At 41.0% G+C, this 70,118-nt stretch overlaps 5 protein-coding genes across 10 annotated transcripts; 3 read left to right on the top strand and 2 right to left on the bottom strand.

The window, feature by feature from the left end:
* Nucleotides 1–7,975: 7,975 nt before the first annotated feature.
* LOC148097777 (uncharacterized) lies at nucleotides 7,976–11,176 on the top strand. 3 transcript variants are annotated; one of them, XM_087831785.1, is made up of 7 exons: nucleotides 7,976–8,025; nucleotides 8,486–8,559; nucleotides 8,741–8,796; nucleotides 9,131–9,294; nucleotides 9,390–9,562; nucleotides 10,201–10,298; nucleotides 10,637–11,176. In XM_087831785.1, exons 2-7 carry the CDS (start codon nucleotides 8,493–8,495, stop codon nucleotides 10,811–10,813), a joined length of 735 nt encoding a protein of 244 aa, XP_087687911.1. In that variant the 5' UTR covers nucleotides 7,976–8,025; nucleotides 8,486–8,492; the 3' UTR covers nucleotides 10,814–11,176. The 3 variants fall into 3 exon arrangements, with proteins under 3 accessions (XP_087687911.1, XP_087687910.1, XP_087687909.1); XM_087831784.1 differs by having other exon boundaries at nucleotides 10,165–10,298; XM_087831783.1 differs by lacking the exon at nucleotides 7,976–8,025 and having other exon boundaries at nucleotides 8,355–8,559; nucleotides 10,165–10,298.
* Nucleotides 11,177–25,374: 14,198 nt separating this feature from the next.
* On the top strand, nucleotides 25,375–29,837 carry LOC102782806 (uncharacterized). Of its 2 annotated transcripts, none has more exons than XM_087831593.1 (10): nucleotides 25,375–25,438; nucleotides 25,935–26,008; nucleotides 26,316–26,362; nucleotides 26,470–26,627; nucleotides 26,712–26,881; nucleotides 27,561–27,694; nucleotides 28,236–28,395; nucleotides 28,510–28,615; nucleotides 28,983–29,064; nucleotides 29,179–29,837. In XM_087831593.1, exons 2-10 carry the CDS (start codon nucleotides 25,942–25,944, stop codon nucleotides 29,257–29,259), a joined length of 1,005 nt encoding a protein of 334 aa, XP_087687719.1. In that variant the 5' UTR covers nucleotides 25,375–25,438; nucleotides 25,935–25,941; the 3' UTR covers nucleotides 29,260–29,837. The 2 variants fall into 2 exon arrangements, with proteins under 2 accessions (XP_087687719.1, XP_087687718.1); XM_087831592.1 differs by having other exon boundaries at nucleotides 26,313–26,362.
* A 5,679-nt stretch (nucleotides 29,838–35,516) lies between these two features.
* Nucleotides 35,517–39,300, bottom strand: LOC102782219 (SH2 domain-containing protein 1A-like). Of its 2 annotated transcripts, none has more exons than XM_087832206.1 (4): nucleotides 39,145–39,300; nucleotides 36,079–36,139; nucleotides 35,845–35,983; nucleotides 35,517–35,680 (listed from the first exon to the last, which is right to left on the bottom strand). In XM_087832206.1, exons 1-4 carry the CDS (start codon nucleotides 39,294–39,296, stop codon nucleotides 35,631–35,633), a joined length of 402 nt encoding a protein of 133 aa, XP_087688332.1. In that variant the 5' UTR covers nucleotides 39,297–39,300; the 3' UTR covers nucleotides 35,517–35,630. The 2 variants fall into 2 exon arrangements, with proteins under 2 accessions (XP_087688332.1, XP_006787037.2); XM_006786974.3 differs by having other exon boundaries at nucleotides 35,845–35,980.
* A 4,733-nt stretch (nucleotides 39,301–44,033) lies between these two features.
* LOC102781925 (uncharacterized protein CXorf38-like) lies at nucleotides 44,034–48,983 on the bottom strand. 2 transcript variants are annotated; one of them, XM_087831672.1, is made up of 8 exons: nucleotides 48,772–48,983; nucleotides 48,430–48,561; nucleotides 47,344–47,379; nucleotides 46,614–46,649; nucleotides 45,385–45,507; nucleotides 45,034–45,183; nucleotides 44,713–44,913; nucleotides 44,034–44,606 (listed from the first exon to the last, which is right to left on the bottom strand). In XM_087831672.1, the coding sequence occupies exons 1-8, from the start codon at nucleotides 48,973–48,975 to the stop codon at nucleotides 44,475–44,477; spliced, it is 1,014 nt and encodes a 337-aa protein (XP_087687798.1). In that variant the 5' UTR covers nucleotides 48,976–48,983; the 3' UTR covers nucleotides 44,034–44,474. The 2 variants fall into 2 exon arrangements, with proteins under 2 accessions (XP_087687798.1, XP_006787036.2); XM_006786973.3 differs by lacking the exons at nucleotides 46,614–46,649; nucleotides 47,344–47,379.
* A 12,723-nt stretch (nucleotides 48,984–61,706) lies between these two features.
* Nucleotides 61,707–62,820, top strand: LOC148097776 (zinc finger BED domain-containing protein 4-like). Its single transcript, XM_087832195.1, has 2 exons — nucleotides 61,707–62,047; nucleotides 62,301–62,820. The coding sequence occupies exons 1-2, from the start codon at nucleotides 61,707–61,709 to the stop codon at nucleotides 62,818–62,820; spliced, it is 861 nt and encodes a 286-aa protein (XP_087688321.1).
* Nucleotides 62,821–70,118: the final 7,298 nt, after the last annotated feature.

Raw genomic sequence — 70,118 nt, 5'->3', positions numbered from 1 at the left:
CATGATTACCGGTGTGAGGGCCACAGGGCGGTAATCATTCAGGCTGGAGATGGGAGACTTCTTTGGCACTGGGATGATTGTGGCTGATTTTAGACAGGATGGGATGGCTGCCTGATCCAGTGAGAGGTTGAAGAGTCTGGTGAAGATGAGGGTGAGCTGGTGTGCGCATGCTCTTAGTACCTTGCCAGATACAGATGAGTGCTGCTGTTGTGATGTTTCAAAGCGGGCGAAGAAGCTGTTTATTTCCTCTGCCAGCTGCACACTCAGGTTTTCTGTTTCTGCAGTGCTGCCTCTGTGGTTGATGATGTCTTGCATTCCCTGCCACACCTCCTGTGTGTTGTTGCTGGACAGGTGGGACTCAATGTTTCTTTTGTGGTCTGACTTTTTTAATCCCCCTTTTCAGGTCAGCTCGAGCAGCCCTGTACAGAGCTCTGTCACCTGACCTGAAGGCGGCATCGCGGGCTTTGAGGAGTGAGCGGACCTCGCTGGTCATCCAGGGTTTTTGGTTTGGGAAAACCCGAATGCTTTTGTCCACAGTCACATTTGCAGTACAGAACTTGATGTAGTCCAGTACTAATCCTGTGAAAGTTTCTAGGTCCTGGTGTTCAAATATGTCCCAGTCTGTCTCTGTGAAGCAGTCCTGTAGTTTAGAGAGAGCATTTTCAGGCCAGGTTGTAACCGTCTTTGTGGTGGGCCTGGCACTGCTCCTGAGGGTGGTGTAGGCAGGGGAGAGCAGGAGGGAGAGGAGGGGGTCATTTGATTGTTGGGTTTTTCTCTGTATGTATTATTGTAGGGTCTACCTTAAAATATAAAGTGCCTTGAGGCAACTGATGCTGTGATTTGGTGCTATGTAAAATGAATTGAATTGAATTGAATTGAATCCATCTATCCATTTTCTTCCGTTTATCCAGGGCAGGAGTAGCAGCCTAAGTAAAGAAGCCCAGACCTCCCTTTCCCCAGCCACCTCCTCCAGCCTTTCTGGGGGAACACCAAGGTGACATATAATCTTACTAGCATGTCCTGGGTCTGCCCTAGGGCCTCCTCCGGGTGCGACATACCCAAAACACCTCAACCAGGCGGTGCCAGAAGGCATAGTCAGATGCCTGAACTACCTCAACTGGCTTATTTCGATGTGGAGAGAGTTGTCTGGTCCTGGGTGGGGAACCAGACAAAGAGCAATTCAAAATCCCCTATGAGCAGAAGATTGAGGGAACCGTTCACCTGGATGAACAATTATACTGGGCGTACTGATAATTCAATTCAATTCAATTCAATTTTATTTATATAGCGCCAAATCACAACAAAAGTCGCCTCAAGGCGCTTCATAGATACAGAGAAAAACCCAACAATCATATGACCCCCTATGAGCAAGCACTTTGGCAACAGTGGGAAGGGAAAACTCCCTTTTAACAGGAAGAAACCTCCGGCAGAACCAGGCTCAGGGAGGGGCGGCCATCTGCTCCGACCGGTTGGGGTGAGAGAAGGAAGACAGGATAAAAGACATGCTGTGGAAGAGAGACAGAGGTTAATAACAGATATGATTCAACACAGAGAGGTCTGTTAATACATAGTGAGCGAGAAAGGTGACTGGAAAGGAAAAACTCAATGCATCATGGGAATCCCCCAGCAGCCTACATCTATTGCAGCATAACTAAGGGAGGATTCAGGGTCACCTGGTCCAGCCCTAACTATATGCTTTAGCAAAAAGGAAAGTTTTAAGCCTAATCTTAAAAGTAGAGATAGTGTCTGTCTCCCGAATCCAAACTGGAAGCTGGTTCCACAGAAGAGGGGCCTGAAAACTGAAGGCTCTGCCTCCCATTCTACTTTTAAATACTCTAGGAACAACAAGTAGGCCTGCAGAGCGGGAGCGAAGTGCTCTAATAGGGTGATATGGTACTACAAGGTCATTAAGATAAGATGGGGCCTGATTATTTAAGACCTTGTATGTGAGGAGCAGGATTTTGAATTCAATTCTGGATTTAACAGGAAGCCAATGAAGGGAAGCCAAAACAGGAGAAATATGCTCTCTCTTTCTAGTCCCTGTCAGTACTCTTGCTGCAGCATTTTGGATTAGCTGAAGGCTTTTCAGTGAGTTTTTTGGACATCCTGATAATAATGAATTGCAGTAGTCCAGCCTGGAAGTAATAAATGCATGAACTAGTTTTTCAGCGTCACTCTGAGACAGGATATTTCTAATTTTAGAGATGTTGCGCAAATGGAAGAACGCAGTCTTACATATTTGTTTAATATGTGCGTTGAAGGACATATCCTGGTCAAAAATGACTCCAAGGTTCCTCACAGTGTTACTGGAGGCCAAGGTAATGCCATCCAGAGTAAGAATCTGGTTAGATACCATATTTCTAAGCTTTTCAGCGCCGAGTACAATGACCTCAGAATTAAGAAGCAGAAAGTTAGTGGCCATCCAGGTCTTTATGTCTTTAAGACATTCCTGCAGTTTAACTAATTGGTGTGTGTTATGTGGCTTCATGGACAGATAGATAGATAGATAGTAGCCAGGCCTGGGGAGGGTACCCAACTGTGAGCGTCTGGTGGCTGGGTCTTAGTCCATGGAGCCTGTCTGGGCACAGCTTGAAAAAGGAACACAGACCCACACTTATGTAGGCCCAATGTGTGCTGGGCAGGGGTGGAGACCCTGGGGTGGAGACCCTGGTGGACCAATCCCCAGCTACCAAGACTAGCAATTGGGGAATGCGCATAATAGTACATTATAATGGTTTGCTGTTGACCCCAGCAGTATATAAGCTGATGGAGCATGGCTCTATCAGTGAGTGGGGCAGCCTTAAGTGGTGAGCTGTAGTGGTTTGGTCTGCTTGTGGTAACTGAGCTCTCTGTTTTCTTTGTCCTGTTAGTGAATAGCTGGTATGTGCTGGCAGCACAAGTGAACCTTTAACTTGGTTAACCGTCACCTTTTCTTTTTTTCAGCATGCTTTAGTTTGTGGTGGTGTTTTTTGTAATCATACCTTTTTTTACTCCCATCATCCCCTAGCCCTTATTCAGGAATGTAACAAAGACAAATACAATATTTTTATTAGGGCATATTACTGTTTTAAGGAACACAAAATATAAGAAATTTCATAATGAATGTACATTTAAAAGCAGGTCTTTTAAAATGTATACAGATCCATATCATATTGATGTTGAGTCTAACTTTCAAATGTTTCTTTTCATCCAACAGTCTGAAACTTGTTCCTACAATTTTGTAATTTATGTTTACAAGGAATACATAAAAATAATAACACTGTAGAACATGCCATCCATCCATTCGCTTCCGCTTATCCTTTTCAGGGTCGCGGGGGGCGCTGGAGCCTATCCCAGCTGTCATAGGGCGAGAGGCGGGGTACACCCTGGACAGGTCGCCAGTCTGTCGCAGGGCTAACACACAGGGACAGACAACCATTCGCACTCACATTGACTCGCACATTCACACGTAATGGCAATTTGGATTAATCAATTAACCTATCCCCACAAGTTGCATGTCTTTGGACGGTGGGAGGAAGCCGGAGTACCCGGAGGGAACCCACGCAAACACGGGGAGAACATGCAAACTCACACAGAAAGACCTGGCCTGATGGTGGAATTGAACTCAGGACCTTCTTGCTGTGCGGCAACAGTGCTAACCACCGTGCCACCGTGCACCAGTTTAATAATATTTCTGTTAAATTGTAGTTTTTAAAGTATGATGAACTAAGTGTATGGGGTTTTTCCTCAATTGAATAGTTTTTTGTGTGTCTTTTGTTTAGTTTTTTTGCCATGATAGTATCCTGTTTCTTCTACTGCTAATGAAGTTGTTGTGACACTGAGGAAAAGCAGTGTTGTACTTTATAGATTGCAGAAGAATTTTTAAAACTTCAGAAATATTTCATGTGATCTTTATTCCTAAAGATGAGCATGAAAAGAAAAAATTACAAATTATATCAAAGAATGCTAAAACCCTTTTGTGTCACCTGCATGGGAGGAACATGATGCCCACTGGGACCAATAGAAACACATGCAGCAGCCAATCAGCAGTGTACAGAGAATGCCAGAGCCTGTATCTGATGCAGAGACATGTTGATTACTCACCTGAGGGTTTCAACTTGTCAGGACTGAAACACCATGAAGCATCATTGGCCTACCCTCAAAGTTTGGAAGAAAATTATTACCATTTCCCTGAGCCACCAGTTAGCCAGCTAGCCGCACTGCACAGCATCATGATCATGGCTCCCAGTAGCATTCTACTCTGAGACACAATCATGCTGATCATTATATACACCCCAGGTCTCAAACATCAGAGTCCAGTGGGGAGTCAGGAGCATTACTAGAGGGGGCCAGCACCTACCATCTTAGATTTTGTACACCCACACCCACAGGAGTTTGCATGGTTGAGGATTGTTTGTGGAAAATACTCTTTCAGCAGATGCAACAGAACGCTTCAAACTCCAAATATTGGTGGATCATATTAAGGTGAAGGAGGCCCTGCTTGCTGACTTCTATAGCAATTCTAGGTACTCTCATACCAACCCAATGGATGCCAGGAGTATAGACAACCACACCAACTGGCACTCAGCATATTGCAGAGTGATGGATGGGGCATCTGTCATGTAAGGAGATACCAAGACCTTCAGGATGTTTGCTCTAAAGGTACGCTCACTGGACAGTTTGCATGGACAGTTAGGGAGGAAAGGAATTGTAGAGCTGGAATGTGGGGCCCAGGTGTCAAGGTTGCTTGAAAAACTGCCACATGGTTTGAGGTCCAGTTTCCATAGATATTGTCAGCCTCAGAGTATTCCCTTTCCTACTGGCTCGAATATGAGCTGCAGGCGCAAGTTGATACTTCACTGTTCACGTCATGATCTGGAGGTATGACTGGAAAATTCCATCAGGCACCTGAGTTCCTTGGTCTCCACCCCTGGGCGGAGCCATCATCTCTCCTGCAGTCCTGTACACCTGAAGCCGAATCTGGGTAATCAAGTTGAGGATTTAAGCCTACCTTGTTTTTCTTGTGTCACAGTTTCCCTGGACCTTCTTCGCCACTGCCTTCAACCTCAGCTTCTTTTGGATAACCTCTACACTCTGGAAAATACAGAGAACCTTGCCTGCCTGCCCTCCAGCTATCACTCACCACCTCGGATGCAGTGGAACTCAGGTCACCTTTGCCAATACTCACCTGGATTCTCTCCACCTCTCCCTCAAAGCCAAGCTCACCCCAGCTGTCAGTAAAAAATATTAATCATACCCACCTTCCCTAGGTGTCCTGCGCCCAACACCTTCCTAACCACATTTGCTTCTCTTCCAGATACACCCGCTCCATTCCCATCACAACTGTCACTTCACAGTTCACTCTCGCTGACCCACGGCCGCATCACTACTCTTTGCTACGAATTAATCTGTTTTCTTAATAAAACACTGTAAAACTTACGAGCTGTCTCTGTTGTGGTTCGCTGCATTTGAGTCTAGTTTAGCTATCGGCCTGTGGCCATTGTGACAATTCAGCTCAAAGAAACCAGTATTTCAGACAGGAGAGGAAAGGAAGAAGTCATCCAGTAAGATAACCACCGCAGTGTTGAAGGGGTAAAAGGGCAGCCTGCAGAATTACCACTGAAAACCATGAAACAAGATCTCCATGTCCTCTAAGGTGAGGCTGTCTCTTTTAGCATTTCTCTTGTTTGCCACCCAGGATGGATTTTCAAAATCCACCACGCTCTCACTGCTAAGACACTTGGGCTGGCAGAGCATACTCAGCCAGTGAATGCCCTTAAGCAGAAATCGTAAGGATCTGGTACTACAGGATCAGCCCACACACATGTGGTCACCCTGTTAGAGCCTGTCTGACTTGGCCCTACAGGTGTCAAGATGCACCTTGGCTGGACATTACAAGGTCCAGCTCAAGAGGTAATGCAGCAATTCAATTCAATTCAATTCATTTTTATTTATACAGGGCCAAATCACAACAACAGTCACTATAATGATAAGGATAAGATTTATTTGTCAGTTGCAGTTGCCTGCAGCTGAAATGACAGACCTAGCTGACCATACAGACAATACCTAAAATATACAAACTTACATTGGGGAGAAAGGTCAGGCCAGGCAGCAAAAAAGGGATAGACAGTGAGATATGTAACATATAGGGGCAAAATTCCGGAGAAAAACAGGGTTTCTGCCTATGATGACTTCCAACAAGGAAGTCATCATGAGGAGAAAACAAAAAACTCCATAGCATATAAAGAAGCACAGATATCATCACACTATAACACCATGAAACACAGACAAGCCGCTTTACATTGCAAGGTAGACGCTACAATAATACATACAGAGAAAAACCCAACAATCATATGACCCCCTGTGAGCAAGCACTTTGGCGACAGTGGGAAGGAAAAATTCCCTTTTAACAGGAAGAAACCTCCGACAGAACCAGGCTCAGGGAGGGGCGGGGCCATCTGCCATGACCGGGTGGGAAGAGAAAGAAGGAAGACAGGTTAAAAGACATGCTGTGGAAGTGATCCAGAGGTGAATAACTCTTGACTAAGGAGCACTTGACTGAGGACCAGTGTTATTTCACCACCCGTCAGTCCCAGAATGCAAACCTGTTTTGAGATGTTGGAGAGACTATGGCAAATGGATGTGCTACCCTGTTGCACTGCCAAAGCCAGCACCAGGTCGTGACAAGACCAAGACGCTATTAAGCTTCTTGAGACATTGGTGGAGTTAAGCTGTATGCAACACAGCTCCTACAGGCTTATAATATGTCTACGCTGTCTGCACCTATGGAGGCAGTACTCCCTGTGCGCCACAGTACAGAGCGCAGATTGTTGAAGTCACTGGCGCATGTCCTTGCCTACACAACAGAGATTCAGAGACTGGAAAGGGGAAGTTATGTTTTCAAACTATCTTTGTAGGGTCTACAATATAAAGCGCTTTGAGGTGACTGCTGTTGTGATTTTCCGCTGTAGAAATAAAATTGAATTGAAATTAAAATTGAAACTTGATCGTAGAGCTGAGAATACTCCAACTAGCTGCTATATCCCATGCCACATGGCACAGCATAACGGCAGGAATTGACTTGTATCAGTGACCACCTTCTCCCTGGATGTACTTTGGGGCCACAACTCCTGGCAGTTCAGTCTCTTCTTCGAGACTGAAGAAGTCACTTGGACGAGTGACAAAACGTTTCTCCCACAAAACGCTACGTCCAGATCAACAGAATCAACTTTTTGGAGATTTACTTTCCTGGATGACTGAGAATGCATCAAGACGATGTTTATATTATTTCCTACAATTTCAGAACCACTCCCCTACTGGCCAGCTACAGTTTGTGCTTAATGTGTGCCAATGATAAATACAGTTTTCCAGTGCTGTGACATCATCTCTGACTGAACATTATTACAAGAGGACAGCACTGAACAACGTTCTAGTGATAGTGGGTTATTGTGTCTGCTATAACACCATGTATGAATCACATCATTTCCTGTCACAGTTACCCAAAAGGGGTTTTGGGGTCAGTTTACAAAGTGAGGTGCAGTGAGGTTTATTAAAAGAATAAGGAAAAGGAAAACACTGCAGTGGAGAAAATGTTCAGATCAAACACCAAACAGTTTTCTGAGGAAGGACACTGCCCTGAATCTTCCAAAACAAAGAACATGCCATAACTCATGTTGGCCTATCTCTCCCTGATAAGGAGAAGGAGTCTCACTATCTGTCTAATGTCTCCCATGAACTTACAATGGCCCCACTGTATCAAGTGTGTGTAATGAAACTGTTACTGGGAAAGGGATGTGTGGAAAACTCTGTTCAGTCTGCGGCCATCATGACTGAGCTTTGGATAATTTAAAAATAATGATTGGATAATCAATCAATTGATTGACTTGCGGTTGCAGCCTACATAAGTGAAGCAGAATAAATTCATAGAAAGATTTCCAGGTTTCCTGAATCTACAGTACGTGACGTCATGCTTCTTCTTTGTTCAGAAGCGTGTCATTGTCCTCAGGCAGAGAATCACAGTCATTGACAGTAGAGGGACAACTGAAGGTAACAGCTTTTTATTATTTCTTTTATAGCATTGTTACTATAACACAACCATGACAGGTGGCTTTCTTATTCGATTTGATTCATATGAGAGCTTTAATCCAGAATAGTTAATCATAGTCGAGGCTATTTATCTTCTGAATGTATGAACAAAGCAAACGTATCATGTCCTTTCTTTTCTGTGGATAAAAGTAGTTGGTGGCAATGGAAAATTGCATTTGTGTTGTTAAAATTCACAAGTCAGTGTAATTTAGTGAAGACGTAAAACTCGTACGAGGAAAGAACTTTCTTTGTGTTTGATTATGTGACCACTGAGACGTCCCAACTTCCGTATGTACGCATGTAAAAAGGGGGAAGTAACACAGGAAAATGCTGCAGAAAAGTGCTACAGCAGCGTCTCTGTGCTTTCTAATGCTGCATGCTTATTGATACATGCGTATATGTGCACATTTGTATCACTCAGATCAGCCATGAAGCTGTTTCCACATCATCCTGTTATTTGGTCCAGTTTGTTGGTTTTGTGGTTCACACAATGTGGTAAGTGAAAGAGTAATCACAATGTACACAGACACTGAACAAATGGGCTATAAGGAAAAGAAAACATTTGACCTTAAGTCATTGGTGTTTTTTTTTAAACAAAAGATTTCCTTTATTATTACTTTAATCAGGGTGGTGTTCAGCTTTATTTCCTTTTCTTCTTCTTCTTCTTTCCCCCAAGAATCTGAGGGCCACACTTTGAATGCCTGTCACGAGAAAATGGATGACCAGTACGAGGTGAAAATAAACCTTTCCTTTTATCTTTGAACGACCATACAGACATGGTGCTTGTACCATTAGGTCCATAAGTATTTGAACAGTGACACAGTTATTGTAGTTTTGACTCTGTACACAACTACAGCCGATTTGAAATTAAACAATCAGGAAGTCATTGAAATCCAGACAGGAATTACAATTTTATGTATAAAAATGGCTGTAATGGCTTGCCACTCTTTACTCCAGCACCATTGTGTTGGTGTACAGAGACTGTCCAAAAATGTATGGCTCTAACTAATAAATATAAATATGGTGCGTTTTTTAATCTTTCAATGCTCTGATCTTGTATGTGAAGTTGGGTATGGTTCTCATACGGACTTCAGCTCAGCAGGATTCCTATGAAGACCTTACAGATATAAAGGAGAAGTTTATCTGCCTCCTCTACCCGACAAATGAGCTCAACTGCTCCTGGTCATTCAACACTTTAGAGAAGGATACTAAGCTCTCTGTGTTTATCAGGTATTCTTATTTTTAAATAGAGCTTTATTTACAAATAAGGTACAATAAGCTGAAACACTGCTTTGAGTCTATATCTCCTCTGTCTCCCCTACTAGCATTTGTGATGATGAAATACTGGTTGAGTCACTAAACTATACTTCTGTGGAAAGAGCTGGATCAGCGTCTTTGATTCTCAGCAATAATATGGCAGAAGTTATCCTTCATTTGAACAAGTCCATGCAGAACAAGTGGACGTCTTACACCTACGTGTATGACATGGACATGCTGGGTAATATTTCAAGACTATTAAGTAGTTCTAAATGATAATGCTATAGATCAGATTAAAAAAATACAAATATCTCTCTCTCTAGAGACAGACAGACAGACAGATAGATAGATAGATCGTAGAAACAGTAAAAATTATTATAGTTAATTCAACACTGTCACTGTAACATTGTCTTCCACAAAGCCATGTCACCAGAATTGCTTTAAAAGAATGTGCAGTGGGTCATGAACATGATAAAAGTTCTTATTTTGCAGTTCTTATTATTGATCATTGTTTTCCTATGAATTATTCTTAACATGCTAGCCAAATAAAGCTTTTGACAATTTTTCTCCATCAGTAATTTAAAAATTTCTGTCCTTTGAGATCTTGAAGGCTGTGACTAATACTCGGGGTTAGTGCCAAGTACAGGGGGTATGGAGTGGTAACCTGAAGTTTCAGTTCAGACTCCAGTGTATTTCAGCCACAATCTACAGCAGATGTTCAGAATTAAATGTTTCCAGTTATTTTACTAATTGTGTGTGTGTGTGTGTGTGTGTGTGTGTGTGTGTGTGTGTGTGTGTGTGTGTGTGTGTGTGTGTGTCTGTGTGTCTGTGTGTGTGAGACAGAGCTCCTTTCTCCACCTCCAAACATCTATGCTTCAGTCAAAGGTGGAGCCCTGGTTGTATCATGGGGTCTGCCTCGCACCAGAGAAGTCGTTAACCCTTATTGTTTTGAATACCAGCTGGACAAAGGTGATCAGGTACAGTATCTCTCATCACGGATCTTTCTCGTGCACATATGACAGGATTAATGAATGAGACAAACTTGGTGAAAAACTCAACTCAGTGAGGACTAAAGTATTTTTAATGTTTTAATTAGAGAAAAACAAAAATGGCTTTTTTAAGTAGAAAATGTGAACATCTTTTGATAAATGCTGGTTACATTTTTTTTCCATTCTCAGAAGCAATAAATAACACATTCTGATAGGTTTAGCTGTACTCAATAGAAGTTGAAAGTCAGAGCAGTCTGAGGTACAGAGGAACAGTAAGGTAAACCCAAGATTTATTTATTTATTTTTAATGACTCTTTTCAAAACAGGAACAGCCAATATACTTGATCGCCCAGCAGTCTTACAGAGAGCCAATTTCAGATGCCACACACACCTACAAACTGAGAATGAGGACACGAATAACAAACACCTGCTCTGGATCATCTCAGTGGAGTGAATGGAGTGATGGTGTTGTCGTGCAGAATGATTCAACCGATGGCTGGTGATCCAGTGTCAGCGACTGGTTGAAGGGCTAGTGTCTGAAAGCCTTAGTAAATGTTATTATTTTTGAAACTTTTCTTTCTTGGTCATAGGAATTGACAAAAAGAGATATTTTCTTTAACCATTTCACATATAGTGGCCACTATAATGAACAGCTATTCAAAGGCTGTTTTCTTGTATTTGTGTCAGTGTTCATAGTTTACTTGCACATAAACACAACACAGTGTATATTATTTATTCATTTTTCAAATTCATAAGTCAAAACACATGTTGTCCACAGATGGACATTTTAAAAAACATTTTAAAAAAGTTTTAAAAACGTTCAACAATCTTTTTTTATGCCTAAAGATGAATAAAAATACTTAAGAAAACAATCCTGATTGAGGTTGTCATAATTCATGCATGAAAGGGTTAAGCAAAGTTGGATGAAAGCTGCTTCCATGTAATATAATGTTTCTTTCTGTTGGTTTCTAAATACAGATGTATGTAAAGTCTTTCTTATCTTTAAAAATGGCAAGGTCTAAGACCCTGACCTTACAATACTAATAGTTTAATATTAGGATTGTTATTAAAAAAATGTGAAAAGCAGGTAGTGCTAGAAACCAAGTAACAGTGTAGCGTCCCCACCAAATAATGTCTTAGGGGAAAAATAACATGCTCCTGATTAAACAATCTTCTTCCCCTTTACTCAGGTAGAGCTTCCAAAGACTGAGAAATTAATTTTGTCTTTTGTGGGGACATGACTCTGAAAACTCTAATTCAAGCACTATTTATGCAATCTACATGAGTCCTACTGTACTGTCAAGAGGTCATCCTTAGCTTTCCATGGTTGCCACATTTGAGGAGGTTAGACTAACAAAGCAATTTTTTTTTCAAAATAATGAAAATTGCAGCTTTTAAGGAAGTTCAGTTTTATTTATATACAGTGGGGCAAAAAAGTATTTAGTCAGCCACCGATTGTGCAAGTTCCCCCACTTAAAATGATGACAGAGGTCAGTAATTTGCACCAGAGGTACACTTCAACTGTGAGAGACAGAATGTGAAAAAAAATCCATGAATTCACATGGTAGGATTTGTAAAGAATTTATTCGTAAATCAGGGTGGAAAATAAGTATTTGGTCAATAACAAAAATACAACTCAATACTTTGTAACATAACCTTTGTTGGCAATAACAGAGGTCAAACGTTTACTATAGGTCTTTACCAGGTTTGCACACACAGTAGCTGGTATTTTGGCCCATTCCTCCATGCAGATCTTCTCAAGAGCAGTGATGTTTTGGGGCTGTCGCCGAGCAACACGGACTTTCAACTCCCGCCACAGATTTTCTATGGGGTTGAGGTCTGGAGACTGGCTAGGCCACTCCAGGACTTTCAAATGCTTCTTACGGAGCCACTCCTTTGTTGCCCGGGCGGTGTGTTTTGGATCATTGTCATGTTGGAAGACCCAGCCTCATTTCATCTTCAAAGTTCTCACTGATGGAAGGAGGTTTTGGCTCAAAATCTCACGATACTTGGCCCCATTCATTCTGTCCTTAACACGGATCAGTCGTCCTGTCCCCTTGGCAGAAAAACAGCCCCATAGCATGATGTTTCAACCCCCATGCTTCACAGTAGGTATGGTGTTCTTGGGATGCAACTCAGTATTCTTCTTCCTCCAAACACGACGAGTTGAGTTTATACCAAAAAGTTCTACTTTGGTTTCATCTGACCACATGACATTCTCCCAATCCTCTGCTGTATCATCCATGTGCTCTCTGGCAAACTTCAGACGGGCCTGGACATGCACTGGCTTCAGCAGCGGAACTCGTCTGGCACTGCGGGATTTGATTCCCTGCCGTTGTAGTGTGTTACTGATGGTGACCTTTGTTACTTTGGTCCCAGCTCTCTGCAGGTCATTCACCAGGTCCCCCCGTGTGGTTCTGGGATCTTTGCTCACCGTTCTCATGATCATTTTGACCCCACGGGATGAGATCTTGCGTGGAGCCCCAGATCGAGGGAGATTATCAGTCATGATCAGTCAAACTCCGCCATGGCCATGGCGGAGTTTGGAGTCTGACTGGTTGAGGCTGTGGACAGGTGTCTTTTATACAGATGATGAGGTCAAACAGGTGCCATTCATACAGGTAACGAGTGGGGGACAGAAAAGCTTCTTACAGAAGACGTTACAGGTCTGTGAGAGCCAGGGATTTTCCTTGTTTGAGGTGACCAAATACTTATTTTCCACCCTGATTTACGAATAAATTCTTTACAAATCCTACCATGTGAAATTATGGATTTTTTTTTTTTCACATTCTGTCTCTCACAGTTGAAGTGTACCTCTGGTGCAAATTACTGACCTCTGTCATCATTTTAAGTGGGGGAACTTGCACAATCGGTGGCTGACTAAATACTTTTTCGCCCCACTGTAGTACTAAATCACAACAACAGTCACCTTGAGGTGCTTTATATTGTACAGTAAAGACCCTACAATAATACAGAGAAACCCCCAAGAACCAGACCCCAAGAACCCCTTTCAGGACATGACACTCTACATTGTCACACATCATTCAAATCTGACATTTCTCTGTGATGACCTTGACTTCTTTTTGGTCTGCTTGAGTGTCAGGTCTTATTTGCTGGCATTGGAAGGCTGATGTGACACGTTTGTGTGCCAACACTCTATAAAAGACCTCAGAGCTCAGTTGTTTTCATGCTCTCCTCTCTGAGACACCTTTTTGGATTGTGTTCTTTCTCCAAACAACCTTGCATACACCATTTCTTTGACCGTGTGATGGTCCTGGGTCAGTGACCCAGTGTTTTGTGTATTGTTTTTGTAATTTGTTATTTCTAGTATTTAATAGAAGTTTAGTTCAGTGCATTTGAGTTTTGGTCTATGGATTTCCTATTTTATTCTGAAAGTCTGTGTCTCATATCAATGTCTCTAGTTTTGTGTCTGCCTTTTAATTTGTATCAGCTCTGTTCCTCATCTGGTTCTCATTCCCTCATTTTCCTCTGGTATTTATTTTCTGTGTTTTCTTCTGTGCAGGGTCACGTCGTTAACGTCTGCTCACCATCGGTCCAGCCTGTGTGTTCTGTTCCTGTGTCATTTTGAGTTTTGTAGTTTTGGTCAGCAATAAAGCTGAGATTATTCTCTGAGTTTACCTCTGCCTTCACTTCTCCGCCTGCCCGCACACAGAGAGCCTTGACAGACCGTTTACAGTACTGCTTGTATTGACTACACACCATGGTTACACTAAATTTTGATGAGAACTCTCTAAAAGAGTTTTTGAGAACTCTCTTAAACAGAATGCAACAAAGAAAGATTCCTTTCACAGGCCGGTGACCTGGGTGGCAGTTGAGGAACCAAATCCCACAGCTTCAGAGCTCTAGCTTACACAATACTGCTTACTCATACTTTGGATGTCATCATTTTGTCCCTTCCAAGGCTCCGAGTAGGACTGCACTTTCACAGTTCTAAGTAAAATCCTTTCTCACTCAGTCTCCCGTCATATCATCCATGACCATTATTACTACCATGGCGTATCGACCGAGCTGTATCTGACTTATAGGTGTGCCAAAAACCCACATCTCAACAATGAGAATTTATTTGTTAAAATTGTGTTTTAGCGTTCAGATGTGTTTCTATGCTGCTGCATAGGTGGTAATGATGTAATGATTCAACACCACAGTTACTAAAATCATCTCTGTGTTCACACTTTTCAGTTGTGTGATCTTGTTGAGCACATCATTGGTGCCTTGAGCCAAAGCAGGTTTGAAGGACTAACCTGTCTAGTGATGCGCAGCAAATGTATTATATTTGTTAAAATAGTATTTGAGATGCATACAGTGAGACCCAAAGTTCTATTCTGGACAATAATTTGCATACAAAAGCCAGGTGCAGCAAAAATGAAAACTCATATATGCAAATTGATGTTTAATTTCTTTAAACAAAATTGTCAGAAGGTTAAATGAAATTGAATTTTCTGGCAATTATTTCATGTTTCAGGCTTCACAGGTTTAAAGTAGAGTTTTTTTAGACTATTTTTCATCTGGCATGTAAACTTTCATCATTTAAACTTTTAAACTTGTTGCATGAGTAAGCCAAATAACAAAGTTGACCTCAACATCAGCACAAATTTAATGGGAGAAAATAGTTTAGAAAGAAGAAGTGGGGGTGGTTTGGTACCTATTTGTTAGAAAGTCATACCACAGCATCTACTTTAAACTTCCTTAAGCTGCAGACAGAGGTCCTCTGCGATTGGCCGCAAAAAAAGCCAAATAAGGTGAAAATCAAAAGAAAAAGGAAGAACATAAAAATAGATTAAGGGCAGAGGGCACCTTGTGACTCGTCTCTCTGGTTCTTTTACATTAATGTGTTTATTTTAAAATTATATAAGTGTAAACTGTACTATGTGTGTTGTTACTGTGAGTAAAAGAACACAATTATTAGACTATAATGTGTTAAATTTGCTTAGATGAGAGGGTCCATCAGTAGATCAGAGGAATAGGGAAGGATTTGTCTGTGTGTTTCAGTTTGGCTTAGCTGTAGGCTTGAGAGTGTGTGTAATTGTGTAGAGGGAAAGGAATTTATTGACACTGGGGGTCTGCCTGTCATGAAAGGAGACAGGAAGCTACAGTTGGGGGATGCTGATGCTGATGTTTGTACCTCATAATTGTTATAACTTAGAAGTAGGTTTGCAGGAGCCTCTCCACATGCTTATCTGTAAATGTAAGACAAGAAGAGGCCAGTGGCCCAGTGGATGCAGAGTGGGGGTCTCAGTGTTTGTAATCTGTTAACTGTGTTTTGTATGTTTTGTAAAGGACTTTGGTGTAGCTTGGGAGAGAGGAGATTACTTTTATGACCGGCAGAAAGTCACTTACACAGAGACACACACACACACAGTGCCCTTAACTGTTACAACGCACCCAAACTCACTCATGTGCACTCACACATACACACGGGTACGCGCACACACAGGCACTCATGTGCTCGCACATACATAGACAAACACAGAGTTTGCAACACACCATGGGGGTTTTATGATGGGTCACTTCTATATAACTGGTTGTAGCAAACAAAGACGTGGAGATCTGCAAAAACCTATGAAGGAGATTTTGAAAGCAGTTTTGTTTACACATTAAAGATCTTTGTCATTTCTAAATGCATGTGCTGTTAAGCATTTTTATACAATATGGAGTTCAGGAGATACTACAGATATACTGAAGTCATGCAAAGGTTGTGTTGATGTGTGTTTGGGTGGAAATTGTGGTTTGAACGTTGTTGACTTTGATGACTCTGATAAAATGACCCATTGTAAGACAGCACACACACATCAACTGGAGACATGTTGTTGTTTCATAGCCGCATCACATCATTTACATCTGGATATGATATAAATATTATTCTGCATTTAAAAAACTTCCACCCCCAAAAGTATTTATTGCTCATTTATAAAACAACTGTTCAGCAGTACAAAAATATTCAGAATATAAAACAACTTAAATATATTACTTAAAAACAAGCTATTAAAAAAGAAGTTAAAATTTTATTTTTCCACCCCATGACAAATGTAGTGTGGGAGGATGTGCTGAGGGGTTGGTGTGACAGAAGATGGCGTGGGATAGAGGTCGATGATCTGCTGTAACAGGAACAGCCGAAAGAAGAAGATTTGACTTAACCAGTGTTTGTTTCCTCTTTCTTTGTATGTTAAAGAAATTCCAATAAACCCCATTTCATTTAAAAAAAAAATCCCAAAATTCCTAGAAAAAAATGTCATAGAAAAGATGAACTAAGCATTTTTATTACAGACAATGAGATGCCACCCACATACAGACACAAATAAAAGAGTTCTATGTCTGAGAGTTCATTGGAAACGCTAGTTTAATTCATGAAACCATTTGATATGTCTGCCTTCTATTTACAAGACAGACACTTTTTAGTTAAGCCTTGTTGCTCATAATGCTCGTTAGTGCTTTTGTAACATGCTGGAAACATTCCTCTGAGATTTTGTCCGACTGTGGCAGCATTTAATATAATTACATGTAGATTTTCCATGTAATTTTGTTAGATATGTGTAACGTAAAATGCTAAATTTACTGGTTAGATGAAATGTAACTGTTTGGTATACATTCAGTTTTTATTAAGGCCATTTTCTTTCATGATTATTTGAATAGATAGAAATTGGATTTTATATATTTCAGTTGTAATTTGTTAAAAATGATTGTGTCATGTTTGAAGGTGAAAAGTAATTTATTTTTGAATGTAGCCTTGGTTTGTTGTTCTTATCTGCTATGAGTGCCAACTGCAGGTGGCTCCTGGAGTGGTCTTTTACTGTTGTAGCACTGCACCCCTCATCATCAGACCCCTATGATAATGTTGTGTGCTCAGCGATGCTATTCTGGGGAACCTGGTTGTAAACAGTGGTTATCTGAGTCACTGTTGCCTTCCTATCAGCTCACAGCAGCTTGTTCATTCTCTTCTGACATCAACAAAGTATTTTTACCCAGAGAACTGCTGCTTAATAGATACTTTCTCTTTTTCAGACCATTTTCTGTAAACACTAGAGGTGGTTGTGCAGAAAATAATCCCAGTAGATCAGCAGTTTCTGAAATACTTAGACCCTACATCAGCAGCCGTGGCATGTTCAAACTCAAATCACCTTTCTTTGTTGGTCTGAGGCAAAGTACATGCTTTTCTACATGCTTAAATGCATTGGAATACCTGGCATGTGATTGGCTAATAATACATAAATTAACTACTACAGAGTAAACAGGTGTACTTAATAGAGTTGCCAGTAAGTGTGAACATAAACTATAAACATAAGAATGTTTATATAACTATCAGTAAGAACATTAGCTGAAGTGAAAACTCTTAGTGTCTTGGGTCTATATTAAACCGAGCCTTTCTTCTTCACATAATTAAGCCACTAAATATTAGCCCTTGGTCAGGAAATGGCTGCGTGGAAGGCTGATTAAGACTCAAATGCAGGAGCCAGAAGGCAGGAAGTGAACTCAAAGTCAGCTTTAATGCTAGAGACTTTCCAAAAACACAACAATACACCAACTCGTGTAAGATAAAAATCAGGACCTTACAATCTAGAAACCAGGTTATATAGAGAGGTGTATTACCTTTCCAAAAGACTTCTTAGATGCAGATTGACATTGCAACCTTAGCTCTTGTTGTTCCAGACACTCATCCAAACAGTCAGACACCAGTCATATTGGGAACAAACAGGCTTCGCGCAGATTTTCTTGTAAAACAAAGGGGGGCCTTGCAAAAAAAAGTCTGGGAACCACTACATTAGTTGAACACCCCTCTCAGTCTTCCTTGCCTGGTGGCCTTTGTGTTAAAACTTGCTTGATAACACATCCTTCCCGAGCTCCACACAAAGTGCCTGTAATGATTACAAATGAAAAAGAACAAAGTGGTGAATCCTCTTATCCTCTCTTTCCACAGGAGTGGAAAGAGAGGATAACCAAGCAACTCAGTGATATCCAGGAAGTATTCACTTTCAAGATCTTGAGTTTGGCTGTACGAGCAAAGTGAAACATTCCACCAAACTTAATGATCCAACTCCCTTCAAGCACAGTGCATGCCCTATACACCAATGTCAGTTCACCATAGTTACAGATAGTAACCCACTCACATACATATTGACCTCTGATAAGTTAGACACCCCTGGCTTTAGGTGGCCTGCAACTTTGGCTACGTCCACACGTACCCAGGTATTTTTGAAAACGCAGCTTTTTCTATGCATTTGCACCTTTCGTCCACACGTAAACGGTGTTTTCGGTCACTGAAAACTGAGATTTTTAAAAATTCCTGCCAGGGTGGATATTTTCGTAAACTCTGTTTTTGCATTTACGTGTGGACGAGGAAAACGGAGCAAAACGCAGCGTCAAAGGTGTGCGCCTTTTTTGACGTTACACTCTGCGCCACGTTATTGTTTCGGTGAAATGAATTTCTACAATGGGGGACTTAGACAAAACACTGTTACTGTTAATTGTACTCTCTACAGTCTTTAAATGCTTACATATACACACAAAGTTACTGTCCCTCCACACATAGGACTCAGTTCTGCTTCTATGCCCCATCTTTGTTTACTACTTCCCACGAGGCTTCTAGACTTCTGATTGGCCAACATTTCTAGACATTTCTAAACACCTGGACCTCATCAAGGCCGCTGGATCGTTGTTAAACTCTCGTCAGTAACAAGTTCAAGCCAAGGTTTCACTTGCCTGCGTGCTAGATATTAACGTGTGTGTCTTTGTACCTAGATTCCCTGACCCATCCCTGTGTTTCCTCGAGCAGTGTGTGGAAGGAGTGACTGGTCACTAGTGGAGAGAGAGGTCAGAGTGGAGCGTGTGTGTGATTCCCCTTTCCCCCGGAGCCCTGCCCACCTTACGTCTTGTATACAGCACTATCCCCCCACAGCCTGTAAATACACTTGGTGAAGAAATTGTAAATAAACTTTCATTGTTAACTTGCAACTCAAGAGTCCTGCGTGCGGATTCTCAAGGGCAACCCATGACAGCAGGAGCCTGTAAGCCGTTTTATAGAGCATCACCTAGCCGACACTGACACCATAAGGCTTGTAGGTAGTGATGTTGTCCAAGCAAGAACACCAGTGCTTAACAATCATTCCTGCCTTGTCCCAATCGTAAATTTAGAACAAAGAGCGGACTCGACAGTCGGCCAAATTATCAAAAAAAATTGAACATGGCCAGACACCCCCACCAGCTGTTGGAAAAGAACTTCCAGATCTCCCTTTCCTGAGGGAACTCAGTCAATTGGAGAGTCACAATGAGGCGTTGTACAAGATGGAGACCAAATGACCCACCAACTTGTTCTTCTGGAGGAGCTCAGAGATCTAGTGCTCCAAAGCTTGCACAATGATATGGGCCACTTAAGCACTGACAGAACCCTTGATCCTGTCAGAACATGATTTTATTGGCCACGTATGGCATGGTGATCGCTACATATGGAGAAAGAGTACTTCTGAAAAAGCAGCTAGACTGGTCAACATAACAGCCACCTGACCTTTAGAGATGGTCTGCATGGATTGTCTCAGTCTGAAACCAGACAGCAGTAACACGCGTGACATCCTCGTAATAACTGATCATTTAACTAAATTTGCGCTTGCATTGCCTACCCCTAATCAAAAGTCAAGAACGGTCGCCTTGTGCCTATGGGACCAATTCATTGTCAACTACAGCTTACCTAAGTGCCTGCACAGTGATCAGGGTCCTGATTTTGAGGCAAATTTAATAAAGGAGAGATCTGTGTGAGATCTGTGGGATAAAACCCATACCACCCACTTGGTAAACCCACTGAAGGATTCAACAGAACATTACTTAGTATGTTAGGAACGCATAATTCAAACAAAAGACTCACAGGAAAGACTCTGTTATGCCGTTAGTACATGCAAGCAAATGCACCCATAGTGATGTAACAGGTTCTACGCCCTACAAATTGATGTTTTGCAGAAAAGCCAGATTGACAGTTGATCTTGCATACAAACTTCTGTCAACAAAGATCAAAAAGTGACACATTTGCAAGCTGTTAAAAGTCTCAAGAATTGGCTAGAGGAAAGCTATAAGTTAGCTTCTCCAACCGCACAGAAAATGGGTTTGTCGGGGGAGTGAGCCTTTATTTATACTTTCCATGTAAACTTCTTTTAGGAAAGGGGTTAAGATATTGGAAATTTTTTTTTGGCTCATCAGTGATTGAGCCATACATTTTTAAATACTGAATTGAGTTGTTTCTTGACTGCTGCCTTTCTAACCTAAAAATGTAAGCAGAATTTTGCTCACCTTCTTCAAGCCATTGCCTGCGCGACCTGACAAAAGCTCCCTCAGCTCTTCGCTTGTAAATCTCATCAGGCCTATGCTGCTGCACAACAAGCTGAAATTTTTCAGACTCATTGAGAGCAAAGATCTTGCTTATTACTTCCTGCTCTTCTTCTTTTCTCATTTTGGCTAAATCACTACAGTACTTCCTTAGGAATTTTGCAATTATATATTTTAACAGTTCCCAGTCAAGACCAAAGGAATTTTCATTTATTGCTTTGCTCCAATACTTTCTGATCTCTGAACATACAGCAGAATGTTTAAGGATACTGCTGTTAAGCTTCCAGTAAGCAGGCTTATGAGAGAGGGGAGAAGGTACTACAGGAATAAAAATGTGAATAGATTTGTGATCGGATAGAGGCGATGGTAAGATGTCTGCAGCCACATTACTCAGATCTTTAGAGATGAACCAATAGTCAATTTGAGACTGACTTGATAAAAGTTTGTTACACCATGTGTATTCATTCTGACATGGGTGCATGTCCCTCCAAGTATCCATTAAATAAAATGCTCATAAACAGTTTTAGATTAGTCAGAACTTTTAGGAGGCCACCTCTCAAGACGGTTGTTTAGTACAGCGTTAAAGTCTGCGCCACAAATAATGTGAGAATCAGGGAGTTTAGTTAACTAGTGAAGCACAAGTTCTTCTAACCTGCCAATAAGTGCATTATTTTCAGTATGGGAATTGAAACCACAGACATTTACAATTACAAAAGTCAGGTTAGCAAGCTTAAGCACTAATAGAATATAATGACCATCCTTGTCACAACTCTCCAGGCGAGAGAGTTGTTTCTTTTGTGCGTCATGGGTTTCTTGAAATTTGGCAAGCTGCATCTGAAGGTGGTCAACTTTGTCCTTCACGGATTTAATATCAGCACAGATAAATTCAAAGGACTGTTTGATATATTCGATCTGCTTTGCATTTCCTTTAATGGTATCTTTCACCTCTACGATCACAGCGGAGTTTTGGCTGGCCATCTTTTCCAGGGCATCCGACCTGTTGTTGATCAGCGTGGCGAGAGAGGAGAGCTGCGAGAGGACTGCTGTGGATTCCGCGTCATCAACCCTTCATCACTGTTTGATACAGTGAGATAATCAGAATCAAACATCCTTCTAAAAGACTTGATTATCCTGATTCAGGAAACCTTCCAGTGACTGTTGTAAAATCACTTTTCCAGGGTTTGAGCACAGCCTTTTCAGAATCCCTTAATTGCAAAGACAGGCAGTATTGGCTACACATGCAACGAGACCTGTGTGGTATTTAGCTGGGGAAGGTGTAACCCAGTAGAGAAAACCTCTTTTTTAAAATTTTATTTTCTCCCTTTTATTTGTATCAATGCATTTGCACTCTTTTACTTTGAGAAATATTTATTTTGAAAAAAGGAAGTGTAATCCTCTCTCCAATTTTATATGTTCAGAAGCAAAATTAGTCCTGACATACAAGCGGTGGACCACGTATTAGCTAGGTCTTTTGCACTTTGATAAGTAAACAAGACAGCTACAGACGGTTGTCTTAGTGAGTTTAAATGCAGAAAAAGTGTTGTAAACAAGTACTTGCACTGTCTGTAAGATACGATCAGATAAGATAACCTTTATTAGTCCCACACGTGGGAAATTTGTTTTGTCACAGCAGGAAGTGGACAGTGCAAAAGTTATGAAGCAAAAATTAGAATACAATAAGAATAGATACAGTACACAACTGTACAGAATAGAATAAAATAAAATACTATATACAGTAGAATAAAATAGAATAAAATATACAATAGGATAAAAATAGAATACAAATGCTATATACAACTGAGTAAAAATACAACGATGCCAGAAAAAAGTATTGCACTTAATGTTAGTGCACATGTGTGGATGTGTGTGTTTGATCAGTTGGAGTCTTTGTTGTACAGTCTGACAGCAGTGGGGAGGAAAGACCTGCGAAATCTCTCCGTCCCACATCGTGGGTGCTGTAGCCTGCCACTGAAGGAGCTGCTCAGTGCTGTCAGAGTCTCCTGCATGGGGTGGGAGATGTTGTCCAACAGGGATGACAGCTTAGCCACCATTCTCCTATCACTCACCACCTCCACTGGGTCCAGAGGGCATCCTAGAACAGAGCTGGCCCTTTTGCTCAGCCTGTTCAGTCTCTTCCTGTCCCCGGCAGAGATGCTGCTGCAGACCACACCGTAAAAGATGGCTGAGGCCACCACAGAGTCATAGAAGGTCTTCAGGAGTGGGCCCTCCACTCCAAACGACCTGAGTCTCCACAGCAAGTACAGCCTGCCCTGCCCTTTCCTGTAGAGGGCGTCTGAATTATGAGTCCAGTCCAGTTTGTTGTTCAGATGAACTCCAAGGTACCTGTAGCTGTCCACAGCCTCAATGTCCATACCTTGGATTTTCAGTGGTTGCAGTGGAGGATGCTTGTGCCTGCGGAAGTCTACCATCAGCTCCTTGGTTTTACTAGTGTTGATGTGGAGGTAGTTCAGCTAGCACCAGTCCACAAAGTCTTGGGTCAGTCCTCTGTACTCCCTGTCATCCCCATCAGTGATGAGGCCGACTATTGCAGAGTCATCAGAGAACTTCTGCAGGAAGCACTGGGTGGAGTTGTGGGAGAAGTCTGCAGTGTAGATAGTGGAGAGGAACGGAGCCAGAACCATTCCCTGTGGGGCCCCCGTACTGCAGAGGACCCTGTCCGACACACAGCCCTGAGTTCTCACATACTGTGGTCAGTCGGTGAGGTAGTCCAAATCCAGGTAGTGAGGTGATGGTCCACTCCTGAGTTCTCCAGCTTGTCCTTCAGGACCGTGGGAAGAATGGTGTTGAAGACACTGGAGAAATCAAAGAACATGATTCTCACAGTGCTCCCAGCGGTCTCCAGGTGAGCAAGGGAACGATGTAGGAGGTGAATGACGGCATCATCTGCTCCAATGCCAGGCTGGTAGGCAAACTGAAGTGGGTCCAATGATGAGCTCACCAGGAGCCAAAGCTGAGCCAGGACCAGTCGCTCCAGGGTCTTCATCAGGTGGGATGTCATAGCCACCGGCCTGTAGCTTAATTTGAAAACTTTAATGTTAAGCTGATGGGAGCACGAGCTAGGGAGGCCATGTGGCTGTGTCCCTTGCCTTGTTCATGCTGATACCTCATCTTGGCTAGGTTTTTTTTATTGTCTGCGTTGATAAAGCAACTGGAACTGATTCCTGAATTCTCTCCGAATGGAGATGGCAAACCTGTGCCCAGACAGCCTGAGCCCTTGTTGAAGAACGTCATTATTCTCTCTTGAAAAAACCAAAGTGGTAACAACTCAAATCACCAAACCAAAACAAAAAAAGGAACTGAAATTAAAAGAAATCTTGACTTGACAAATGACCAAAAAGGACAAACTGAAATATTGAGCTCAATGGGACTGTGTTTCTTTGGTTTGTTTTTGTTAAGCCGGCTTATTATTAGTGTTATTGTGGATTTTGTAAAATGTGTCTTATTTTATTTTCACTTTTTCACAATATAATAACTGTTGTCGCTCATTTCCTGCCTCCAGCCACTGTATTTAGCATTCATCAAAGTTACTACTGTAATCCTGTCAAACCTAGGTCTATACTTTTGGGTTGTCCTAGACTACTTAATATGTGTCAGGGATTACATGGACTTTAGCACTTATTTAATATACTGCCTCCATCAACAACAAACACTGTCTACGGGGAGATGTGTAGTCAGTGATTGCCTGCAGACTGTCCTCACACTTCCCCCGCTCAGGCATAAAACTGGGTGGGAAAACCCTGACAGGTATCCAACACACCAGTGAATAATTCATGTATCAGGTGTTGGGAATAAATAATTTTTCAGTGCCTCAATAATGCTATGCTTTTTATTAATAATAAGTGTTATAAAGTTATATAGCGCAGTATTAAGTGGACACAGCCCTGAAAAATAAAGGCATGAAACCATGTTTCCTTGTGGAGTAGATAGCTGCAGACTCTCGCTTACGCTCGCCTGGGGAAAATGTAGATAAGAGAGGACCATCTCTAGTGAAAAGTTACTGAGACACTGTTGTTTAGATTAGAATGAGGGAGTAATAAAACTCCGTAATAAAACTGTAATAAAACTGTCAGGGGCACACCACTATTTTGAGATCTGCAGCAACGTGTCTTGCAGGACGCATCTCCCTTCTAGAAATAATGTGAAAGAGAAATAAAGTGTTAAATGGTCTACTGAGCAGTGTTTTGTCTTCCATCGGATGCCTCTGAGGAATCAAAAGAACTCGGTGAAGAGTTGATATTAACACAGGAGAGACTTCTCTGCATGGTCGGCTGAAGCTGCAGATTGTGAGCTAACTGATTCTAACATATAGAGAAAGAAAAGTGGAGGAAAGACAGAAAAAGCAGACTGAACCAGGAAGAACCAGGGGGACAACATCTTATACAAAAAGATGTTATATGTTATTCTGTCTTGTTATTACATCTAGTTGGTATTGTTTTTACCTCAAATGTGGTTTAACCCAAATAAACTAAAGTAGATCAACATTATGTGGTTTGTATTAGAAAGCCACATGATGCTGATCTACTTTAGTTTGTTGATATAGATCTGCTTTACTTTGTTGAAGCTGATAATATTTATGCATTGATGTTGACCTGTTTCACTTTGCTTGATCTGCTTTACGAGCAAATGAAGAAAAAAAAAGAAGAAACAGAAAGAAAGTCTTGGTTTCCTGGATCTGAGTACAGTATGTGACGTCACGCTTCTTCTTTCCCCAGAAATGTGTCATTGACTTCAGGCAGCGAGAGCACAGAGAACCACAAGACACGGAGGAGGGACAGCAGAAGGTGAGACTTTATTATTATTGCTATTTACACAATTTGTAATATAATATAGCTGGTAGGAAACTTGTGAATTTACCTCGATTCATAAGAGCGCGTTACGCCAGCATAGTGAGTCATAGTTGGGTCCACTTGTCTTTTTTTTTTTTTTGAGGGAGAAGATATAAACAGAGTGAATAAACCAAACCAAGTCTTTGTTTTTTGTATAAATAAGTGTAAAATGGACACGTGAATGTAACCTAGTGAAGAAGTAAGACTCATCTGAGAAAAGATGTTTCTTTGTGGTTGATTATGTGCCCACTTAGACGCGTTACAAGCACCCACCTTCTACAAGTAAGCATGTAAAAAGGGGAAGTATTAAAGACAGGAAATTGCTCATTGTAAAGTGGTACAATGGCGTTCCTGTGTTTACTGTACGGTGGCTGAAGACTTTATGCTCATTAGTGTGTATCTGTGTCTCTGTCTTTCTGTGTGTGTGTGTGTGTGTGTGTAAAACACTCAGGTCAGCCATGGCTGTGTTTCTGATCCGTCTTGTAATTTGGTCCACTTCGTTGGTTTTGTGGTTCCCTCAAAGTGGTAGGTGGATGATTAATCGCAATGCAAACATGTCCTCAGGAAAAAAAACAATGCTTAAGAAGAATGGCTTTTGGCAATGTGAAAATCAAAATATTTTTGCAGGAAATACCAGGAGCTTTATTTCAACAATGATTTTACTTTAACCTTTTTTAATCTGGGTGGTGTCTGACTTTGTTTCCTGCTTCCTTTACACAGTAAGCTAATCAAAACTGGACTACTCTAAAACCCAGTTTATAGAAAGAAAATACAAAATTCTGATCAGTTAAGAATTTGTGCTGCAGATTAAACGTGTGTTTTCTTATAGCAGCGACTGAAAGCCATGGTTTGGATCTCTGTCAGGAGCTTCCAGATGAGGTGAAAATGAGAATAAGCTTTTGTATAAACACTTTTGTTTTCTAATGACCTCACAGACGCAGTACATACTATTTAAATAAACTGTAAACTGTACATTTTTGTATTAGATGGTTAAAATACAAAATTCAGCAGAGGAGATTTCACATAAAGAGCTTTCAGAAATAAAGGAGACGTTTATCTGCCTCCTCGACTCAACAAATAAGCTCAACTGCTCCTGGGCATTCAACACCTTAGAGAAAGATACTCGGCTCTCTGTGTTTATCAGGTATTGTGATATTTTTAAAGGTTCATTTTAATGTGGAACAATGAACGCTACACATTGTTTTAACTCTGTACTTCTCTCTTCCAGTGTCTGTGATGAGGAAACAGCAATTAAGTCTCTAAGCCGTACTTTTGCGGAAAGAGTTGGATCGATGTCCTTGACTGTCAGCGAGGAAATATCAGGCGTAGTCTTACATTTTAACATGTCCCTGCACAACTGGATATCTTACACCTACGTGTATGACATGGACACACTAGGTAATTCTATACAAACAGTGTTGAGTAGTTATATGAACCCAATTCAAGAAGGAATGTTTGGAAAGCTCATAAACCCATATTTTATTCACAGCAGAGCACAGAAAACATCACATTTTTAAACAGATTTACTATTTCAGGAAAATGAATTTGTTGCCTGCAACACATCTCAAACTTTGGGATGGGGAAACAAAAGGCTGGAAAAGTAAGGGATAATAAAAAGAAACAGCTGAAAGAACATTTTGTTACTGGCAACAGCTCAGTGACAGGATTGAGCTTCTTAAGAGAGGTAGTGTTTCCCAGAGGTTTAGATGGGCAGAGGTTCACCAATCTGCAAAAAACTTTGTTTACAAAGTTGTGGAACAATTTCAGAATGATGTTCCTCCCAGTGACTTTGAAACACCTCATTATATATGATACATAATATCATCAAAAATTATGAGAATCGGCCGAAAATCAATATTGGACCCCTGTGGTCCTTGGGCTCTCGGGTCTCTGCAGTGCATTAAAAGCAGGCATTAATTTTAAAATGGACTGAGGAAAAGTGGAAAACTGTTCTGACGTTACACAAATCAAAATGTGAAAGTCTTTTTGGAACACATGGTAAGCTGAGGCTTGAGGTTAGGTTTAGGTTGTGTTGTTGTCAGATACCTTACTGATCATGTGCTTGTGTGTGTGACAGAGCATCTTCCTCCACCTGCTAACATCTCTGCATCGTTCAATAATGATAACCTGATTGTAAAATGGGACCTGCCTCGCACCAGAAACGCCGTTAATCCTGAATGTTTTGAAAATGAAGTGGAAATACGTGATCAGGTACAGTATGCTTCACCACAGGCTGTCATTATTCCAGATGCAAAATTCTGTTTTTGTTTTTTTTTGTACGTGTGGCAGGAATAATGAACAAGACAAACTTCTTTTTAACTCTGTGAGGTCTAAGGCTCCATATGTATGGCTATTTTTTTAAACAAAATAACAATAATGCTGCCCCTGCTTTGAAAAATGTTTCTGTCCACATGAAAACGCAAAGAAAGGGGGGGGACCAATGATTAGTGCTGTTAAGGGCATGCCAATGCAGCAGGTGCCAACTTAACCCAGACTGTACAGAAAACCTGCAAAGAATAACCACAATCTGATGCCAAAAAAGGAGATAAAGGTGCAGTCCTCGCAAGATAAAAACTTTAAAAATTTTAAAAGCTCAGTTTTCAGTTTCTTTGTAAAACTATTTAAAAAAGAGGGTTATGATAAGTCATACTTAGACCTCAGAGGGTTAATTGAAGTCCAAAGTCAGAGCAATCTTATCAGTCGGCCTTGTTAAAGTGAGATTAACCATTTTTTATTAATCTCTTTAAAACAGGAAAAAACAACATCTTGGCTACTCAAACACCATGCAAATCATACAGTAGCAAGTGCAGATCCTTCACACAGCTATAGTGTGAGAATGAGGACAAGAATATCATTGCAGCATTGCTCAGGATCACATCACTGGAGTGAATGGAGTCCCACTGTCACACCGTGTAAGTCCTCTATGTCTTCTTGTGCTTGTGGTTTAAACAGTGGCTGATGATGCAGTGTTATAATTATCAACATGTCAGTTTAAAGAACAGTGCTTTTGTGTTGTGTATCTGTAGCGATGGAACGGTCAGATTCTGTGCTCAAGCCTGTGGTGATAGTCTTCATTTGTCTCGGAGTACCCATGGGCCTGCTGGCTTTGCTGCTGTTTGTGCGCTATCAGAGGTATTGTTTTAACCTGCCGCCACATATGTGACTCCTCCTTTTACTGGTTTGTTTTGTTTTAAGCTGTTTGTGTCTCTCTCTGATCCACTTTGTCATGATTTTTAAATGTGAAACTGGTGAATGTCGGAAAAAGAACAAAGTTGAAAAGGAGAAGTGAGAGAAAGGCATCTTTCTTCACACCACAGCATCCACCTAACGTTCTTCAACCTACAGGCAAAAATCCCCCGGTTTGACTTGTTAACTAACCAAATAAGGAGAATGCAAAAGGAGATACAAGATAAAACACTTCCTCCTTGCATCTGTTTTTTCCCCCTTTTAAAACTAGAAACGTGTCAAGGATCATTTTGTGTATACTTGTGTGTTTTAGGGTGACTAAGGTCCTTTTTCCTCCGATTCCTCGCCCCCCAGCAAAGTACAAATATTTCCTGGAAAAAAGTGATGCATTTAATGTGAGTACATTGTGGACTGTGAATACACAAGCTCACATTTCTAACACTTTTCGAACCACAAAGATGTTTTTTGTACAAAGTTTAAAAGCTTTGTTTCCTGTTTTGTGTTGCCAGTTTTTCTATTCTACCCCATCGGCTAAGCCTGAAGAAGTGATCACTGAGGTTGAAGACACTGGGAAAAACCCTGGGAAGTAATACAGGATGCACAGGTTGAAGAAGAAGAACAACTTTCATTATATCTAAATGTATAGCCTGTCTAGTTTTTCTTATATGATATTTCATTTCAGGAGGCGTATACAGGTGTTAAATACATGCAAAGGTTGTGTTTATGCATTTCTATGTATAGCCTTGTAATCTAGCCTTTCAGATCTATATATACCTTTTGATACATATAAAGAGTGCATACCAATGTAACAACAGTACAAAGGTTAACTTTGTATGTCTTTTTTAAATATGTGAAATAAGGTTGGGGGATGAATATTCATTAGCTGTTTTGAATCTCATTCATACAGCCTCATTCATCTTAAGCCTTCTTTTTAGATGAGTGGTGAATTTGGAGTAGTTTAGCCTCTTAAGTGCATCCCAATAAAAGCAAATATGGTATATTTAGAGAACTATTAAAAGTGCGAATTAAAATTAAAAATTAAAAAAAAGAAGATGAGGACTAAAGGGGAAACACGAACATGGGTCAGCCATGGGAGTCAAGCCAGCCTTGATAAAATGTGAGATTTTAAACAAAATGTGAATAAAGCCAAGTTAACCTCAAAGAAGAAGTCTGAATTTCTGAACCGGAGATACCTGTTTTCGTATCAGAGATTTACATGCTTAAAACTACTGTTGTGTATGTGAAGCTGTTATACTTACCTTAGCGCACCGTCTAACAGTAACAAAACATTAAATTTTCTCCGAAAAGTAAACAAATGTTTAACCGTTGCAGACTGAGAAACACAACAGCAGTCTATTGTGTGGTTTTTGCACTTTGGTTATTGTAAAGATTGAAAACAAGATATAGACTGTGATCAACCTGATGACGCTTAGAGGTGCTAAGATGGATTTTCACCACACTTTAATTTTATCTATCAATGTGTGATCATGGGAAATTGTAGCTCTGTAGAGGCAACCACCGCAAAGATGGAACTTCTGTGTTGGTATTTTTTGTGAATAGATTTTGTCTAGTGATAGCATGCCAGATAGTTTTGGCTAGTATGTGATCAAAACGAAAGCCAAGTTCAAACTTGTACACAACATAGTCAGTGTATCGCTGAGTATTTGCGCATTAACACGTACCGTATTTTTTGGACTATAAGGCACACTTATAATCCGGTGCGTCTTATGTATTGTGTGTTATGTATTATGTATTGTATGTATTATGACCTCTAACCAATTTTATGTGGTACACGGCGCTCATTAATCTGTCAAAAAATGTTTTAGTATGACATTGGTAAGCTACAAAGCCACAGATCTTGATGGATTGTTGGATCATTACGGCTACCGAAGTCAGGAGCCTCGTATTCTGGGTATTCTGGGTCCAAAACTCCATCTGCTTCAGGTCCCAAAGTCAAACAAACACTGCAGCATCACTGAGAGTTAAAAACTGTCTAAATTCTTTCATTTTTAATAAAATGATCAGCCTTGCTGCTTTACCAGGTGTAAAAATTAAGTTTAACATCCAGGCATCCATGAAGTTAGAGTTAAAAGTTAGCAGGGTGTTAGCTCGCTAGTTTCCACCTAAATATGATATAGCATGTTCTGACTGAGAGATATCTGAAAAAAAATTTAAACGTACAGCTCTGCTTTCACTTCCCACATAAATAAAGACAGGAAACTAAACAGCTGTTACTTTTGTAGGGTTACTGAAGTTGGGCTAGCTGGTATATAATGATGTGCTACGGGATCGCTAGCAACACCTATGTTAGCATAACATAAACACAGTGAAGCTGGAGGAGAATGATAACATTTTTCCACTCGAGTTAACGTGAGAGTTCCCGATAGTTAGGGACAAATGCAATTGCATGGCAAGATGCTGTGAACAGACCAAACTTCAGTCAGGAGAACAACTGAGATAATCCATCCACAATATGAGGTTTGCATTAATATACTGCAACAACATGGGAATCCGGTCTTTAAGTCTGACGTCACTAGTCGTGTCCAGTGTTGCCAACTCCTCAGTAAGGAAAATCGCTATTGGCTGTCCTAAAAGTCGCTAGAAGTCGCTAAATGACGTCATCACCTAATTTGCATAATTGGTCATGCTAATGTAATTGTAATCTATGGTGTTGGAGAGAGAAATAATGTCATGGAAGAGACATAAAGTGAGTAAAAAACGTCCTAAATGCATTTAGAATTTATTTAGAACTACAAATTAAATTTATTTTAGCAATTATTGTTTTTTTAATGTCACAATTCCAACCCTGCTCCTTTATCCGGGCTTGGACCGGCAAAAGTGACCAGAAATAGGCACTCTGGTGGAATTACTTTGTGTGTGTGTGTTTATAAGTAGTTTTAAACCTTGTGATCCACAAAACAGCATAAGAATAAAAGAGTAAAAGAAGAACTGACTGCGTTACAGCACCCGCTGCTTGTTGAGAGTAAAAGTGATATGCGCTTTCACATCTTTTTTTAGCGACTTTTTTTAGAAAAAAAGTTGCTAGGGGGTCTGAAAACTCGCTAAATATAGCGACAAAGTCGCTAAGTTGGCAACACTGGTCGTGTCTGGGCTCAAACTCCGCTGCAGGTCCCTAAGTCAAACGATCACTATGGCATTACTGAGAGTTGAAAAACTGTCTAAAGTCTTTCATCTTTAATAAAATGATCAGCGTTCTGCTCTACCAGGTGTAACAATTGAGTTTAACATCCAGGCATCCATGAAAACTGAATTTATGACATTTAACGGAGTTAGAAATTAGCAGGAAGTTAGCTCGCTACCTTCCATCTAAATACAATATAGCATGTCCTGACAGGGATTTTGGAAACAAATTCAAACGTACGGCTCTGTTATCACTTCCAACATAAATGAAGACAGAAAACTAAACAGCAGTGACGTCTGTAGGATTACTGAAGTTTGGCTAGCTGGTATATAATGATGTGCTACGTGACCGCTAGCGACACAGCTATGTTAGCATAATATAAACACACTAACTTTTTTCCACTTGATAAAAGTTATCGTGAGGATTCTTGGTGGTCGAGACCAAATGTAATCGCATGGCAGAATGCTGTAGACCAAACTTCAGTCAGGAGAACAACTGAGATAATCCCTCCACAATACGAGGTTAATCATTCATATATTGCTGCATGGGCTGGGCTGTAGTTACATCGCAAGGTTTTAAAAACTGAGCTTAAATAAATGATTAGCGGTAATAAAGCCGAGGGAGGTCAACAGTGATCACTGTTGATTTTTGGGAACTTTTTGAGATTCAATAGAAGAAAATACAAAACGTTAAACATGTTAACAACACAAAAGCCATATTAAACGCAGACTACTTTAGGCCCGGAAGCAGGATTCGTCACGTCATCACTTAAAGACCTGATAGAGCCGCTGCAAGTGAATTCAACATTATTGAATCAGTGGTACAGACGTGGAGGAAGCACGAAGAATAAGTCGAGTCAAGTTTGACTTATCTGACTGTTTTGTTAATGCGTTAATGCGTCTTATAATCCGGTGCACCTTATGGTCCGAAAAATACGCTAAACTATTGCCAGGGGCTAAGGTGAGGCAGCTCTACATTCTGGTGTAGCAGTGCAGCGTGGGAAAATGAGTCACTTAGAAATAAGTCACAAAACTTTTCTACTGTGAACTGTGAGCACCAGTAAATGTGTTTTCTTCATGTGCTTTTTTCTTGTGTTTACTGGTCATGGTGGATTTACTGCATTGTAAAGTATATAGGAAAATGTTATATTAGCCGCCATGGCTGCTGTCCAATTCATAGACATTATAAAGATTTTATAAAGCTGGAATTAGGAAAAGCAAAACTGTAACTAAAGAATATCATCTGCTTTTTAATTTAGAAATTTGAAATTCTGGACTCCTTCTAGAAGGAAGTCCTGCTGCTCAGCAGCCATAAACCTCAATTCACAAGTATGATGTGACTGATTACTTTTCCACTATGTAGCTTAATTACTGATTGGAGATGTTAATTCTTTACATAACTTTTCTAATCTGTAAAATGACCTTAAATCCACCTTTACATAATTACCAGCTAACAACATAAAGGCTACAGTTCCACACACCGGCCTAAAGAGATTTCATGGCGATCGCCATAGCGATTCTGCTTTAGAAACATGAGCAGGCAGAAATAGAGCTGCAAGACTGACTGCTTACATCTGCCTTTGTTACATGTTGAAGATCGACCTTTCGCTACTGGGCTCTGAATAGTATTAAGCAGCAATTTCTTTAATTAAAAGATATTTTCAACAAGATATAATCAGATAACTAAGAGTAACTCATCATGTACAGATCTGTCTCAATGAATCTGGGACATTACACGTAAGCTTTACATTTATCACGTAATTTCCCGAGCAGACCTTTGCTATGTCCCAAAACATAGGCTGCATCCTTTGGAGGATCCGGCCTTCACGGCCTTCGTGGGCCGGGTCCTTCGAAGACCGAAATTCAGATTTGCATCACCGCTGTGTCAGTAGAGTTTAATAAACTGCTCCTTGCTATCTAAAATATAACAGGATGCTGGCGTAAATTCTCGTTTAATCAGTTTTCTGTTTGACATTTATTCAGCTGTGTGAAAATCCCGGAGAAACCCACGCAATGGATTAATAAAGTTACATTTCATATAATAATCTAATAACTTTGATCTCAGCCAAACCGATTTACTCTGGAACAAATAAAACACAGAAAAAAGCCAAACAATTACATTTTTAAGTTATCCGAGTGACTTATATATCATGTTTAACCTGAGTAGCGAAAGACAGTGGGGATCTGAAAACGAAGCCGGGAGTCCGCTGCTCTCGCAGCTCGAGTGACCATTGAACCCCCCGGCAAGCTATCGAGCGGGTGGGTAACAGACGTCTCCCAAAACATCGGCGCACTTTTGCAAATATGCGATGTCTTGATAAACCGAGCAGATCTTTGAAGTTTACACAGCTACTTTCTCGCCTGAAAATAAGTTAAAAGTTTATTTTGTGACCCAGAAAGATTAATAAGAGTAATATTAAAACTTAGTAGCAGCCACCATTGTTGGAAACTGAAATTGAAGGAGGATTTGAAGGATTTGAAGGAGTCGACGGATTGGGACAGCCTTCGTCACCTGGCTGTGACGAAATCGGTCATCAAATGCAGCCCCCGAAGGATGCAGCCTACATTTTGGGACACAGCTCTTGTGTCCTCTTTCTTTCAGCTTTTGTCATCCCTCAGATTACATTTATTACACATTAATCTTACTTTTCTCCCTTAAAGACACAACAACTGTATCTTTAGCTAGCAAAAACACTGCTTGCTAATCTGTACAGGAACCATTTGAGCAGATGCTAATATTTTTTGAGCTGTTTGGAATTACTTGTCATACTTACATGTTTTTTTAATTACCTCATTTATGCTTGCCCCTCCTCTGTTACACTTTTTACGTGTTTATGTTACTCAACTGACATTCAACAGACATTCATGCAGCATGAAAAATGTATTAGCTTGAAAGCATCTTGTTTTAAACTGCCCTTAATGAATGAAGGTGTTGGCAAGAGTTGCAGCTGATGTGATGTTCGCGCAAGACGAGAAGCTCTGTTTGTTTTAGTATCCATCTTCTACCTGTCCATAAAAAAAGAAATTTGCACATTTCCACCCAGAATTTACTGTTTGTATACATTTCACAGTCACAGAATTCTATACAAAACTCCTATAATTGATCTGAGATAGTTTTTAAATATATTAACATTTAATTAGTAGCATAAGTTTAACAGATTTGATACCATAAAGTCATTTTCAGACCTGCTATCACATGTTGTCAGTTATTGAGAAGAGAAAAAAAAAAAATGAACAATTAAAGTCGTTGCGACAGAAAGTTTGGTGCTCACAATAGATTTCACGGTCTACCTTTCCTGCTCTGCTGCGTTTGCTACGTCGTTACAATGAGCGAGCATAAACCGATAAACCAGAAATCAAACAGTTCACTGTACACGACTTTCTCAACGAGACAGAATGCAAACAAACGTCAACAATCTTGATCCAAATACAGCACTTGTCAAAACTTCTACAACATAAAACATTACATTAAGCCTGACACCATTTGGACAGAAATCATTGATGTATGCACCCAAAAAGGTAAGTAGCATGAGGGACCACATGTCAAGAACGTAGGTCTGATGAAAAAGACACTGCATAAAATTAAAAAACAAAAAACATCAACAAAAAAGTGCTCCCACTCATGGCGTGTGTTAAAACATTTAAATATCTTTCAGTAGCAGTTTGCGGGCTACTGAAAATATGTCTTAAACCGTGACTAAATCAACACAAAAACTGAAAATAAATACACAAAGAAATTGTGAAACGGGGCAGACAAGATGAGTGAGGCGCTGTGGTTTCTGTCGGTTTGATCGTCTGAGAGATTAAGAGCACGATGGCCTCAGTACACAGAGCTGCTGCTGCTGTTGTTCATTTCCATGTAAAGAAACTCTGTGGTGGAGATCAGTGAGACTGTGTTAGAGGTGACTAAATAGATTATGAGTCAACATAGACATTTTAAATGAGTTTACGGGTGTGCTTTTGCCTCCGTGGGTGAATGGGCCGTGTGTGTAAGCAGGGAAAAATATGCTCATGTGTGTATTTGTGTGTCATACCTTCGCCCAAGCTGTTTCGTACTCGTGTTTTGTCCAGGGGATCTGTGAGCGGGGCTATTCCAACTACAGCAGTCCTCCTGTAGCCTTCTAATAGTGCCTCCAGAGTCCTAAATGTTGGTGATCTGACTGTTGAATCCTGCTAATCAAAGAAACAATCCCACATACACAAAACTATAAATGCCCGCCTTATGTTGTGTTTGTGTGTGTGTGATCTATATCTGTGTGTACCCCCACCTGAAGGCACCAGCCATCGGCAGAGCGTAGGAGCCTGTAGGTGTGAACAAACGGTGCTTTCCTGTAAAAAGAAACACAAAAAACGACAATTCTTAAGTCCGAATGACTTTCTTTAAAATCTGGTGTATCTGAAAGAGACACAAAATGTGGTTTGGGGTGGAGGATGATTCAGTGATTTCAGATGTGTGTTTCACAACCTGAAACGAGTTGCCAGAGCAAATCTGATTGATGTGTATAGTCATATTTTCCTTTATTTTGTTGCTTATCATATGATCACCCTGCAAAACAAAGGTTGCAGTCTGATTTATTGTGTCACGGCATGTGGCAAATATATTTTTAATAGAGGGTGTTGTTAAAGGCTTATTGTATTGTGCACATCTGACACGTAACCCCCTCCACATGTACTTTTGTTTCATTTCTACATACGCAGTATGGGACACCAGCCACACTGCAGAGAACAGCCCAGTCTGGACAACATTTATGCTGGCTGCCTGGATAAGAGAGCTACCAGCATTACTAAGGACTCGATGTCAGGGGCTGTGACCCGGCATTTTGAATTCACTTTGTATTTTTTGATTTGTTATATGATATTGAATATATGCTTAGTTCTGGTGTTGCCATTATTAGTTAGGATTGAGTTGAGTTTTATTCTAGTTTAGGTTCCCATCTATGTCCCTTTCTGTGAGTCTGTTCTTGTCTTCTGTGCTAGTTGTCATGTCTACGTCTCTCAGTGTTTCCTGTTTTATTTTGAAAGTCTTGTTTCTATGTTTACTGTGTTTAATGTACCTTTCCCTGTGTGTGATGTGTCATGACGTTCAATTGTGTCAGCTGTTTTCCCCATATGTTTCCACTTCTCCAAATCACCTCTGTGTGTATTTGGTCTTTGTGTTTTCTTTTAGTCATCGTCGGGTCATCTGTATTCCTTCATCATGTATTCTGCTCAGGTCGTGTTCAGGTTTCATGTTCTTGTACATCATATTTTCTCGCACATCCCTGGTTAATGCTCATGTCAGTTATCATAGTTATCACAGATTGGTCATAGTTCAGTTTTTCCAGTTTGGGTTTTAGTTTACTTTTTGCCCTGCTCGCCTCTGATTTGTTTTGGTATTTGTGTTTAATCAGTCTGGCTCATTTTTTTTTAAAGACACAGTTCTGTCTCCTTCCCTGTCTGCACTTGGGTCCACTTCATCATCACACCGCTGTGCCCTGCCGTGACACTCAGTGTCTCAGATTTGGCAAAAGATTGCTGTATTTTTGTTTGTTTGTTTGTTTTCTAAAAGGCTCTAACAAAACTGCACTTTGTACCCCACCCTGAATGCAACAATGTGGATGCTTTTCTGATTTAACAAAGATCGCTTCAGGTTCTGCGTAACTGAGATGACATTGTGAAATTTTAGTCCAATAAGAGCTCAACCACAGCCAAGTATAAGAGTAAAATACTGCTTAAACATTGGTGCAACAGCGATATCGATCTGTGTAAAATATCAGTATATTAATCAGAGGGGCCATTTGGAGCTTGTGGGTAAAGTTATAAAGCAGGAAGTACTTTTTTTTAGATTTATATTATTTTACTTATGTTTTCATACAGGCCTTATAATGTATTTTTAAATGGGGGCAGAAGTTCTTTCACCTAAGTATAACTTAAATACTTCCTGTCATAATTTTCAAGTACTACATAGCAGATATAACCTCACTGGAGATTATGAAATTTTTAATTTCAATACACAGTGGAACTTAAATCGCGGTTATAATCAAGATAAGATTAAAGAAATAAATTGATTAAGCTGTTAATTTTTTTTATTATCAATAATCCAGGTACTTTTATTTATCCAGGTAATTTTATTTATGCCACATTTAGCATAAAATAAAATAACATAAAATATTAGAAATGTTCTATTTAAATGCAACATTTATCAAATGTTGAGTGTAACGAGCATCGTTTTAACAGTTTTAGAAAAATGGTCAATTATTTCCTACTTACATAGTGGGGCTGCAGGCTGCATCCTAACTATCCGAAATAAGCATTATTTTTGGTGTATTCTATTCTGCGTAGTGTTGGAAATTACCATTCCTAATTTTTAATATACAGCATGGAAAAATATGAAATTTTAAAAGACTGAAGACGAGGGAGGACACAACCTTTCAGTCTGGACCTCTAGAACAATTCACTATTCCAGGTTAGTTAAGTTGACTCAGTGGAGCTTTCTAAAACCAGTTAAAAACTTTTTGGTTTAATCGGGACTCCTGTTGATGTTCTTTTGTTGTATATGTTTTTCTTTTCTTCTGTTTTAACCTAGTTCTCTATCGACATTGATTGTGTTCATTGTTGTGCAGCGCTCTGTGACTCTCATGTCTGTGAAAAGTACAATACAAATAAGCTTTACTTACCTTGTTACACTCTCTAAAAGCTTCCCTTACCTTTAAACACATATCACTGAAATGCATAACAGCCAGCAGCCCAAAAACCCAGTGTAAGAAACGGGGATTAAGATACTCAATAATAGACCCCACACCCCCTAAAAATAATGAGTTATTACAACAACTGAAAAAACGACAATTGAGCATTTCTCCTTTAATCCAAAATATCAGAACCAGAGTCTGAGATTGTAGATTTATATTGCTTCATTTTGTTTTTCACAGAGCATTTGCACATTTCAGTCTAGTTGTCCCAGTTGTGGGACTACGGCTTTTCTGTGTGCACGCTTGTCTACACGCACTCCCAGTGTCTGTGTGAGTTTTTTCTGGTTTCTTTTTTTTCTTGTAAACCAATCCAACAGTAATCATTAATTATAATAAGTAAAGCATCATTTGTGTAGTTTTTATTTTAAAATACCAAGAAGGTATTTGTTACAGCATAATTAGTATCTCCTCATTCGAGACTGTCAGTTGTTACTCCCTTGTATCTGCAGTGTGAAATACAAAGTTAATGTCACAGCGCTCTGTATATGTACTCATAAATACATACATAATTAAATCAAAAGTATCCTAGCAAACTCATAAGTTTGCACAACTACAAGAAAACTGGCACACTTGGGTCACACTTGTACCGCTCCTCCGGCAGCTCACCTCACACACAGACAGTAGGCCCCCCGCACTGTGCTGCTGTCTCTCAGTAGAAAGCTGCCATCATACCCGAATCTCTCCAGCAGCCGCTCTGTGTCCTGACTTCCAATACTCCCATAGTAAATTGACTGGACCAGCCTCCCCTCAGTCTCCATGTTGGCTCAGTGGCAGAAACCCATCTGAGCCTTTTTTGCCAAAGTGCAGCAGACACCAGCAGCAGAGGAGTGTGTGAAAGGCTATGAGGCAGGAAAAGCCTTTCTGGTTTTCACACTTTTGTGTCATGCAGCTGCACTTCGCACGTTCTTGCACTTTTTTTAACCTGAATCACGCCTTTTATCTGTTGAAAAGCGAAAGTTTGTTTTCTCCTTTGCTGTTCGGCCCCTTTCGAATTGTTGTTCTTGTTCTGCAAGTCACAAAAGAGAGAAACAGAGGAAAATACTAATCACCCGTGTTCCACCGCTTTAGGAGTATTTCTAATGCTGCTGTATATACAGATGAAATAAACTGACACACATGTGTGCATGTGCATGAGCCACAACTGGGACTGAAAGAAAAAAAGTTTAAGCAGACAGTTTATATATGTCTGAAAATATATAAACCACACACATATGCATACACAGGTTCAAACTCAAAACCTCAATCACAGGTGTGGTTTGGCACTACCATGTTTATTTGTGGAAAAAAACTTAAAAATGGAGCTGAAGTGCGTTTTTATCTTTTTAATAAGAAAGAAAAGCTTCGAAGAAATATTCATATTCACATTAAATAGCAGCATGAAGGAGCAGCCTAGTTATACCGATTAGCACATACAACAGCACAGCAACACAACTGTGCAAGCAGTGCTCTTACTGTTCATGCAAACTTTAATATATTTTACAAACAGATTGAAAACAGTTTTAAGACCTTTTAGATTCACAGAAGGATTTAGCCTCAGTTTAAGTAACCCCCCCTCTGTTGTTCCAGTAAACGGGACCATCACAGTAAAGTAACGCTCAGTCTTGAGCTTGCCTCCTTTTAGATCCACAGCCAGAGTGTAGCTCCCTCCTGATCACTCTGCTAGTCTTTTGAATTAGTCCATCCAGTAACTCTATTAAGAGTAATGACCTTAACTTTTTCATGAAACGTGGTGTAAATCAGCTGTATATCACCACACGTTTTTTGGACGTTTATCTTATAATAATCACGCATAGTTAATTATGTCAAAGAACAGAATGGGACTCACCAAGCACTTTAAATGTGTGAACCTGATTAGCCTCATTGGCCCCTTTTTTACTCCAGATTTGAGCATTTTCCTTGTTGGATTTTCCCGTTTTTATATTTAAAAAAATTATCGCCTGTATATACTCCCATTTTAGTTGCTTTTATTATTTTAACGCTCCCCTTTAACGATAATAATCGAAACAGCTATATATATAAAAAAAAAAGCAGCAGCAACAGGGATTTGTGGGGTTTACTGCATGTGATAACTATTTCCACTAGGTGTCGCTGGTGTCGCACTAAGGAATAGCAGCCACCATTAAACCGCTGGAGAAGAAGTCAATTTCCTCGTTTATTTCCCCTCGCCTCACTGGGCGTGACTGCTTCTGGGCAAATAATGATTAACCGTAAAAATTTGACCCGTTGAATCGACTGTGTTGTTCCGCCTCAGCCTGAAAAACATAAAGCAGCCACATAAAACTGTGCAGCCCGCATTTCAGCAGCAGCATTCAGGTTTCCACCACATCACAGGGAGGAGGACCTTCACGTTTGAAGCCTGTGTGGGAACTGGAGGAGATGGTTTCAGTGGTTGATGTGGACCGGTGTTGTGCCAAAAACTGACTTCCGGTTCTTGGCAAGAAATGGCTGCCCATATTTGAAGTGTCACAAATAACACGTTGACATGTAATATGTGAAATATATGTCAAATGTGGCCCTCGTGAATGATATGAAGTCTCCTTGGGCCACAAACAACATTTCTGTCACAAAGTAGAAGCCCCCATCAGTTTTTAGCAAAGTGATTTTTATTTATCTTTTATTTATACAGTCTAAAAGTCTGGTTGACATTTTTTTAAAATGTGTTTTTAACAGTAATCTGGCCAAGAGGGCTTTTCTACTCTACCTGAGCGCTCTATACAACTTGCCTTCTATGTAAGTGCTTTCTATCTAACATTCATACTCCTATGGATGCATCACATAACAACTTGGGCTTCGATATCTTGCCCAACGAAATTTGGCATGTAGACTGGAATCGAACCACCAACTTTCCAATTAGTAGATGTTCTACTTCCTGAGCTACAGCCACCTCCACCTTTATGATTTCTAAAAACATCATAATGCTGAAAAAAAGCTTAATAATTTTGAGCTGTCATCATCACCTGGTTCAAACAGCAGATCAGCATCACCAGTCCTCTCACCGCAGCCTGTAGCACACATCAAAGAACAGCAAGCATACGGAGTGATTGTTGGATACGTCATATTAAAGATGCTAATGTTTTTGTTTTTCATTTCAACTGTAATTACAGCAAGCAGTGCAGTGGTTAGAACTGCTGGCTCATGGCAAAAAGGTTCTGGGTTTGAATCCAGCTGGGGCCTTTTGTGTGCAGTTTGCATGTTCCCCCCCATCTCTGCGTTGGTTCTTTCAGCCCTGTGATAGATCCAGTGTGCACCCCACCATTTACCTAATGACAGAAAATAAATGGATGGATTTCTCTTTTATTTATATAGCACCAATTCACAACAGTTTCCTTAAGATGCTTTACTGGTCAAAAAAAATGAATTTCCTGTTTGGGGGGGGGGGGGGGGGGGGGGTTGTCTCATTGTTGCCCCTCTGGTGCACCTGTTGTTAATTTCATTAACCTCGAAGCAGCTGAAACTGATTAACAACCCTCTGAAGCAGCAGTAAAGCAAGATGTTCTTGCACCTCATTGGAGGTGAGCATGTCACTAGCATGTGCATGATGTGCATGCACAGTAAAGACAATGAATCCGATCTCTTATATGAGAACCACCTGTGTATTTTCATCTCATTTTAATTCACTTTTGCATACACTTGTTTCAGCCGCTGAATTCACTCAGCTCATGTTGGTGAAATATTTTCCTGCAGTTTGCACTCCTCACTTTCTATGGGTCACCAGAAGAGCACATGCATTATATATATACTGAATATATTTTCTTCACTGCTTGTTACAAGTAAAAATGACATTGGGTCCAGTGGGATAGTGACTCAATATTTTTTTCCAATCTCCTCTTTATGTGAGCTCCCAAAGTCCCCACAGTCCCCGTCTGTCCCAGAAGATATGTGAATCGTCTCAAGATAATCCACTGTCAGTGGCATCCTAAAAAAATCATCTCATTTTTATCTTCCTGTCAGACTCTTCCCATCAATGACCGTCTTTGTCGAAACTCCTACAGATATCTTCCTAAATCCCATCAGGGGTAATTATATGTAAATCCATCTCTCATTTCACTTTGTGGTGCTGTGTGAGCTGTGCATGTTTATCATTTAGAAAATATTTTTCAGTATTTTATTACTTTACACATATTATGGCATTTAACATGTTCATGGGGTTTAAAAGAAAGAAAAAAGGAAAAACCTGCCATCGCCTGACGTGAATAGTTAAAAAAAAATGCCTGGTAAAAAATCCTCTATCTAGCACCACCGGATGAGTATTTGGACTCTTGCTGAATCAGCAACATGTCAGATGGTACAGACCTCACTTTCACCTTTTCACTGGTCCCCACACAAGTTTTCCTGTTTAGATTACCCATGTACTGGACGGCTACAGCGCTCATATCTGCACTCTCTGGAAGGTTTGTGAGTGATGGAGAGATTTTTAGGGCTGTCATACCTCTCCTGTCCCCAGCATGGCTGTCATGATTAACAAGCATTTCCCAATAGAAGAAGAAGAAAGTTCACTAGCCAGCCTCTCAAACTGAAAGAGCCCGGTGCCAGTGGAGACGTTATTTAGGAGGTTCCAAGAAAACAACCCCCTCGCTCTCAAGCAGCCCGGATTAGTTGTTTACAACTGCTTTTACCTCCTGTGCTACGAGTGGTCTCCTGGCCACAAAGTAGAAACAGGAAATCTGTATGTGGTTTCTAACCACAGTCTTATTTTCATTCGCTACTCATATCTCAGGCCCAGACTCAGAGCCTCACTCACATTAAAGCATAAACACATTAGAAAAAAGTTGTTTTTACTTCGCATGCATGTGTCAACACACAGGGTGCACAGCTGACAGCAGAGCCATCATAAAGCACACGCTTATGAAACAAATAGAATAAAAGATTAAAAGAGCAGGTGGTGGCTGTCGGCTGCTCTGTGCTGGCGTCATCCTGAGTGCACTGATACTCGAGTTTGAGATAAACCTGGATCCATAAATATCACTTTTGATTAAGTACAGTTTGGATTTGGCAAATTACAAACCAAGTCTCTCTCTAAAGTCTTTACCATCCATTTTTTAAGTCATTTTGTAGATTTGGGTTGGAATTTCTTTTTTCTTCTGATGTTTTGTCTGCCATCTAGTGGGGGCCTTAAAAATAAAGTTCTGTCTGGGTACTCCGTCTTCCTCCCATCCTTCCTTTTTTTAATTGTTTTTCCAGTTTACTGGTGAGAGAGAATATCAACCAAAAATCCAGAAAAACACAAGTTATAAAATACAAAGATTTGTATCCTGTCGCAAGTGGCAGCATATATCTAATCAAGCACTCTGACTGCATTTTTTAATACTATTTTATGTACATATATACACATTCCAGAGAGAAAAGACTAGCAGCTCGCAGCTCTACCCCTCAGCCTCCTGGTAGATGCAAACTATGTTATTAATTTAATAATTAAAATCCTACGTCTTCTTGGTTTGTCTACACCAACCTCCTGCCCAGCTGGGTCATGACAATACTGAATCAGCCTTTCACGGTTGAGGGTTAAAAACTATATTTTTAGTTAGATTTTACTTCTTTACATCTTTTAAAGTTATGGCTTAAAATAGAAAAAGAGTTCAAATGACCTAAGACCCCAAATAAAGTAATGTTCCCTTGCCCAGCTGCCAGCTGTTTTTAGCTTAGACAGGAAGAGAACACTTATTCGTCATGTTAACTACAGCTTTCCATTTCTGTATTTCAGTTTTGACAATGACTCATAAGGTGCCCATTTTTTATTACAATCAACTGAAAGTTAAGACTGAAAAATGTGCAAAAAACCGGAAAGACTTCAAAAGACTTTTTTTAAATATTATAATATAAATTTTTTTTAAAATAAAGCCCCACTGTGCTTAGATATAAAGCCCTCATCCTTCAGATTAAGTTCTGAAGTTAAGCTATTTTAAGTATATACACGGACACAGAACACAAAGTGCTCCTCATTCACTTCGTCCTCTTCCTTTTTCTTTGGCCATTAGAGAGTTGATGGTTTGCAGCTCTGCAGAGAACCTCTCATTAAGATCTTTGTTGGTTTGCAGGAACCCTCCCAGACTCTTCAGCCGCTCTGTGTCCTAAAGAAGAAGCAGTCAGCAGAAGTCATGAAACATACTCCTTTTATGCATTATGTGTAAAATGCATAAACAGAAATGAAGGAAGGCCTTCTTTTCCTTTTCCCACCTGTGTCTGGCTATCAGTATCCTCATCAGCAGCTTGCAGCAGCTCCTGCAGAATCTCTTCCAGCAACTCAGCTTCCCATTGGCCGACATCAGCATCCGACTCCTTATGGCTGACAAAATCAACCTCTAATCCATCGTCCAAGTCACCAGAATCCATTTGATCCACATCAGACACATATATTGACAAATTGAGGGTCAGCATCTGGGAAAAAAAAATACACAAACTGTTAGAGAACACAAACACACACAGACACACACACAGACAATAGTTTGCTTCTATTGCAGGGCATTTCCAGCAGTGGCGCTACACAAACACGCTTACCTCGTCTATTTTGTCTCCAACTGTTGCCATCTCAGGTACGTGTCTGAACTGATTCACAAAGTGGTTCAGAGCGGTCCAGTAGTGTTCTATCCAATCATCTGTCACATGGTACTCAGAAGAATGCATCAGCTCGTTCCTGCATCGGATCACCTGGAAGCAAACGAACACGTTACAGAGTACCGGTTAAAACTATCATCACACTCTCATGCTAGTCAATCTGACCAGCCATAGCAGGAATACAACTCTGGAAAATTATAAGACAACTGAATTAAATTGGAAAAAAGTATAAAGTTTTTACATGACTAACAGAAAACGTAAAAAGTGCCCGTTTGAACAAAAATCAGTGAGTACCTCTCTGACCAGTTTTGGATCCACGAATGAGAAATACGTGCAGTAGTTGATCAGGTTAAGCAGAGCAGGGGCGTCGCATTTATCCGCTCCCTTCACCTTCGCCTGACCTCGTGGCATGAAGGCCTGCAGACAGAGAGAGAGAGAGAGAGAGAGAGGCTGCCATTAGCTCCATGTGTAGCTGAGATATAATATACCGAGTGTGAACATTCTCAAAACTGTATTGTATATAGTTTATTTATTTTTTTATTGTGTAAATTTAATTTTTGTAAAACTAAGGTTCCACGTGTCACTGTTGAAGTGGGGCATTAATCAGTGTGACGCCACTTGTAAACATGTTGCATGTGTGCGGTTTCCCAGCCAGAGCGGCATGGACTCCACACTGGTGAGGCACACTTTCTGTAGCTCCTCTCCCTGTACTAAATTATACGTTTAAATTTGGTGTGTTTGTCTTTGCTAAGTATTAGTTCTTATGGCTAAAAGCTCCCAAAGTGTTTTTGATTGCTTTGAACGAGGAAAATAGTAATTGGAACTGCGTTTTATCTGTTACACCATCCGTTTATGTGTTGCTTACTTGTGCTACACAGGGATGAGGAGAGGCCTGCTATTGCTGTGTGACACTGATTTTGCTGCTGCACTTTGTCTTTTAGGTATGTGTAAATGTGTAGGTTTTGTTTTATTTGTATAATGAGTTCATGACCTGAGGCTGCACACTGAATAGTATTTTCAGCCATGTTGGGAAAAGTTAAAGTTGTTTGAATATGTATTGTGTAATTGATCCATCTTAGTGGGGATTTAAATATTACAAGTTATTATTAGTGGCTTCATATTTGTCTCTGTTTTACCCCACTATAACATTTGATTTTAAAGTGGTTGTTGTTTTGATAGATTGTATTTTCTTTTATATATTGTAAGCAGAGCGGCATGGACTCCACACTGGGATGAGGAGAGGCCTGCTATTGCTGTGTGACACTGATTTTGCTGCTGCACTTTGTCTTTTAGAAATAAATCCAGTTTCCAGCCAGTCTGTGTCTGTTGTCACAACGCAGTCAACCACCAAATCTCCTACACATGCACTCTGCATCTTTCTACAAAATGCAATGTTTACATTTTTTTTTACTTTTAAAGTCAATTGTTGTTATTACATAGTACTTGACTTCAAGATATAACAAGAATAATGTTGTTAAGCAGCTCCAATCCAACGAATGGTTTGCAAAGACATTGAAACTCACCATCTTCTCTTTGCTCTGGTGGCTCCTGACTGCAAACTTTGACAGTAGGGCTGTTCGATATAACAATATATATCGGATGACGATATAAAAACGTCTATTGTTTCATTTTACGCTATCGTTTGTTTCGTGGTGTCGCAAAATAAACTGTTTACGGCAATATTTTTTCATCGTTTTGATGGTCACTGTAGTGGCTATATTAATTTCTTAAAGTTCTCTCTTTCTCTTATATTTAATATAACCACACTACGGATGGACAAGCACCTGTTTTTATGCGTTGTGGTTAGCAACAGCGACGGTAACACCATCGCGTGTCCGCTTGTTTATGTTCCACATAAACCTTTCACAATAAAGCTCAATATCCTGTTGAGACTTTTCAAAAGAAACTGAATCACGTGAAAGAGCAGATTATTTTCGGATGAGAAGTAAAAAAGAGCCGTCAGGTGCTAAAAAATAAACCTTAGACTCAAACGTCAGAACAGGCTTTTCCCCGCAGCACGTCGTGTAATAAATAATCACAAAGAAAACGGCGGCCGTTACAACTTATGTCTAATAATGTATAGTTTCATGCATCGACTCCAGCTACATGACGCGCAGCTGGAAACACTTCCCGCAAGTCGAGCTGCCCGAGATTCACAGAATTTACAGAAAATGTTACATTTTTGTGATTTATATCGTTATCGGGACGATAGATGTCTTAATATCGGGATATGAGATTTTGGTCATATCGCACAGTCCTATTTGACAGTGATGTGTAATCTCTGACGAGCTGCAAGTTCAGTTACAAAAATGGCTTTTTGACTGTAAATTTCAAGTTCCTATGAACAGCTGCCCAATGCAAAAATCCAGGTCAGAACTTTTACCTCCTAATGTGGTCATAAACTAACAAGAAAACATCAGGCAGGACATGTTCATCACGCACGAACGAGCCTGTGTCACGCTCAGAAAGAGTTCCCGATGCCTTCAGCGATCACCGGCTACGTGTATAATTACTATGGTGAACTGTCTGCAGTACAGCGGCAAACTTTGGCTATGTGTCAGAAAATAAAACCATTTATCAAACAACTTCAAATCCTTTGTCTAAGATGGAGCAAAAGTGCATTTTACTACAAAAGCAAATCAATAAAGCTGATTTTCTGTACATTCAAAGGGGTGGAAAGGAAAAACAGCACACAACACATTTATTAAACTTCTTAAATTAAAGCTGAAAGCCTGCACTTCAGCAACATTAGAACTGTGTCATTGTTAAACACCTTATGCGTCTGTATGTTTTTGCCCTGCGCTGGCACAGTTATTATAGCTTTGTATTTTCTAATTAGTTTTCGGTTTTATTTCATTTCAAAGTTTTGTTTTGAAGTCACTTTCATTTCAGTTACTTTCCGTTTCACTTTTTATTGTTTGAAAATGCTTAGAGTTTTAGTTGTCATTAGTTTCAGTTTCTAGTCCTTTTAATTATTTAATAAGCCGACCCAGTCTTGTTAACATCAGGAATCTCACAAACACATCCAGCAAAGCCTCATCAGGGAAGTTGTGATGAGATTTTTTTTAAGCCAAACTAACCAAAAATAAAGTTTCCTCTATATTTTTTATTTTTATCTTAGTTAGCAAGTCAAAGTTCCACCAAGACTCAATTTTATTTTACTTAGTTTTTTTAAGTTACGTTTTTCACACATAGTTTTAGTTTTTTGTTTACTTTTAACTTTTACTGTTAGATACCAGAAACATGCACCTCACAGATTCTGCTGCTGTTTCTAAGTTGGGGCAGCAGCTCATATTACAGCTGCGTCTCATAACGCTGGCTTTGTTATGTGCTTCCTACCTTTGCCACCTCCCAGTGGTCTGTCCTCCAGTATGGAGGGAAACAGTTGTCCCAGTTGACTGTAACATCAGGCTGCCTGTGGTGTCTCAGGATCGCCTTCTGCCACTCTGAACACACCTTGCATCCCGACAGCTACACAAACATAAACATACTTGCTGCTTAAAACCTATGTGAGTTAGTGCGACAACAACAACAACAATAATAATAAAAATAAGCTGAAGATCTACTGAGAGCACACGGCCTATAATAAAGGTGGCAATAAGCTCATAGTGGTTGTGGTTGATCACCTGCCACAGGTAAGGGCATTTAAGTGGCACCAGCGCATTAAATGACGAAACACACCTTATTCCCTCTCGGTTTACATGAATCCCTGCACGGGCTCCGGAGCACAGCGCTTTGATTAAGCAGATCTCCGTGGAAAGCCCTCATGTGTCGGTCGGTAAACGGGAGGAGGCCATCCTTCAGTATGAGCAGACAGCGTCCCGCTTTCAGCCAGTTTGTGTACTCTCTGTCGTTCAGACGAGCCGCCAGCTCCGCGCGGACCATCTTCAACTTTCTTCCTGTACACGACACAGAAGCAGCGCGAGTTCGCCTTCGTCATTAGCGCCGCCCACTTTGTGCAAACTGGCCGCAAGATGGCGCCATTTACTTTGCTACTGCTAACCTATTGCCTTTCAAGAAATATGGCTCTCTTCAAAGGTCCTAAAGTGCTGTGTTTTAGAAATAGGTGTTGTGATTTATCCGTGTTTCTGTCACACAGAGTTCAAATGCCTGCAGAGAACTACTGGGAGGGACTTGAGGGCATGCTGGGGTGTGGACTGCTTTCTGGCAGACATTTGTTTGTCCAGAGTTATAGTGTGAGGGTTTAAAAGAGCCAAAGCTACTCCTGCGCAACAATTAGTGGAATGAGCTGTCACATTTTATCTAAAAGGAGCTCATTTGTGCATTTCTTTCTCCTCCTTAAAGGTTCCCATTGATCCTGTTGGGTTGGGAGCTTTTACTGATACAGATGCAAAGATTAAAGGCTGACTCATGAGCGCTGCAGCTGACGCTTCATGACAGAGTCGAGATTATTACTGATGATAGCCCATAGAAACATAACAGCAGCAGCTCCACGCACAGCAGCATTACAGGAGAAAAAAAATAGGTTGAGCTGACGAGTAAGAAGCTGTAGTTTGATCAAATCTTGGGGACAGCTATTTAAAAATGCATTCTAAATGTAAAAAGATGATAAATATTTGACGTTACAGGGCCAATTTATCCTCATTACAAATAAATAATGAATGCATCATAGGAGCAAACATATTTTTCCAGGTATTTGGATGAACAAGATGGGATTTCTACTGCCACCTTAATGTCCTTTGATGTTAGTGCCTTGAAGCACCAACTGCAGCAGTATGAGAAGCTGAGAAAGAACAGCCCTCGTTTACAGTGCGATCGAGTCAGCATTAGCAGGTCGAACGGGTGATGCTGAAGTAAGTTTTGATCGCTCTCTATTCCAGTGTGTTTCGCACTTTGTGTTGCTTTGTTTTCACAACCAGATTTATTTTCTTTATCACTTGCTTTATGGTCAGGTTTAAGCACCAAGGCTTGGTTAAGTTTACACACCAAAAACAAAAGATCGTGACTGGGTTAAAACGTACACATTAAAAATACAGTTTTTAACACTGCACCACTAGATGTCAGTAGATTGTTGATTGCAGGTGACTGAATTGTTTTCTTACCACTCCAAATTCAAGTACATAATGGACGCTGTAGGACATGGCGGCGTCCACAAACTGGAGCCCATACCTGAGCCCCGTGCATTTTCTTCTGTTTTCTTTTCTGTATTTTTAATGTCCAAGTGTCCATATGTGACGAGTTGGTGGAGAGAGTCTCATCGATGACATAATATGGTACAGCAATGGAAACTTTGTGCATATCTGAGGGACGCTTGAAGCTTTGACACAGTATTTAAAACCTTATGAGTGAGAATAGATTGACACTAAGATACATTTATTTATTTCTTTGCAGTTACACTAAATCAAGTTGCTTTCACAAATTTTAGTCTTTAATCACTAAGACTTAAAAGCAAACTGTAAAGGCAACATTGACTACCAATACAGATTAAACAACTGGGTTAACAAGTCTGTGCCTATATTTACCTATTTACCCATAATGAATGCATGGTGAATGTTTGCTCTCCTGTAAGCTTTGCTTTGGTCTCCTTTGCAGAGAGGAGTAGCTGGCTCTGAAGCTGCTGCATGATCTGCTTTGTTCACTAGCGAGTTTCCAACTGTGTGGGGGCTTTTTACCAAAACTGTCTGGCCAGTGCATCTAAAAACACACACACACTGATGATAGCTTGCAAGAGCTATAGACTGTAAAAAAAAGGTGCATGTTGCCTCTTGCTGAAAAGTGCAACTAAGGAATAAAGTCTTTTAAACTTCTAAAATTAACTAAAGCTTGCAGGAGATTAAAACAAACAGACTTTGTACTGAAGATATCAACTAAAGTTGAACTAAAGCTAGACTGCACTTTAATATAACATCCAATTAGTACCACAACATGAAAGTCAGGTAATCCTTTATTTAACTAGGCAACACATGAAAAACTTTCTTTTTTACAAGTCTCCTGAGGAAACAGTGGAAGGGATCAACTGTTAAAACAGTGCTCCATTTGTGGTGAAGGTTTTAGTTCAAATTTGCAGAGCATTATTACAAATGGTACTTTTAAAGCTGCAGTCTTTCTGATGGCCACCAGGGGGCATTGGATGAAGAAAGAAATCTCTTTGTATAGAAGTGAGTGAGAACGCAACCTTACTTCTCCCTTCATTTATGACTCGAGTAAACATTTTCCTGATGACTTTACAATCTCAATATAGTCTCAAGCATTATTTAATATAGTCTGATGTTTATTTTGTCAATTATGTATATGTATTTATAGTAAAAACAAAAGCAAGAACACAGGATATGACCATAGGCAATATAAAAACATTGGAGTAGTTTCATAGTGCCCAGGTTGGGAGAATGAAGCCAGTGAAACTGCATGCTTGTGGCGTCATGAGCCAATGAGCATTGACCTTCTCATCACATATGGGTTTTTGTTATTGTTGTTTTGTTTTCTAACCAAGATGCTTACAGCATCCGGAATGTGGGGCCTCCCTGCTGCTGCGGAGTCGGGGCGGTCTGCTTCTCCCCACCGCAGGGAAAAAGGGTAACACAACCTGGGTCTGGGTGCAGTTCCCCCCTCCAGGGGCAAGGGTACCTAGACCCGGTTCGTAGAGTACGCTTGGGGGGTGTGATTGTGTGTACAGCATCTCTTTATGTCTGTCTCCACGTTGGTTAAGTGTGGAGTAAGTGCATATGAGAGCATGAGGGTGGGAATGGATGTTTGTATCTGTGTGTGCCTGTATGTCTGTGTCCATATGTCAGGTTGGGTATCAGACGCCACCTCTCTGAGGACAGCTCAGGCCCTCCAAGGTTTGGAGGCCTATCTCCCCCCACCACTTCCCCTGCCGGGGACGGACTCCCTCAGACATCGGTGCGTTGGTGGTTCTTTGTGTCCGGGGGTGGGCGTCCGGGTACACACCGGCTCACTCCTTGGCGGCTGCTTATCGGGGCCTTGAGCCTGGGGATCGCTTGGGCCACTTCGGAGGTGGGGTGCCCCCGGCCTCTCGGCCTGGGGCTCGGTCACTCAGGCACAGCTGGCTGCCGGCGGAGCTCACGGGCACGTCGCTGCAACCCCCCCTGGCTTCTGCTCCGTGGCTGCTGGGTGACCCCTCATCTGGGACTCTCCTCAGCTCTTTCTGGGACAGTGGCACGGCTGCCCCTCTGTTGGTCTTCCTTGGTCTCTTGTGTTCTGGGGGCCTCTGGATGTCTGGAGTTTTGATCTCCTCCATACCTGCTTCATGCCCTGGAGGACGGGGCAGTGGCCCCCCACACCCTCTAGCAGATCATTACATGAGGGAACCTTTTAAGAAAACAAGCGCGTCCATGCTCACAGGTGTACACACGGGTGCTCACACACACAAACTACACCCTTTTTGGCTCCTACCTCAAAGCACACTGTGCTGTCGATCTTACGTGCTGCACAATAATGTTTAATATTTAGTATTTACTGTCATATTCTCATATATCATTGTGATGTTGTTTATTGTATTACTCTCGTTTTCTTCTGCTTGTTTTCTTTTTTCTTTCTCAACAGGTGATCCAGGTGATCGATATATGTTTTTTTTTTTTTTTTTTTTTTTTTTTTTTTTTTGCTTATTCTGTTGGTTTTTGTTTTTTGCCCTTCTCCCCCGTCCCTCTTCTCAACTGTTTTTCTTTCCCTCTTTCTTTCTCCCTTTTCTTTCCCCCAGTCAAGTCTGTCCCGTATTCAGCAAGTGAAAATAAAATAAATAATAAAAGGTGAATCAAATGGACCATTACGGCAAAGCTGGGATGGTCAATTTGGTAAAGAAAATCTGTTGGGCATCTTTCTTCGCCTTTAGACAATAATTCTGATGGCAGAAGAGCCAAACGGGACAGGCAAGAAAAAAAAAAAAAAAAAAAAAAAAAAAAAAAAGATGCTTACAGCATAACATGTTCAGTTTCAAAATACCAAGATGGTGACGTGCTCAACAAAATCCAACAAAACAATAAAGTTGTAGAATAAAACAAAACAAATAACAGCACAGTAAGGAGACAAAGTGGGTTTCCTACGACAAGCTACACTCTTTCCCAGATACGTGATTAGATGATTTATTGTAGATATAAAAATACATCAATTGAAAATCTAATTTTTCCAGCTTTACATCTGACAAGATGACGACATCGATACCATATCTAGCTCTAAGCAGGTCAGATCATCTTATACCTATGTGTAACGTATTACCAAGTGTGATTCCATAATGTGCTGGAGCTGCTACATTGTGCCAGTCCCTTATGAGAGGTGGCATCAGCAAGCTGCTACATCTGCTGCCTGAAAAAAGGAAGACTTGGATACCCAGAAGAGCCTGGCCAGCAGCTGCATGCGCTGACGTCCCTGAGGCTGCTGCTGGAGGTGTTCATCAGGGAGGAGCTGACAGATACCATGTATCAACTGAGACTTGGGGCTTGCCGGGGGAAAGAAACTTCTAACCCCTTGCTATTTCAAGCCTGAGCAGTACGGAGAAACATCCTGTGTCAAAAGAAAATACTCCCAAAAACACTTGTGCTTAACATTGCACCTTCCGTTTTTTAGAAATATTGTGATTTCTGGTGATGTGTTTCCCCACACTGCTGTAAATAACTGTCCAAACTCAGACATCATCACCATATTTTGAGCCAAGTTGTGGTTTCACACCATAGTACTTTTTTCCTATTCTCTTTAGCTATCTAGAGCGTCTGCAGCATCAACAGCAAATGTCTGCTTTTACCATTAGTATTAAAGGAAAATAAGCTAATTTTTCAAAAGCTGGCAATCGATATTGTATTTATGTAAGGGGTAATGGTAGAAATGACTAAGATGCTTGGTTTACCAAACAATCAGCTTATTCATATTCAGTCGAGGTTTATTACAAACAGAAATATGAGCTGACTGCAGACCAAGGGGGAAAAAAGAAATTAAAAACTGAAACTTGTCTCAAGCACAAGTGAATAGATTGCCATGAAACTTTGAAATAAGTAGGTCACCACATGGAGCATTTATCAACCTAATTTACTGAATCATTTCTGGTTCCAACAAGATTGCACTGTAGCAGGCAAGAGTCGACTAACACAAAGCTCTGCTTTCATATTACAGGAAAATCAGATCCAAGAGCAAAAAAGCCAGGGACACTCCAAATGAGAAGTGCATCAGGAAAAAACATCACTGGTTTGTCAGTTGCTACACTATTTTGACTAGGGTGACCAAATCCCGGCAAGCTAACTGTGCGGCAGAGAATATGTTTGTGTGGGGAAGTTTGCTAATGCTCAGAAGCATTTAGAATGTAAAGTAAGTATTTGAATCCGGACATACTATAGGCATAAACAGAAGCTAAAATTTTACTGTAGTCTTATTTCTTTCTTTCTAGTCTTCTTTTTGTCCCAATAACCTTTAAAACTGTTGTTATTTCATTTGCTGTTGTGGCTCGTAGTTGGGTCAGTTGGGTTTCAGTGGGGGTGCATCCAGCAACGGTCACGTCTCTTTCTGAGCTGCTGGTTTCTTGTGAGATGCTGACAAAAACATTTTAAAAAAAGAAAGAACGAAAACTCTCGGAGAATCGACCTCCACCAGTTTCAACCCCTTTCAACAAGTTTCAGTTTTCACTGTATGTGTGTTCCTTTTATTTGGGGTATTTTCTTTTTCATTTGTGTATTGTGACTTTCGGGTAGCTTGCATTTTCCACTGTGGGTATAGCGTAGGCAGCAAATACAGTGAAATCTTAACCTGCAGGAAACCCTTGATGACTGGCTTTCTTCACAACCATTAGATACAAGGCAGACTTTAGAAAAAGTACCTGTTTTTCAGGGTTGATTTTTGAAAACTAGAGCCAGTAAAATGTGGAACATTGTATCAATATGTGGGACAGGTGTACTAGGGATAAAAAAAAAAATGCTGAAAAGTATTTACTTTTCAGGGAATAGCATTTAAATTTGTATACATTCATTTTTTTTTCTTTGTCCTTTTTATGTACTTTAAAAAGTGTGTAGTGCAGTAAAAGAAGTGCAATGTGCAGGCTTTTTGTTAATTGCCCTGCTTAATATACCCATTTCAATATATTTAGCATAAATATATTGCATTAATTTCATTATTTAGAAAAATTCACTTCAAGTGAAAGACATTTTTGATTAATAAATTTTTAGCCTTCCCCCCTTGAAAGAAAGGGTGGTCAGAGGTCAAATGGGACATTGGATGCAAACTATAATGTGATATTTAGAACCCTATATACCAGTATTATCTGAGTCAAATTTGAAGCAAAGTTTATCAATAAAAGACATCTTAAGAAAGTTTGGCCTTATTTGACTTTAAAGAAGAGGTCGGGGGTCCAAAGTAATGTGATCTTTAGAATCCCCACATTAGTGATGGGATTTCCGGCTCTTTTTAGAGAACCGGCTCTTTCGGCTCCGAACCGGCTCTTCCGGTTGTTTTATTCCTTTAATTAATTTATTATTAACAATAATATAAAATTATGCACAAAAGGAATTAATAATGTAAAAAAAAGTGGTTTTATTTATATATGTTTATATGTGGTGGCCCCTAGAGACAAAGCACGTACAAACTCCAAAACACATTCCTAGAGTTAACTGAACTTCCAAAACAGAGCTACCTAGATCACTTAAATTACACAATTGAAAGCATATGTGTATTGTTTGCGTATTTATACACAGGCACTCATATATATTCAAATAATTTAAAAAGAATGTTCATTTACCTGTTACTACCACACACCAAATCAGGTCGTTGGTACTTGCTGGCTTGTGTAGCCATTAGGTAACAAAAGCTCAACACTGCGCCAAGCATCCTGGAGCACTTCTGTTGTGTTTTGTACGTGATTCTGAGTTTTTACGTGTTTTGGAGTTTTTACGTGCTTCAGAGTTCGTACATGTTTTGAAGTTTGTACGTGCTTTGTCTCTAGGGGCCACCGTAAATATACTTTTATTTATTCACTCCACATAAAATGTAATAAATAAATCAAATAATACAAAAACCAACTAGTCACATTTCAACTTTTAACTATATAAATGTTCAGCTTTTTCCTTTTAAACCAATTTAAAGTGAAACAACACAAAACCCTGCAAACCACAACACAATTAAATATAAATTAAAATATGAAAACAAAAAGAAGATGCATATTCTCTGTCATATGGACCTGGGGATGATTACTATACCCAGTGGCGGTCCTAGCCTGTTTGGCGCCCTGGGCGAACACTCCCTGCGGAGTGAAGCAGAAAAAAAGTGCGAGAGAGAGGGTAAGAGAAAGAAAAAAAAAACACGGCTCGCGATAAGGAGCCGGCTCGCGTCGTTCACGTTTCGTTCGCGATCGACACATCACTACCCTACATATCCTTATATGCCTGTAAGTTGCCAATTACAAATAATGGCAGCAAGAAGCATAGTTTAGCTCGATATAGCATTAGCAGAATTTATTCAAAACTGTTTGAGCTATACAGACAGAATAACAAGCACGCATGTAAATACTATTAACACATAATCTCCTCAGATGTAAGTACTTGTAGTTTAATATTGTCAGATGGAGTATTACCACACAAAAATACAGACTAAATATCAGCACGCTAGCAAGTTTGTTATGAATATGTTAGCATGCTAGTGATGTTAGCTGTTAGCCTAATTAAAGCCTCACAGCAATACAAGCATGCATGACTGTAGACTCTAATGACTTTGCTCTATGTCCTTTTCAGACTCAGGAAAGAAATGAAAGACAAACAACTCAGAAAATTCTTTTTTTTCCCTTTTTTGTTGTTAGAGGATTTGTTTGCTCTGTCCTTTGTTACTAACAGGAGGTGATTGACTGCCTCCTGCCTCGTGCATGCTGGGGTACACTCTAGCCCCCATGACCCTGACTTTGAATAATGATGGAAGTGTAGAGGAAAAAAAAGAGCAAGGTAAGAAGAGTAAATCATGATTCTGTGTGGGTGCGTGCAAGTAAGCGCTGCACAGGTTAACGGGCCTACAAATGAAGCTGATATAAGCAGAAACAGTCACAGGAATCCCAATTAAAAGATATCACGTTACAATTATGAAAATGAAAAGACGTTTGTGTTATATCAAATAATTTCATCTTTACATGAAAATTTAATTAGTCTTTTAGGATGTACAGAAAAAAACAAATATCCCTCTATCTTTGTAATTGGATCTCTATGGATTTGATTATAGTTAAAGTAGATTAGACACCCTGGAGTATGTGTGTGTGGGTGTGTGCGTGGGTGTGTGTGCATAAATGAGCTGGGACAGTTGCGGGGACGCAACAATATTAATGTGGTTATGTGTGTGCTCGTAGGTAGAGTGTGTATATAAATACATATATGCATTTGTGTGCACGTGTCAGAGTGTGTGCGTGTGTGTGTGCCTACAGTCCCAGCAGGGTGTTTTTTTAAAGCGGTGGAGATCAAAGAGACATTAGTATTCTGAAATAAATCACATGCTCAGGCCTCACTGTGTGGGTCCCCAAACACATACACAGGAGACACACACACTCTCTGTCTCATTCTCTCCATCTCCTCCTCTCTCCTTCCCCTTACCATCTCTCTCTTCAAAAGACACCACCACAAGCACACACCTCCATCACCACCAGCACCTCCACCACCACCGCTACCCCTACCCTCTACCTCATCCCCCCCGTCCCCCTTCTCTCCCCTGGCCCCTAGCGGCCTTCAGAGCTATCTGCTTACTGGCTCTGAATCCTTTGTTACATCCTTTCAGTTTCTCACGTTCCAACTTGAGCCCCGTCTCCTCCCTCTGCAAATAAGCAGGAAAATGCTTTGTCAGAGAAAACTGTTGTTCATTGCCGAAAAAGTCAGAAACGCAAAGTAGGGGGTTTTGACAAGTATATCCTAAGGGAGAGACCTCTCATTCCCCCCCACCCACCTCCCTCTTTCTCCTTTTCTTCTCCCCAATCCCTCCCTCTTTCACACTTCTGCCTCTCTTTCTCCCACTCGCTTCCAGGCTCAGGAGCAGAATCATATGAGGCAATGGTAATTTATTTCTGTTTTTGGCGCGTGAATATCTTTTGGGTGAGGTGTGAGCACTTCTAAGACTTTTGACAATGTTATAACTCACTCACAAATTCTGAAGTAATGAGAGCTGTTCTGCCGGGCGGCCGGCAGCAGCCGGACTTTGCTTTTCAGTGAAAGATGGCCACTGCTTTTGCCAGCGGGGGAAAAGTAAGGAAGAGAAGTGAAACGAAAAAGAAGAAAAATGATTGACATGGTACAGCTGGGAGAGGAAGAAACTCATTTTTAGCCACAGAATTAGAATGAGTAGAGCATAAATGCCCCCTGTAGCTGCCTGACAGTTACAATATCCATGAGATTTAGGGTTTTTCTTTGTGCTTTGTTGTTTGAGTGTGTGTATGTGTGTGAGTGAGTGCATTTGCATGTATGTGTGCATGTGGGCACGTGTGTGGGATGGATAAGTTTAGGCCAATGTGTACATGCATGTACTTATTTATGTGTGTGCTTGTAACTGTGTGTGTATGTGTGCGTGTCATTTTGATAGCCACCCACATGAATATGCAGATCAGTTTTAGAGAGCGTATGTGCTCAGCATTAAAGCCCACTCTCCACTGCTGACCCAATTTCACACTGCGGTGTATGTGTGTGTGTGTGTGTGTGTGCATGCGTGCACTCCCTTATCAATGCATTTTGCCGAGCTTTGGAAAATTGTGCGGTTAAGACGGAGTCGTCTGAGTAGGTGTGTGTGTGTGAGAGAGAGAGAGCTGACCTGTGAGTGTTTATAAAGAGAAAACCACATGTGATAAGTCTTGTCAACACGTTCGCATTCCCAGTTAAAAATTCACATTAATGCATGCTGACCAAATAAAGCAGCTCAACAACCTGACAACAATTCTGTCTTTATTTCTCACACAAAATTTGCATGTAGTCTTCACGCATGCCTCACTTTGACTGTAGCCTTTTCAATTTAATTGCTATAATCAAGCTGTAACAGAAATAGTTGGACATCTCTGCAAAATCACTTTACAAGAGTTAGAAAAGAATAATACCACGTTGATAGCCGCAGCCAGTGGGCAGCTATCTTAGCTTAGCAGACTATCTATATTTAATCATGGCTGAAAAAAACACTTAAAATCTCCTCCCTTTAGCACAGCTAAAGGCTGATAAAATCCATGTTTAATATTGTACACTGCATGTAAAAGGCAGACGTAGGTAAGACTGAAAAGTAAAGCCAGTGAGAAAGTGCTTCAAATCTGCATTCTTTTTTTACCACCCAGCAGGGTGCGACTCCATTGGTTGCAATCACAGACAGTACAAAAGATGAAAGTAGCTGCCATGATGTCCTTTAGTGCTGGCACATTGATTCCGTTCATCTGGATGCAGCATTTTCACATTTCATCACTCATCCAAGTGACTTCTTCAGTCCCAGCTGACTTCCTTTCATTCAGTATGATCCATATCAAATGACTGAGCCCATTAACTCATCAGGAAAGTGTTTACAGAGGTCAGAACAGACAGAAAGTTGTTTTCCCACAGACTTCTATACAACTGGAAGTCTTTTTGCAACCAGAGCTTTCTGGAGGTCTGAAGACCATGTGTTGGATGTGTTGGCTGTGCTGTATTTTCTACGGTTTTCTTCACCCAGATAGTGATGGTGTCAAGACCGAGTAAGCGTCTGCTGTTTTTCCACTTCCTTCCTGTGCTTACCTGCACTTGCCTTCTGAGTGGAGCCTTGGTTCCTCACCTGCCCTGCTCACCTGTCATCCATTGACAATGATCAGCGAGGCTAAGGAGATCAACAAGGTTTTGGAAATAAGGTCAGATTCTGTCCCCAGTCAGCCACCGGTTTTAACTGCGCAAACCCCGTTTTCAACTCCCAAGGGAGCCCCTCCTTCTTTTGCTGCTGCCGTCTCTCCTCAACTCATGCTGGTGCTTTGTGACGCTGTTTCCAGGGTGCCTGAACCCTTTTCCGGGGAACTGGGTCGGTGCAGGGTTTCCTATTACAGTGCTCACTAGTGTCCTCCAGGGAGAGTTTTACAAGTCCTTATTGATCAAACGAAGGATCAATTAGCCTCTCACGAGGCTTGGTCTCTATCTCGTTCTATCTCTCAGGATTGCCAATCGCCTAAGAAAGAGAGAGGCAGAAAAGAACTACAAGTGCCATAAAGCCTTGTTGCGCTCCTTTCCAATCTCTGCATCTGCTGCTCCACTTCCCGTGTCAACATCCACTTCAGTTACCTTTCCCTCTTCCCTGAGCCTATGCAAATGGGCTGTTCACGACTTTCGCCGGAGGAGAGAGAGAAAGACGCTTTCACTTACGCAAATGATTTTACTGCGGCGCATCGGATCGTTTTCTTGCCACATGTCCAGTTCAGCCAAAAGGTTGTCCCCACTGGTAATTTCGGGGATGCAGACCTCTGACCAATTCCACGCCCCGGTTACTATTGCCAGTGTCTTCTAGTTTGAATCAAATTTACTTACCCACTTCACTTTGTCATTCATTCCGGTGCCAAACGGAACTTAATCGACACCAGGCTGTTTAAACTAATAAACCTGCTGGTTATTCCCACTTGAATCACCCGTACCAGCCACTGCACTCAAATAGATTTTCACCTTAATCACTCACCAAAACAAACCTGTTTGCCTGGTCACCAGGTAACCACTGACAGACTCTCTCGTTCTTCACCTCCGCCTCCACAGATACGCCCTTAATCCTCGCCACCCATGGTTAAAGAAACACAATCCTCACATCGACTGAACAGATCACAATATTAGAAGCTACAGTTTGTTTTGCCTTGCTAACTTCCTCACCTCAGCTATACCCTCAGGAACTCAACAATCATAACCCACCGTCTCTCCACCACCAGATCTCTCTCCAGTTCCCACAGAATACCATGATCTGCAGGAGGTTTTCAGTAAGGACAAGGCGCTGTCTCTTCCACCTCACAGGCCCTATGACTGCGCTATTCACCTCCTTCCCTGAGCCCAGCTGCGCTGTAGCAGACTCTGCAACCTGTCACCGTCCAAGATGAGGCCATTGAGAAATACATCCGTAAGTCCAGGGCAGCTAGCATCATCCACCCGTCCTCCTCCCTGGTAGGTGCTGGTGTTTTCTTTGTTGTCAAAAAAGACAAGACACTCTGTCCCTGTAATAACTTTAGAGGTCTAAATTAAATCACAGTTAAAAACAAGTACCCACTACTAGGGATGCACCAATACCGATACCGGTATTGGGTATCGGCCTCGATACCACATTTTCTAAAGTACTCGTACTCGTTAAAAGTCCCCCCATACTGAGGACCGATACCACGGTCTGAGACCTGTTGATGTTAGACGCGAAAACAAAGGCGGACTGTAAATTGTGCTCAGTGAAATTGTCCAGAGGAGGCTCAAAAGGTAGCGCATTTAACACAAGTAATTTAATCAAGCACCTAAAATCCCAACACGACAACGAATACAAAGAGTTTACCCACGCTTATTTACCCATGCTTATTAGCACAGAGGAGCATAGCTGATGCTAAAGCAGTGGGACGGAAAATAGTTGGGCATTTTAAACATTCCGCCTTAGCCTACTCCCGCCTCGAGGACATGCAGGGACAGCTCAACCAGCCAATAAAGAGACTGCAGCAGGACGTACAGACGTGCTGGAACAGCACATATTACATGCTCCAGTCCCTCATTGAGCAAAAGCGAGTGCTGGGCCTGCATGTGTCCGAGCATGAACTCCCTGACTATCTCACCGCTCACCAATGGGCTCTTATGGAGACGACTGTTGCCATCCTCGCCCCCTTTGAGGAACTAACTAAAAAAGTGAGCAGCTGTGACGCACTAGCCTCTGATGTCATCCCAGCTGTGACTGTGCTAGTGAGACTTCTAAACAGAGAAACAGACGAGGACCACGGCGTCAAGACAATGAAAGCAACCTTACTGGCAGCTGTCAAGAAGCGCTTCAGTGACGTCGAGACCAACCCACTGTACTTCATCTCCACCATACTCGACCCAAGGTAAAGTCTGTGTGCTATAGGTATTCAATGAGTATAGCTACAGTACTAAATGTAAGATTATTTTACATCTGAAATATTATATATTTGTAACTAAAATACACGAATACAAATGTATGCAATATATATAATATGAAATACATTTCCCTTATTATTACCAGAAAGTCAAATGGCTGGCATTTGTCACAGTGGTTTAGGGGAAACTAAAATCAGTCCTATTTTTCCACATATTAATACATTTATGAATTTTGTGCAGGTATAAAGATCGCTTCTTCTCCAACAACACTGCTCCAGAGGCCAAGCTGCACCTGAAGCAGGAGCTGCAGATGATGTCCAGAGCTGAGGCAGAGGGGAGTCGGGCAGAAGCTGCAGAACCTCCTGCTAAACTGTTCCTCAAGGCCCAGGCCAGCACTAGCAGCAGTCTGGACACTGTATTTGACGAAATCGCTAAGGAGCAGCCCCAGGCAGCACAGCTGGCAGCAGGTGCTGCCATTGAGCTCGACACATACCTCGGAGAGGCCCCAAGCCCTCGTGAAGACAGTCCTCTGAAGTACCGGGGTGTCAACAAAATCAGGTTCCCCACTTTGGCTAAAATAGCCCGTAAATACCTCTCAGCCCCATGTAGCATTGTGGAAAGTGAAAGGCCTTTTAGCTCAGTGTCACACATTATAGCTAAAAACAGAAACAGTCTGACTGCTGATAATGCAGAAAAGCTACTTTTCTTAAAAAAAAACCCTGCCACTCACTTTTTCTCTCCATTAAGTGAGTCATCTTAGACTTGATGTTAATACCTACCTCAGTTCCACTGACTGCCACAGTTCTATGTCAGTGGATGTTGTTAGTTTATTCAAATATTGTGCACTAAATGGCAAAGACGTTTATTAATGCCTCTTGTGTTGTCCAAAGCGGCAGAGTTTACAATAAACTGAAAAAAATACTTGAGTTGCACTGTCACTGTTTACTTTTTTTTTTTCATAATTATTTATTCTGTAATATGTTGCATACAACATGCTTTTCATTTTAAATAAATGTTCTTAATTCCAAACCAGTCCCTTGTTTTTTTTGTTTTTTTGTTAAATTATAGGACTAAAGCTGATACCTGTAAATTTAAATCATGTTTTTATTAAGTACTCGGTATCGGTATCGGCGAGTACTGAAATGCAAGTACTCGTACTCGTACTCGTTTCCAAAATAGTGGTATTGGTGCATCCCTACCCACTACCCCTGATCAACTCTGCCTTTGCACTCATTCACGGGGCCACTATCTTCACAAAACTTGACTTACGCAACACCTACCATCTAGTTGGCATCTGGCAGTAGGATGAATGGAAAACAGCTTTCAACACACCCCTAGGACATTTTGAATATCTGGCTATGCCATTCGGCCTCACCAATGCTCCAGCAGCTTTCCAGGCCTTAGTTAACAAAGTTTTAAGGGATTTTCTGAATATCTTTGTGTTCGTGTATCTAGACAATATCCTCATTTTCGCCAAGACTCTGGAGTAGCACTAAATTCATGTCCACACCGTCCTGCACCAACTCCTTGAGAACGAGCACATGTGAAAGCCGAGAAATGTGAGTTATACTCCTCATCTGTCACATTTCTCATTTATATTTTGGCAGGAGGACAGGTGAAAACCGACCCGACGAAGATACAAGCTGTGAACAAATGGCCCACTCCCTTATCATGCAAACACCTTTAACGGTTCCTCTGTTTCATCAATCTCTACCGGAATTTTATTCGGAATTACAGCCAGGTATCCACACCACTTACTTGCCTCACCTCCACCAAGATTCCAATATGTCTGGTCCTTGAAGATGAAGCAGCTTTTGTTAAGCTAAAACAGTTGTGCACCTCACACCTCATAGCCATTCATTGGAGAGATGAACACTTCCGATTCTGAAGTTGGAGCCATGCTCTTTCAGCATCCAGGGCCCCAACGTAAGCCGCAACCCTGTGCCTTCTTCCTGTGTCACCTCACTCCTTCGGTGAGGAGTTATGATGTGGGTGACCGGGAGGTGCAGTAAGTTGTAAGTAAGCTGTCAAGTTGGCCCTAGAAAAATGACGGCAACTGCTAAAAGGTGCTAAGCAACCTTTCATCATTTGGACAGACCACAAAAATTTTACCTATATCAGAATCGCTAAAAGACGTAATGCTCACCAAGCCCATTGGCCTCTCTTCTTTGGTCGCTTTAAATTCTCAATCTCATATTGTCCAGGTTCCAGGAATATCAAGCCTGATGCCTTGTCCCACCAGTTTTCCACCAACACTGATCAACCAGAGCCTGCAAATATCCTTCCTGCCACCTGCAAGGTGGGGGCCATCACCTGGGACACGGAAGACACCATGCATCAGGGTCATTAAGACGAGCTCGACTCAGGTCCACCAAATTGCCACTGTGTTCTCACTTCCGCCCGTGCAGCTGTTATTCACTGGATACACTGGATACATAATTTGGTATGCTATTTGTTACCATACTTTCATGTTACTCCGTTAAATAGCTGAATCACACTGTCTCATAATCACCATTTAACAATATAAACCTGAGGCTACAACCCCACACACAAACACAAATCCCTAATGAGGACACACATCTCTAATACAAAGCTGACCGCACAAGGCGAAGATGAAAACCAGCACAAAAAAGCAATCGCCACAGCGATTCGCTTTAGAAACCTGGACAGGTAGAAAGGATGCTGCAGCCTGACTGCTTATCTGCTTGTTACCTGTTGATTTTACGGTCCTGTGAATGCTGGGGTCAGCATTCACAGCTCTCACTCTGGGTTCTTGACTAGCTTAGCGTTAACATGCTGTCTTGGCAGATGCTTGCAAAGAACCAAAGTTGTGTTAGCAGCATAATGCAGTTCTTTCTGTCCTGGATGCAGTTATTTATCTTGTCCTTTTGTACAGTAAAAATAATGTCCATATCCATGCTGTAGACTCCAATTCTATTTCCTCTTCTGACACAGAAACTAAAATCAGCAAATTGTAGTGCGAATGCAAGAACCGATAAACAGGATCAATATCCACGGAAGACTACTGGGAACCAGTTTTCTACAAGAACCAGTTCTTGATCCCCATTCCTAGACATCTATTTGTTTTGCTTTTGTCAGGCTAAGCTAACTGCCTAGCTGAAGGTTCATATTTAATCGGCCAGTGTGAGGGATGTCTTTAGTCTTTTGTCACATTGATAGATTATAAAGCAAACAAATCCACAAACATCTCCATGTCTTGGAAGAAGCATTCTCCCAAATCATTCAAATTAAATGTAGCATTTTATTATTAAAGCTCTTGTTCAACAATCGTGTGAAAATGATAGTTAACAAACTTAATAATAATAATCCAAAGGCATGTTTAGACATTTATTTTTAACATCTGTCACAACTTGGAAAAATATCACCTCCACTTATACAGGTCTGACAGATGTTCTGGATTGACCTCCACACTCATCACTAACTACTCTGCTCATCCCTCCAATTTTGTATACACAGGCTAAACTTTTGATGAGTTTCAAACTGCAGCCACTCTTTTCTTGTTTAGTGTTTAGTGAGTCGCAACAGACATTACATCAGCTGACTTCCATGTTGTCAACTCAGCAGAGCCAGTCAGCACAACCACGCAGGACATGCTGGCACTGCATCAAGCGACCAGTAGGTGGAGATGTTGAGTGGCTGGAGGCCCAGTGGCAGTGCTGAGGTAATGGCTCTTTGGTCTATTGTTCCCTGTAATCATCTTCACCCTCCACCCTCTCCCTCTGCCTTCCAGTCCAAACTCCCCCTCATGGACTTCAAAGGAAAGGAAGGAACTAGAAAATAAGGTGAATTAATTTGCCCCTCTACCCCATGCCTACATGTTGCAGCGGATATGCTTTTTAATTGCTTGTGCTAAATACATAACCCATTTTTGTATCTTTTACAAAAGGCAAAATGATGATGTGAGTAGAATCTATGCAAATGCTAGAAGCTCTCATGAAACATTAAAATTACCTCATGTAAGCAAGGCACTTTAAAAAAACGAAAACAAAAAAAAACAAGTTACTGTAAAAGCACAGCCCGGCCACCACATGGTTTAATAAGGTCTGGCACCCTGTGCTGCAAACTCTGACAGACATTCCTCTGCATCTTTTAACCCTCAACCCAGAAGCCTCAGTGCAGACTGAACTCTGTGAAGTAGATCAATGGGAGGATTATCGCAGGACCAAGATGCCAGTTATAGAGCAGCTCTGTGCTGCCTCAGTGAGGGGAGAAGATTGAGAGGCTTTCCTTTGATCTTGTGCTGGCGCATCTGAGAGGCCCGCTGCTGATGATAATGATGCTGAGGCCCATTGCAGAGAGCCTGGCTGGGGCTCGGCCCCGCTCTTGCTCCCATTCCTATACTGGTGATATAAAAGGCTGGTCTGCGGAGGTTTTGAATGGCACAAATGGATTTAGCCGGACGGATTGCAGATTCATGTGAATTTATCCCAACAAATGTTTTTTTTTTCTTTTTTTCCTGGAAAGGAATGTGATTGATGCAACAGTGGTGTGTGTGTGTGTGTGTGTGTGTGTGTGTGTGTGTGTGTGTGTGTGTGTGTGTGTGTGTGTGTGTGTGTACGTGAGCGAGTATGTATGTGCTCCAGTTGTTTCCTCACATTAGATCCAGCTGAACACCTCTGTCCTCTTTCAAGGACGCCCCTCCCTCCTGCATGTTTCCATTCCTCAGCTTCTCAGGCTGTCTCTCCCACACACACACACACAAACACACACACACACACTGGCTTCACACACTCTCCCTGTATGTGACAGGCAGCGGTGCTGGAGATAGCTGCTGACATTCTGGACAGTAAAAGGCTTAAGGTGAAGAGCGTGTGTGTAAGTGTGTGTTTGTGTGTGTCCAAAAGGCAGACAGAAGAACCTCGCATTTCTTCCTCCACTGTATCTCTGCTTCTTATCTGAGTGAGCGCTGTTGTCACACACACAATCTCTAACTCCACACCGATGTCTCATTCCTGACTGCTGCTGTCATTTTATTGACTCTGTTTTGCCACAGTCTGACTGTTTGCCAAAGCTCGATGATTATGATAATAGGATATGCGGTCAGTAATCTCTTAATTGGTGCTAAGTGGGAATTAGATTATGCTTTTGTTAATTTCACAAACCGCTCCAGTTAACCAGATTAGCACAGTGCGGATTAGGCCCAGGATAACGACCGAGCGGCAAAGGTTAGCGACTGGTGTCGGCCTCCGGTCACGTCCACGCTGACCGGGAACGCATTATCTGATTGGCTGTCAGTCAGATTTGGCAAAATCAAAGGTGCGAGGAGGGCCGATGGGCTGGCAAGCAGGGACAACCTAGTGTGACTAGCTGGAGGCGAGACAGTTTGATGAGTTTGTGAGGACAACTTTTAATTGCTTCTGTGTGTGTTATGATCTCAAACTAACTCCAGACTCCAGAGCCCATCTAACACCGCCTTCACACATAGTCGTGCTCGCCTCTCTCCAGCAGTGTTCTGTTATTTCTTTACTCTCCCGTCTCTCTCTCATCCCTTTGCTCCTAAAGAGCTTTTCTGTTCAACTGACCTCCTATCCACTTCATTTGATGGGCCCCCGCTAAGAGGACTCCATCCTCTCTCTCTCTCTCTCTCCCTCTCTTTTCTTTTTCCTCATCCCCCTCCCTCTTTTTCTCACCGTCTTTGCTCTCTCTCTTTCTGTCTCTCATCATCGTCCTCCCCGCCTTGCTTCCCTCGCTACCCCCCGTTTATGCTGTGGCCCAGCGTGGGTGGCTGAGTTTAATGAATTCTCTTTTCTCTCTGCAGCCAGGCACTGATTTCTGATTGTGAAGAGGTGTGTGCATGGGAATGTGTGTGTGTGTGTGTGTGTGTGTGTGTGTTTGTGTGTGAGCAAGTAAAGCACTTATGCACATTTTTTTTCTCCACTGGCTTTCACTGCCACGACTGTGATCATTTCATAAGTCTAAATAAATCTCGGCCTTTGTCCTGATCAAGGCTTCAGGTTGCACTTCCGCTGTCTTAAAGGAGAAAGTCGCCGGCTGTCAGCTCTAAAATAGATTTGCCCCGGGATGTGTCTGTTGTTGTGAACGCTACCTGCTGTCTCTTGCAGCCAGAAACATGAGTCAAGAGTCTGTTTTGTCCTCCGTCTGTGATGCCTAACTAATGCACAGGGGATCAAAGATGCAGTAAATGACTCCGAAAGGTATCTTAGACAAGACACAAATAATGAATTTTAGCTGACTGCGTTCAGTTTTTTTGCTGTACATACACTATACCCCCAGACTGAGTACACCCCTGTGTAACATCATTCAAATGTGAGTATCACCTTAGTAACTATACTTCTTAAGTTTAAGTGCGTGGTGTTTGATCTCAGATGTGATTAAAATTCAACAGGCCAGACAGACGACAGTGAACATACGCATTTAATGCAAGCAAGCACACCCCTGCAACCAGTGCAATGTAAGTGATACACATGTAATTTCCAATTAAGGCAAACTGCCTGAAAGAGGCTATGAAAGAGCCTTTGAACACCACAGCTTTCTCAGTTTCGGCCCAGCTTGTGAATAATGCAACACGGCTCCACGCGGTAAAGAAGCGTCTGAACAAGTAAGAAACTAGAACGTAAAACTTTATAAAGAAGAGAGAGCATCAGCAGGCTACTGAAAACGCAGCTGCTGCAGCGGTTAGGAGGTACGGGACGAGTCATGATGCAGAGGTCATCCTCGAAAAATGATGTCATGCAATTCATAGATTGTATGCATGTTTCGATATCTAAATGAAATGATGACACCCAAGCTCACGACATAGTGACTGCAACCCCCCCCCCCCCCCCCAAAAAAAAAAACCCACGAGTTTTTAAGAAGTGAAAACACTGACCTGCTCAAGTCTGCCGCTAAAATTGAAACCAAAGCAGCCTATTCCCTCAAGCTAAGAGAAAAAATATCAGGTTAGGAATCACTGAGCATCACTCGAGAGATTTCTGAGAATCATCCAAACCCAGGAGGATTGAATCTGACATCAAAAATGAAGACAGGAATATGAAATGCTACATAGTATGTATACAGTATAATGAATGATGTACTGACTTTTGTTGCATTTAGGCTGTACTTTGATCACAGTACAGTATCAAAAAGAATCATCCCATTTCAGTGTGTTTTAACTCCACAGCCTTTGACTGGTTTACGATACCTTTGTTCAGGATGATCAGCTTCAAACTTGTAGCCTCTTTTTTGATTTGTAAAACAAATGACACGATGAGTTCTGTAGGCTCATTTAGCCTCTTGTTAACACACCTTCTTCTCTGAGACTTCTCTGGAACAGGAGTCGGGTATGTCCCAGAAATAAGGAAAAGATCTTTAAACCAAGATCTAGTGGAGATCAAAGCCTGGCTTTAATTAGTTAAACAAGTGACACTTTGTCAGTTACGCTGGGCTCATCACGTGTTTGCTAAGAGTCCATAGGGTGGATAAATGAATTGTGTTACTACTTACAGGGCAAATGTTGAATCTATTTTCTGTTGTGGCATTACTTCAAGTTTAGATCCCAAATTCAAAATTTGATTGAAAGGGCTGGAAGGATTTTTTGGATGCAACTTTTATTTTCCTTCCAGGACATATTTGAAGAGTTGGTGATAAAACAGGGTCTGAAAATCACTAAGGATATAATTCACCTCATTTTAAAAGACTGTGAGGTGATGCCCTCAGGAAAAGGGTACAGGGTACCAAACTACAGTAAAACCCATCCAAAACACCAAACTGACCTCAAGACAAGAAAACTGGAACTGTATGATATTAACTCATGACAGCATTTCACACACTTAGCCAAGGTAAAATAATGAACTTCCCCATGACATATGGTTTTCTTCTACATATTCACATTCCATATTTCACATTTCAGATACTGAATTGATGATACTAATCTTGGGTGTCCACCTACAGTTTCAGCATTAACACAGTACATCAGATTTCAGTTATTCCAAGAGTCCATGTTCAAAATGTAACCTCTGTTATTAACCGCATCAACACTGACACTAAAGTAATTATATTTGTGCTGTAATCATAATGTGAAGTCTGCACATTATGGGA

Source organism: Neolamprologus brichardi, chromosome 18, assembly GCF_056152115.1.
Source record: "Neolamprologus brichardi isolate AB-2024 chromosome 18, ASM5615211v1, whole genome shotgun sequence".
In the NCBI taxonomy this organism is placed as follows: Eukaryota; Metazoa; Chordata; class Actinopteri; order Cichliformes; family Cichlidae; genus Neolamprologus; species Neolamprologus brichardi.
The sequence above is the reverse complement of the archived record's forward strand: the minus strand, read 5'-3'. Positions and strand labels throughout refer to the sequence as shown.

Coding starts and splice junctions, on each gene's coding strand:
- LOC148097776 (XM_087832195.1), top strand. CDS start 61,707: ATGCTCCAGTCCCTCATTGAGCAAAAGCGAGTGCTGGGCCTGCATGTG. Junction 62,048..62,300: donor TCCACCATACTCGACCCAAG/GTAAAGTCTGTG, acceptor AATTTTGTGCAG/GTATAAAGATCGCTTCTTCT.
- LOC102782806 (XM_087831592.1), top strand. CDS start 25,942: ATGGCTGTGTTTCTGATCCGTCTTGTAATTTGGTCCACTTCGTTGGTT. Junction 26,882..27,560: donor GTATGACATGGACACACTAG/GTAATTCTATAC, acceptor TGTGTGTGACAG/AGCATCTTCCTCCACCTGCT. Junction 27,695..28,235: donor AAGTGGAAATACGTGATCAG/GTACAGTATGCT, acceptor TCTTTAAAACAG/GAAAAAACAACATCTTGGCT.
- LOC102781925 (XM_087831672.1), bottom strand. CDS start 48,975: ATGGTCCGCGCGGAGCTGGCGGCTCGTCTGAACGACAGAGAGTACACA. Junction 45,184..45,384: donor ATCCAAAACTGGTCAGAGAG/GTACTCACTGAT, acceptor GTTTGCTTCCAG/GTGATCCGATGCAGGAACGA. Junction 44,914..45,033: donor TTGGAGACAAAATAGACGAG/GTAAGCGTGTTT, acceptor TTTTTTTCCCAG/ATGCTGACCCTCAATTTGTC.
- LOC148097777 (XM_087831783.1), top strand. CDS start 8,355: ATGTACGCATGTAAAAAGGGGGAAGTAACACAGGAAAATGCTGCAGAA. Junction 8,560..8,740: donor TTTGTGGTTCACACAATGTG/GTAAGTGAAAGA, acceptor CTTTCCCCCAAG/AATCTGAGGGCCACACTTTG. Junction 10,299..10,636: donor AGCTGGACAAAGGTGATCAG/GTACAGTATCTC, acceptor TTTTCAAAACAG/GAACAGCCAATATACTTGAT.
- LOC102782219 (XM_087832206.1), bottom strand. CDS start 39,296: ATGGAGACTGAGGGGAGGCTGGTCCAGTCAATTTACTATGGGAGTATT. Junction 35,984..36,078: donor CCGATGGCTGGTGCCTTCAG/GTGGGGGTACAC, acceptor TTCTTTGATTAG/CAGGATTCAACAGTCAGATC. Junction 35,681..35,844: donor ACGAAACAGCTTGGGCGAAG/GTATGACACACA, acceptor TCTCCACCACAG/AGTTTCTTTACATGGAAATG.